Source organism: Miscanthus floridulus, chromosome 6, assembly GCF_019320115.1.
Source record: "Miscanthus floridulus cultivar M001 chromosome 6, ASM1932011v1, whole genome shotgun sequence".
Taxonomy (NCBI): Eukaryota; Viridiplantae; Streptophyta; class Magnoliopsida; order Poales; family Poaceae; genus Miscanthus; species Miscanthus floridulus.
This window is the reverse complement of record NC_089585.1, coordinates 12,277,009-12,347,866: the sequence shown is the minus strand read 5'-3', so window position 1 is coordinate 12,347,866 and position 70,858 is coordinate 12,277,009. Positions and strand designations below refer to the sequence as shown.

The 70,858-nt window shown below is 45.2% G+C and overlaps 5 protein-coding genes and 1 long non-coding RNA gene across 8 annotated transcripts; 1 reads left to right on the top strand and 5 right to left on the bottom strand.

The window, feature by feature from the left end:
• Nucleotides 1–22,016: 22,016 nt before the first annotated feature.
• LOC136457650 (protein kinase PINOID 2-like) lies at nucleotides 22,017–24,798 on the bottom strand. Of its 3 annotated transcripts, none has more exons than XM_066457672.1 (3): nucleotides 24,383–24,798; nucleotides 23,571–24,119; nucleotides 22,017–23,113 (listed from the first exon to the last, which is right to left on the bottom strand). In XM_066457672.1, the coding sequence occupies exons 1-3, from the start codon at nucleotides 24,574–24,576 to the stop codon at nucleotides 22,189–22,191; spliced, it is 1,668 nt and encodes a 555-aa protein (XP_066313769.1). In that variant the 5' UTR covers nucleotides 24,577–24,798; the 3' UTR covers nucleotides 22,017–22,188. The 3 variants fall into 3 exon arrangements, with proteins under 3 accessions (XP_066313769.1, XP_066313770.1, XP_066313771.1); XM_066457673.1 differs by having other exon boundaries at nucleotides 22,017–23,110; XM_066457674.1 differs by lacking the exon at nucleotides 24,383–24,798 and having other exon boundaries at nucleotides 22,017–23,110; nucleotides 23,571–24,357.
• A 3,345-nt stretch (nucleotides 24,799–28,143) lies between these two features.
• LOC136460218 (secreted RxLR effector protein 161-like) lies at nucleotides 28,144–28,770 on the bottom strand. The gene has a single exon (XM_066460007.1). It carries the CDS (start codon nucleotides 28,768–28,770, stop codon nucleotides 28,144–28,146), a length of 627 nt encoding a protein of 208 aa, XP_066316104.1.
• An 8,238-nt stretch (nucleotides 28,771–37,008) lies between these two features.
• On the bottom strand, nucleotides 37,009–38,229 carry LOC136461657 (uncharacterized). The gene is made up of 3 exons (XR_010760423.1): nucleotides 38,091–38,229; nucleotides 37,252–37,365; nucleotides 37,009–37,164 (listed from the first exon to the last, which is right to left on the bottom strand). It is a non-coding gene; the product is annotated as an uncharacterized lncRNA (long non-coding RNA).
• Nucleotides 38,230–38,360: 131 nt separating this feature from the next.
• Nucleotides 38,361–41,792, top strand: LOC136461656 (monothiol glutaredoxin-S4, mitochondrial-like). Its single transcript, XM_066460945.1, has 7 exons — nucleotides 38,361–38,513; nucleotides 38,866–38,940; nucleotides 39,961–40,137; nucleotides 40,259–40,358; nucleotides 40,448–40,514; nucleotides 41,194–41,272; nucleotides 41,376–41,792. Exons 2-7 carry the CDS (start codon nucleotides 38,872–38,874, stop codon nucleotides 41,439–41,441), a joined length of 558 nt encoding a protein of 185 aa, XP_066317042.1. The 5' UTR covers nucleotides 38,361–38,513; nucleotides 38,866–38,871; the 3' UTR covers nucleotides 41,442–41,792.
• Nucleotides 41,793–42,031: 239 nt separating this feature from the next.
• On the bottom strand, nucleotides 42,032–45,884 carry LOC136461655 (uncharacterized). The gene is made up of 10 exons (XM_066460944.1): nucleotides 45,709–45,884; nucleotides 45,167–45,256; nucleotides 44,941–45,046; nucleotides 44,457–44,493; nucleotides 44,269–44,338; nucleotides 44,047–44,151; nucleotides 43,557–43,707; nucleotides 43,386–43,468; nucleotides 42,465–42,558; nucleotides 42,032–42,378 (listed from the first exon to the last, which is right to left on the bottom strand). The coding sequence occupies exons 2-10, from the start codon at nucleotides 45,198–45,200 to the stop codon at nucleotides 42,291–42,293; spliced, it is 768 nt and encodes a 255-aa protein (XP_066317041.1). The 5' UTR covers nucleotides 45,201–45,256; nucleotides 45,709–45,884; the 3' UTR covers nucleotides 42,032–42,290.
• Nucleotides 45,885–69,497: 23,613 nt separating this feature from the next.
• Nucleotides 69,498–70,067, bottom strand: LOC136460216 (uncharacterized). The gene has a single exon (XM_066460006.1). The coding sequence runs from the start codon at nucleotides 70,065–70,067 to the stop codon at nucleotides 69,498–69,500; it is 570 nt and encodes a 189-aa protein (XP_066316103.1).
• Between the last annotated feature and the right edge of the window lie 791 nt (nucleotides 70,068–70,858).

Below are 70,858 nucleotides of genomic sequence, written 5' to 3'. Positions count from 1 at the left end.
CCCAGAAATGGTTGTGCTACATGGGCAATTTTGTCACTCAACCATATGGAGATGGTTTGACTGACGGCCAATGGCCAAATAGCTTCTTGGGTAAGGAGACCCAAGCTAGCATTTATCACTCTACCATAAAAAGAGATGGTACGACTGACAGCCCTGTCCAATGGACAGAACCAACCCATAATTAGGTTGGGGAAAAAGGGGCAGCCCTGCAGACAGCTCAACCCAAAAATGGTTGTTGCTATACGGGCGCAATCGCTTACCCCAAGAGCTGGTACGATTGCTTACTTACCCTACAAACAGCCAACCCGGAAACAGTTGTGCTATACGGGTCCGATCGCTTACCCTAAGAGCTGGTATGATCATTTACTACGCCCAACAAGCGGCGCTATCTACAAAAACAACTCGGTCGCCTACCCCAAGAGTGGTACGATCGACTACCTCGCCCAACAAGCAGGCATCTACAAATATACAACTCGATCGCCTACCCCAAGAGTGGTACGATCGACAACTTCGCCCAACAAGGGGCACAATCAACAAAGAAAACTCGATCACCTAACCCAAGAATGGTACAATCGACTACTTCACCCCAAGAGCGGTATAATCACTCCAACAACTCGGTCGCCTACCCCAAGAGTGGTACGATTGACAACTTTGCCCAACAAGGGGCACAATCAACTAAGAAAACTCGGTCGCCTAACCCAAGAATGGTACAATCGACTACTCCACCCCAAGAGCGGTACAATCACTCCAACAACTCGGTCGCCTACCCCAAAAGCGGTACAATCGACTACTTCGCCCAAAGAGCGGCACAATCACTCCAACAACTCAGTCGCCTACCTCAAGAGCGATACGATCGACTACTTCGCCCAGCAAGCGGCATCTACAAATTTACAACTCGGTCGCCTACCCCAAGAGCGGTATGATCGACAAACTTCGCCCAACAAGCAGCATGATCAAAGTCAACTTGGCTACATATTCCAAGAACAGCATGACCAACTACCTCGGCCCAAGAGCAGCCGAAACAATTATACAATCTGGCAAGAATGGCCGACCAACTCGCCCCAAAAGCGGCAAGAAACAACCCTACAAGGATGGCTATCTACTCAAGAAAGCAGTATGATCAAATCCCACGCCCAAAAGGGTGGCAAAAAACAACTCTACAAACCGGATATCAACATGCAGTCGATTATTGTTATTCAAAGAGCGACAAAACCAGTCACACAAAGTGGAAGGACTACTCAGAAATTACACAAATGCAGTAAAAGAAAGACAGGTCAAAGCCTGCTCATAGCAGTCAAAGACAGATTCAAAAGTAGGGCAAAGCCTGATCATATTCACAGAAACAAGTATATATTACAAGAAACCACAAGTTCATTACACAAAATGTCTAAGGAGCTGGAGGCACAGCAGGAAGCACATTCATCTATTCCAAGATTTGGTCTGATAGACCACTAAGCTCTACTTTGGCCTCCTCCCACTGTCTTGAAAACTCAGCCGTAACAGAAGCTTCAGTAATCCGCTCAAGAGGGGCATCAGGAGCAACAACCTGGACATATGAAACCACATTGTTGATGCATCGGTGAAAGCCATCCCTTACAAAATCATAAAACCAGGAAGAAAGCACCGATATTATGCCTCCAAGGCCTAGATCTCTGTCTTCTCACCGACAGACTAAAGCAATGATTAGAGCGACTGCAGCATAAAGAGCCTAGAATTGCTCATGGGTTGCCTTCAAATTCGCCTACAGATCTCGAACAGATTTTATGGCCTGAACAAGATCTCGGTCAGCGCCAGATCGTATCAATTTTGCCTGAGCAAGAATATCTTGGGTTTCTTTCAGTTTTAAATCAGCAAGGGTACTTATAGACTCAGCCTGATTTTGTGAAGTACGGAGGGTGTTAGTCATCGCCTCCCTATCTTTCAACCAGTTTTCTTTTTCACGAACAAGAGCTAAAAGAAAGCAAATCAACAACTCAGAAAAGAAAAAAGAGCAAAACCAAGGGAAAGCAGTCGATCAACAAAAGATTAACTTACCAGCCAGCCTATCCTTCAAGTCAGAATTCTCAGCCTGAGCAGTATCACGTGCCTTCTTAGCATCAAGCACCTTAGCATTGGGGGCGGCCTCCGTCAGAGCATGCTGCTCCTTCTCATAAGTCAGGACAACTTTAGCCTGAGCCAGCTCATCTTCCTTTCTTTTCAAATTAGCCTCAGCAATGGTAGTAAATTGCGCCTCATGAGGACCAAACAAGACATCCTAATCTTGAAGTAAAGACTGCAAAACAAAAATATGTCAGACAGAAGCAGAAGAAACCAATATTGAAAGTCAAAAAAGAACCAGGATACCTTGAGCTCGGCGCCATAAGCACCAGAAAAGGTTTCCCAAAAAGAACCCAACTTGGCCAACCGTTCAACTCGGCCAAGCTGAGCCATTTCCTCTCCTGAACGAGTTAGCAGAAGAGTACTTGGCCTAGATGCTGACGGCCGGTCAGCAGTAGCAGCAGAAGCAGGGGGAGGGTAGTTATCAGAACCCTCACCCACTGCCGCATCAACTCGAGTAGTAGCCTCGAGGGAGTACAATAGAGACGACCCAAGTGGCAGACGAGCAGCAGCAAAAATGCCCGAGGGACTATCCACAACCCGGTGCTCCTCCTAAGAGGACACCAGGGCCCCAACATTCTGTTCCTCAACATGTGGCTCAAGAGGAGCAACACGAGGAGGAGAAGATACAAAAAGCAAAATTATAAGTCTACAAGGATATAGAATACATAAATTATACAAGAGACAGAAAGGCAAGGTAGAACAAGAGCTCACCAATAGTAGATTCTTGTAAAGCTTTTTTAGCCCCAAGGGCAAGAGAAGACGAGGCATCCTCAGAAGGCCTACAATGAAAAAGAACTCGAGTCTATCAAAAAACAGAATAAGATATCAAAATCAGAACAACCAGGAGAAAAACTTACTTGATGAACTTCTTAAAATCACCAGCCACCTCCAAGAAAATGAAGTCGAGAAGTGGCATGGAGAACAAATCATCCTCAACCACTTCAAAGGAGGGGATTGGGATGGCCTCCGGACAGAAGCAGAAGCAATTGTTACATTTGGGACACAAGGAGCCCGTGCACGACTATAGAAAAAAGAACTCAGTCAGAGCAAATCTTACAAAATACAGGGGCACTCGAGAAGTAAAAACTTATGAACGAAGATTAAGGGGGACTTCATCATCAGTCACCTCCGCATCAATAGCGACAGACTAACCATCTATCAGAAGACAAGAACTCGGATGAATACATAAAAGCAGGTCAAATCAAGACAAAACCAGGAAAACAACTCAGGAAAGGCTCAGCGCAAGCTCACCTACGAGAATATTACCTGTTGGAGGGTGTTGACAAGCTGAACGTTGCCTCTTGGGCAAAGACTGCTTAGAAGCAGCCTCAGTCCACCGCTTCCTAGATAACAGGATATATCGAGCAGTCCGAGGATCAGGAACATACTCAACATAGGAGTGTTGACCTTCAAATAGACCAGTAAACAACCTCATCGATGAAGAACCCAGCCCAGAAAGGGCAGCTCCAGCAGTAGCATCAGCATCATCTTCATCCTCATCACCGGTGGGCTCTTCAGCAGCCGCCTCTCCAGCTACGACAACAACCACCTCGAGCCTAAAGGCCTGACCAAAACCCTGCAAGAGAAGAAGAAAGAAGTCAAAAATAGAATACGAAGTGCAAGAACATAAAAGAACTCGAAGGAGATTACCACTTACCTCAGGAGGAGGATGAGCAGCATCGTACTCTTCAACACGAGCAGGCATCACAGAGACCCCACACAGAATACGCCCTAGGCGTTCAAGAACGACCTCCTCAGGCAACTCGACATTAGGAACAAGTCAGGAAGAGGTTACACCTGGCGACGCAAGAAACTAGCAACTATACAATTGCCAGTCAAGCTTGCCTGTTTAAGCACTGTAACTTGAGTGAGCATAGGCTTCAGAGCAGCACGCTCAGCAGAAGAGATTTTATCCTTCCAGATAGGGAGGGGAACGGGAAGAACAGAGAGATCATGAAAAAAGGAAAGAGAAGGTTTTGAAATATAAAACCACTTCTCTGCCCAATTCCTGACAGAATCAGAAAGGGTAGGAGAAGGGAAAGAAACTCCCTAATGGGATTGGATAAGGCAGCAGCCGAGAAAAGGAGTATTATTTCCGTTAGAAAAACGCACACGGAAAAAATGACGAAAAAGAAGAAGATTTGGAGGAATTCCAACAAAAACCTCGCAAAAATGCACGAAGGTACAAAGAAAAAGAACCCCGTTAGGGGTAAGATGATGGATTTGAATCCCATAGGATCCAAGAAACTCAAGCAAGAAATCAGACGGGGGATAATAGAGCCCCGCTCGCACGAAAGGAACAAAAAGAACAGATTGATTCAGAGTGGGAGAAGGGACATCATGCTCACCAAGACCAGAGAAATTAGAGAGACATTTCTCCTGAAGAAGGCCATGAGCAACAAGCAGATCCAACTCTGCCTCCGAAGTTGATGGCTTGGGGAGTTGCCTCTGCATTTTCCGCATCGCAACAAATTCGGTGTTCTCGATCACCTTGAGCGCCGCCTCCTCGTCGATAGACTTGCTCTTATTCTTGTTCTTGTTCTTCACCACCATCTCAGAAAAGCAAAGACAAGATTTGGACGGAAATAGCAGGGGATCGAAGGCACAATGGAGCTAGGGTTTCGGCTGAGATTGGGGAATTTTTTACAACAAAGGCAAGTTAAGCCAACAGTAACAGAGCAGTTATCTTTATACAAGGTAAATACGCGGCCCAAAGTACGCGGTCGCCAAAGGAAGGCCCTTCAAAGTTACCGTTACAACAATAATTACAGTACGCACCAGAGAAGAGCAATGGTCCGTTCACGCCACAATGGCTATCAATCCGTTCAAAAGAAAGTTATTGAGAAAATAATATACTACAAGTCGGGTACGTTTACACAGAGGCAACCGAAACAAAAAGAGCTCGGACACATCTCCAAACAAGTCGGACAACAACTCAAACAATATAATCTTTTATTCCTCTAATCAAGAAGATACTAGGATTACAATAGAGTACAAGATCTGATAAATTCAACAAAGAAAGCAAAGGAGATCATTCTAGAGTGGCAACAAAGAACCCAGTGGAATTAGAGGTTGCAACCCTACGCACCAAGATTCGATATAACTAGCAGAATAAACACAACCTAGATACATCACAACTACAGAGGATGAAGCAAATCTTGGGTTATGAACAGGGAGGCAACCACGTTCTAGACGAGCACACTGATATAGTTACCTCCAAACCAAGACCAGCAAATGACAAAGACCAAAGGAGTACAAATCAAGAACCTTCTACCGGCTTCTTCTCAACAGAGAAGAACCCGGAGAAGGCTTGGGGGCTGCAAGTACCCACCACAGAAAAGTATATTTTTATTTTTTTGACCCTCTAGCTTTTTTGTACCAAAAAACAAGAGGCTCAGGGGCTACACTCAATGAGTGCAATTTTTTTGCAAAATTGCACTCGCTGCACTCAAAGGAAAAGAACTCAGAGGACATCAAGACAGAAAGACCCTCTAGCTTTTTGTGCCAAATAGCCAGAGGCTGGGGGGCTACACTCACTGAGTGCACTTTTTTCAGCAAAAGTGCACATCAGTCAGAAGAAGAATCAAAGAAGATCATCTCAAGATTTTACTTCAAGAAGAACCCAGATCAAGTCTACAACAACTCAGCCCTTGAAGCTCAATCATGAAATGCTCGGGGGCTTGTCGATGGGGAACCCTACGAGCCCCCCATAGACCATACTATAGGGAAGTGGGCCTTGGTAACAAGGCCCACAGCCCAATCACCAAGAAGAACACGGAGCAAAGCAACGTGCAAGACCAAAACTCCAATTCAGACTATACAAGGAAAGGCACCCGAAGCATAGCTTAGGACTCTGACCTTGTATCTGAGTAGAACACAAACAACTCCTCTCAGCACATGGACTATAAAGGGCTGGTGAGGATATCCCTTGTAAACGACTGAACACACCCAATACTCAAAGCAACACGACGAAAACAGGCTAACGCCAAACTGGACGTAAGGTTATTACTCGACCAAGTCGAGGGCCCGAACCAGTATAAATCGTGAGTCTCTTTGCATGACCGCCGAGTTCCCCTATTCGTCGAAGCTCGAACAACTGTCCCGGGTACCCCCGTGACAGGCTATCGGTGGTAAAACATTGACAGGGAGACATCCACGTGAGCACTTCAAGCGGCGGGTACCCCCCGCCAATGACGGCTAAGGAGAGGCACCTAGCCGTAGTTAGACGACTCGAGGAACCTCCTCTGTGCGAATACAGAGATCTAGCTGTGATAAACCCTGAGAATACGTTGGAGTTTATGTGTCCGAACAAACACGAAGTAAGTGAAAGGTGTATCTGTTTAAATGTTTATCTCTATATGTGTGCGTGTACTAATGTATTCTCTTGGGCAACCCACGACGAACCTAAAAAGAGATGACATCCAGGCCAGCTCTTTGCAGGAAAGGTGTGTACCTGTCGTTGTACTGCATGTCCAAGAACCCATTGTGGGTTCTAGGACGAAGAAACGGAAGGTCCTGCATGGAATAAAAACATAGTCTCCAAGAACCCATCGAGTGGGGCGGGGCGAGCCATGGCGTGCGACGTGGCGGACAAGGCAGGCACGGCGGCCGGTGAGGACGCGCGGGCCGCGGACGGGTGGGGCAGGGTAGGGCCGTGGTGCCAAGTGGCACGGCAGGCGTGGACGCCGGCGCGGGAGTGGGCGCGGCGGCGTGGGCACGCAGGAGCGGCCGCGGCGGCGCGGGCGGGGATGGCGTGGACGGTGCGGACGGGGACGGCAGAGAGAAAGAGAGAGAAAGAGAGAAAGAAACCTCGGGTCCATACGTAAGAGGGCTCGGCGCCAGGATTGTTGGCGCCAAGCTGGCTGCCTTGTTAGCGTCCATGGCGCCAACGTGGTCCCGAGCTCGGCGCCACCAACGCTGACGCGGAGGTAAGGGTCTAGATTTTGAAATCTTACCTTAAGGAGCATATTTGTGATTTTTTTTAAAAAGGCAAAAAAATAAAAATTTTGGTTCAAACACATGCACAAAGTTCCATTCCTGGCGTAGCAGTAGTGCTCGCGAGTGGTGATCGAAAAAAGATGAGGCCGGTAGTTTCACTTCCGCAATCTGAAATCTTGCGCGCGCCGCCATCAATCATGCGTTTGGACATTGGAAGAGATAACCCAGGCAGCGAGCTAGCTGCTGGAGTGCTGGCTGGCTGTTGGCAAAGTGAGCGAAAGGAAATGGAGAGTAAGATCCTCTTTGGCAGGACTCTTCCTAGTTCCGGCTCTATGCTATAGTGCCAGAGGAGCCGGAGCCGAAGAAGTTAGAAAACGTGGCTTTTTTATACTCCTAGTTTATTTTGTGAGGAGAGAAAAAAAAAATAACTCTCTCCTACATTAGTTGGTTTAGAGGAGCGAAAGCCCTAGAAGCCTCGACAAACACGATCTAAATATGCCCGCGGTGAGTGCGTGACTGACATGGGCATGCAGTGGAGTGGACCAACAGTGCCTTCCACTTCCACATCGTCAGGGCTGTTGTGGCTATCATGCAGGCCAACCGCCCAAGTAGCTAGCGCGCCTCATCATGACATGACCCCCCATGGTCGCCCTCATCATTCGCCCCTCACGCACCGTACGTCCGTCCTCGACATGCATCTCGATCGCAAGAGGCGGCCAGCCGGCGGGCTCTGAGATGGTGCGTGAACATTATCGCGGTACTATTGCTATGCTACCAACGACGCCAACTGATGAGGGAGTAGAAAACAAGAGCTGACAAATATCTGGCTGCGCGCACGATGGCCGGCCGGGCATGCATTGCATGGCATGTGTATATCTCCTCATCATTGTCACCCGATACGCATCCATGTCGTTGATACGTACCAACCGAGAACAATGATCAGTATATATCGCTGCACGTATACCGATCGCTTGTTCGTTCGTTCGTTCGTTCTCCAGCTAGCTACTAGGCTCCCCTCCCCTGACTGACTGCCGAAAAATTATGCAAGATACGTGTCCTTGTACTTGCACAGACGATCTTCATCAGTTTATCCAACTAATAAATGGTCGATCGGATGATGGAGAGAGATCCACGTCACGTCGATGTCTGATGCATGCAATGTATGTGTGCATGCAGCGCGCCGGAAAGATGCGCGAGAGAGATGGCCTTGGACTCGATCGGATAATAATGGTCGAAGGCGGCCGGCCGGGCACACCGCACACACCACCGAATAGATGTCACGGACCCGGCACTGTACGGTGGGACTACGTACCCGGGAGCGACCACTACGGAAATGATTTGCGGGGCGTCTCAAGACCAGGGGCGACTTAAGACTATTTATACGGGGCGGCTCAAGACCAGGGGAGACTTAAGACTATTTGTAGGGATGGTTTGGCCAGTCGTCTCTATCAAATCGTCTCTACAAATTATGTTTTTGTAGGAAAGGTTACCAGATCGTCCCTACAAATCAATTTGTAGCGGCGGCTGGTGTTATTAGTCGTTCCTGCAAATCGATTTGTAGGGCCGGCTGTAGTACCAGCCGCCCCTATAATACCTATTTATAGGGGGGCGGTTCAGTCTATAACCGTCCCTACAGTACATTTTTCTGTAAAAAAAATTAAATTTACAAGCAGTAGTAGAGGCCTCAGAAATATATCAATCATTATTTGATCATGAACTTAGAGCATCAAGGCATCATAACAGAAAAGAGAGGAGAAGGTAATGTAGGGGCGGCTGCTAATGATGCCAAGTTCCTCATAAGTTCTTGATCATCAGCTCATATTCCATATAATGTATGGACTTGGACAATTTCATCATCGGCAAAACAAAGAAGAAAAGATGAGAGGAGAGATTTGGCAAAAAAAAAAGCAACAACTGTTTAGCAAACATAGAGTAGCAGCTGATGGCAAAAATAGCCAAAAAACAGTTGACTGCTGCCACATGGTTGGAAGACCCCTGTAGATCAAAATCTGATAACTTAGATATGGTAAATAATAGATTAGAGTAGAGGAGTAATAGTAGATAGAGTAATAGTAGAGGAGTAGAGTAGAGGAGGAGTAGAGAAGTGTAGCAGCCAGTAGTTAAGAGCAGCAGCCACTTAGATACAGTAGTAGTCGTAGATAAAGTAGTAGAAGTGAGCCACTTAGTACCAGCCACTTAGTAGTATAGGGAAGTGAGTAGAGTAGCAGCCAGTAGGTAGGGAAGAGAGTAGAGTAGCAGCCAGCTAGTAGTAGTAGTAGGAGTAGCTAGCAGTAGCAAGTAGAGTAGTAGTAGTTCAGTAGAGTAGTCTAGGACAGTAGTAGGACAATAGTATAGCAGTAGAGTAGTAGTAGAGTAGAGAGTAGTACAGTAGTAGTAGAGTAGAGAGTAGTTGAGTAGTAGTAGAACAGTAGTATAGCAGTAGTAGTACACGAGCAGAGCCACTTAGTAGTGCAGTTGAGAGTAGTAGTAGGATAGTAGTATAGCAGGAGCTACTTAGTAGTATAGGGAAGAGGGCAGAGCAGCAGCCAACACTAGAGTTGTATAGAGTAGTAGTAGCAGCAGCAGCAGCAGCAGCAGCAGCAGCAGTAGCAGCAGCAGCAGCAGTAGTAGTAGGACAGTAGTATAGAAGTAGCAGCTAGCAATGTAGCAGCCAGTAGTTAAGAGCAGCAACCACTTAGATACAACTTTTACTAGCCTTCTACATATTCTATACAAGTATCCTTAATCCCAGTCAAGTGGTAGCTTAACTCAAAACATTTACTGGCCTTCTACATATTCTATACAAGTTTTAGGTTACAATATTTTTAGTTACTAGAAACACGTCCATTGAAAATGTTACATATTTAAAAAAGGCTAATATACGAAGAGATAAATCTAAGAAAAAAAATCAATCTGCTGCAATTTTGCACCCAAAAAGTGAACGGTGCAACAAGATTACTTTGGGGTGACACGGGCGGAAGCAGCGCCGCCGCCGCTAACCCCCTCCATCCCCATCCCTCTCCTCTTCGCAGCCGCCCGAGCACGTGGCCGGAAGGCCTCTTCTTTCCCTCACGTGAGCTTTTCCCATAGGCGGCGTAGGGTTGGACATTTCTACAGGCTGGCTATAGCTAGGTTAATAATATCCTTGGCCATTTCTTCTCAATGACAGATTGAGTCCATAAAATTTAAACTATATGCAGAATGATAACTAAGCAAGTAAAAACTTGATTTTCAATGGTAGAATTCCTGAAGAATTTTCGCTAACTAAAAACAACACTTCAACTGCTTTTCTTTTCTTTTCACTTAAACAAGTTAGGTATTTTACTCTTAGATGCTGCTGTCCCAAGGAACTTTGCAAGCATGCACAACCAAGTACAAGAATAAGAACAAGAAAACACAGAGCAATAACACAACTCCCAAGTAATTTATATGGTGTTAGGCTAGAGCTCTATCCCAACAAAAATAGAATGCATTATGATGAGGACATCACCAAGATGGAGTCGAGGACGACTCCAATTCGAGAAGGGGAGGATGATGAGGACATCGCCACGCTGGACACACCGACGCCATGGTCTTCTCTAAGTTGCAATTCGTTCCCAACTCAGCTGCCACGTCGCCCTCGGATTCAGCAGACACGTCGTTACTGTTTCGGTCATAACTTTCTCATACGACATCGAAACGGGCCGTTCTTGGATGCGTTGGAAAGGGGACGACGACGCCGTCGTTTTGGATCTGGTCCCAGCTCCAGAAGGTTCGTGGATCATTCTGTGTGACCACGGCAAGGTGTTGCATCACCTATTTGGGCCAACTTGGCCATGTATCATGTCGGGCCTTAAGCCCAAGTTGTGGGGGCCCAACCCCTGGCCGTCCCTAACCCTAGGTCGAGTCTTAGACTATAAACACAGCCGTCGCCACTGCTACACAATTAGGTTTTGTTTAGAGTTTAGTTTTCCATCGAGAAACTAAATCGTTCATTGTAACTGTGGTGACAAATTCTTTTACAGTGATCTAGGGCCCCGTTCTTGATCTCCTCCACTGTGTCGATTAGTCCTTTAGAACCGAGTTCTTGAATCCTCTATTGATATTCGAGTCATTCATATTTGCAATTTCAGACTGCGTGTTTTACCTTCTTGCTTGTGCTCTTCGATTCGCTTGTAGGAAAAGCCTTCTTGGCGAGGCAATCAAGTTGTGCTTGGTTGATAACCAATGGAGCAGTGGTATAACGGTTGCAGGGTTCGAATCACGTCTGATTTGAAGCCGGATCGCCAACGTCGTGATCTCCACAAAATCAAACTTACTAGCTACCTCTCGGAAGATCGGGCCTGTACTCATCAATTGGTATCAGATATTTTAGGTTTACCGTGAGGTATAATCTTGTTTGCCTTAGATTCATATTTGTTCATTACCTAGAGTCCACAAAAAGCCCAAAAATATTTCAATTTTCGCTGTCCTATCGCCCTTTGTGCCTTTGTAATTTCGTTTCAGATTCATGTTGTTGAGTTTGTGTCCGTGGCCGAGTCTTGTTGCTGGTTTAGGATTGTGTTCGTGGTCATAGTTCAATCGCCTGTTACTGTGATTTTTGTTTTCCGTCGCTATCCCATCCACCGTTCCCAAACAACAAGTCGAAGCCACCACATTACTTGACTTGCCCCGCTAGCCGCCTTGTGTAACTTCTCGCCGCCGCGCAAACCCTAGATAGGTTGCCAGCCGCTCTTATTTTACCTACATCGCAGCCCTCCTTACATCATCAGGCGAATACCTACTGCTGTTAGTCATAGTGACGATCCTGTGATCGGTGTTAGAGTTTAGGGACGCTTTGCCCTAACTGCCGCCGCCGTGTTGTGCCTTCCGGAAAACATACCTTGAGATACCTTCGATAAAACAGGCATAACTTTTCGCTCGTTTATCAGAAAAATCTGAAATTTTTTCAGCAGCTTCTTGACAGCATTTGGAGCCGACCCAAACTTGGCTACGCCCTGTTTGGTTTCATCAGAATTGCCAAAAAAATTCGGGAAAATATAGAAAAAAATTGTCAAAGTTTTTGCACGTTTTTCAGAGAACGTGCTGAATTTCTGTAGACCACATCCCACCTCAGTTGTAGGTGCCAATTTTTGTGGTTGCATCTTTTGTGATCCTTGTTCAGAGAAAAGTATATAAAAAATAGTGAAAAAATAATAAAAAAAGTTTGTTTCCTACTAGTGCCTTTTGGAAAAATCCAGAAAAAAAATTCAGGAAAAAAGGAGAAGTCCGGGCTATTTGCTTGTTCTGTGAGTTCTTTCGATCGTCATTTGTTTTCACCTTGTTGCGCTACGTCTCGACACGTCTTAGCCAGCACCTGTGATTTATACTTTGGATCCAGATTGAACAATCGTTACTCTGCACTCGTTAATTGATAATCCTTGCTGTCATATTGTGTGCCTACCCATAGCTCCACATATTCTTCTGTCAGCACAGGTTCATCTTGCAATTGTTACCCACGCTCAACAACAGATTGCTTCGTCACTTTGGTTTTGCTCCTGTTTGGCGTTGGTAAGAATATAGGCAAGACGGTGGTAAGCCGCTTGTGATTTTGCATTCCACTTTCACCACCATCACCACCACCACCACCACTTGTTTCCTTTTAGTTGATAAGGATAATACTTTGGTGTTGTCTTTTTCTATCTTCTAACCATGGCAGGAACTCCGACGGACTTCAATGAGTGCATGTCCAAGGGCGAGCTTACAACGTTCATGACTGAACAACGCAATCTTATGACCGAGCTGACGCGCAACATGAATAATCTGGTCACCCGCATTGAACAGCTTGAGCAACGCCCTCCACCTTATCGTGCTGATGATGAAGATATGGATGCTTTTGGTGATGAAGATGCGTATGCTGACGGTGGTGCCCGTCGTCGCCTCAACTTCAATCGTCGCGGTATGGAAGGTAATAATCATGGTAATAATGATCCTTTTGCTAAAATTAAATTTAGTCTACCTCCTTTTGCTGGTAATGTTGATCCAGAGGCATATTTAGATTAGGAGCTTGCTGTTCAATAAAAATTTGATTCTCATAATGTTCCTGCTGAGCATAGAGTTAGACTTGCTACTAGTGAGTTTACTAATTTTGCTTTGTTCTGGTGGAGTGATCTTTGCAATGCCAATAATACTGCTGCTGTGCCTTAAACTTGGAATGTTTTAAAGCAACGTATGAAATCTCATTTTGTTCCTCCTTATTACCAATGTGATTTACGTTTGAAACTACAAACTTTAAAATAAGGTGATAAAGGAGTAGAAGCATACTATCAAGAATTGCTTATTGGTTTAGCACGTTGTGGTATAAATGAAGATAATCATGATGCTAGTGCTAGATTTTTTGGTGGTTTAAACCATGATATACAGAACATACTTGATTACAAAGAATGGCGTAATTTTTTCCAATTGTATCATCTTGCTATTAAGGCAGAACGAGAAGTACAGGGACGCAAACAACGCCAGCCTTTCAGGTCTAACAATGGGAGGAATTTTTAGCAGCGTTCCGAGCCGGAGACACCCAAGCTTCCTATTGCACCACAGCCATCTACACCTCCATTTTCTTCCGGGGTAAGTAAATTGTCTAATATGTAGTTTTCACAGCTCAAGAAAGGTGGCACTCCGGGTGCTTCTACTAGCTCCTCCTCGTCTAGCTCTAAAATCATTTGCCACCGATGCAAAGGCATGGGACATGTCATGAAGGAATGCCCCAGTCGTCGCGCTTTCATTGCTACCGAGGATGGATATGTAAGTGCTAGTGATGTTGAAGATGATTTAGCCCTTGCTGCTAACATTGATGCAGATCCCACTGAGGGCGATCAAGACAAGGAGGCCATCACCATTGACTCCGTGGCTGCTGCCGTGGACTACCCTAGCCTTCTTGTGCAGCGTGTGTTGAGTACACATGTGGGACATGAAGAAGAGATGAAGATCCAGTGCCACAATTTGTTCCACATGTATCTCATTGTGCAGGGTTGTCGTGTTCTCACTATCATTGATAGCGGGAGTTGCAACAACTTGGTGAGTTCAGATTTGGTTGACAAGCTTGGCTTGACCACACGACAACATTCATATCCATATAAACTTCAATGGTTCAATAATAGTGGTAAGACTAAGGTAACTAAATCAGCATGCATTAGCTTTTTCACAGGCTCTTATCATGATACTGCTGATTTTGATGTTGTCCCTATGCAAGCTTGCTCCATTTTGTTAGGTCGTCCATGGGAATTTGATAATGATGCTTTACACCATGGTAGAACTAATACATACACTATCATACATAAGGACAAGAAAATTACATTGCTGCCTTTGTCTCCTACGGATATTATTAAACATGCTAATGAGATCAAAAATAAACCTCCAACAGACATTGCTAAAAATAATGGGATTAAGTTAAAAGGAGGTGCTTTTCTTGCTACAACTTCTGCTACTGCTGAGTTATGTGATAATCCTGATGCACCATGTTATACTATGTTTTGTCAACCTTTTATGTCTGGTGCATTGCCTACTGTCACTAACCTTTTGCAGGAGTTCACTGATGATGGGATGGAGTCGAGGACGACTCCAAATCTAGAAGGAGAGGATGATGAGGACATCGCCAAGATGGAGTCAAGGACGACTCCAATTCGAGAAGGGGAGGATGATGAGGACATCGCCACGCTGGACACACCGACGTCATGGTCTTTCCCAAGTTGCAATTCGTTCCCAACTCAGCTGCCACGTCGCCCTCGGATTCAGCAGACACATCGTCACTGTTTCGGTCATAACTTTCTCATACGACATCGAAACGGGCCATTCTTGGATGCGTTAGAAAGGGGACGACGACGCCGTCGTTTTCGATCTAGTCCCAGCTCTAGAAGGTCCATGAATCATTCTGTGTGACTACGGCAAGGTGCTGCATCACCTATTTGGGCCAACTTGGCCATGTATCGTGTCGGGCCTTAAGCCCAAGTTGTGGGCGCCCAACCCCTGGCCGTCCCCAACCCTAGGTCGAGTCTTAGACTATAAACACAGCCACCACCGCTGCTACATAATTGGGTTTTGTTTAGAGTTTAGTTTTCCATCGAGAAACTGAATCGTTCATTGTAACTGTGGTGACAAATCCTTTTACAGTGATCCAGGGCCCCCGTTCTTGATCTCCTCCACTGTGTCGATTAGTCCTTTGGAACCGAGTTCTTGAATCCTCTATTGGTATTCGAGTCATTCATATTTGCAATTTCAGATTGTGTGTTTTACCTTCTTGCTTGTGCTCTTCGATTCGCTTGTAGGAAAAGCCTTCTTGGCGAGGTCAATCAAGTTGTGCTTGGTTGATAACCAACGGAGCAGTGGTGTAACGGTTGCAGGGTTCGAATCACGTCTGATTTGAAGCCAGATCGCCAACGTCGTGATCTCCACAAAATCGAACTTACCGGCTACCTCTCGGAAGATCGGGCCTGTACTCATCACATTAGTTCTCCATAAAAGAGTTTGCAAGCTCTAGCAGATCCACTGCATGGCAGTGACATTAAGGCCTCCCATCACATGGTAATAATTAGCCTTCAAGACAACATGGAAAATGCAAATACAACGAACAAAAGGTCCCCAATAAGAACCTTGATAAATCTTACTATGGCCCTTTATGTACGCCCTTTCAAGTAACATATTTTGTTCAAATGCTAATAGGGAAGAAACAAGAAAGTACTGATACAGATTTTCAAGAAAGCACAATCCATAAAGAATTTGCTTTTAGCTTCTGATGGTTAACACAGTGGCCAGGGATAGAAATGCATGGAAATCAGTAATCCACATTCCAGAACCAATACTAGGCTACTGGTCTACTCATATTACCATTGCTAGGAACTCTTTTTCCTGTTGCTCTTCTACATTTTTTGTCTCTCATGTTGAGTTTCACCTCTAGACTACCCCAACTTGCTTGGGAATACAAGGCTGTGTTGCTCAAATATCTAAAGATAGTTTCACCCAGTTAAAAAATCATACCAGTCATTCACCAGCTGAAACAACCCTTTCACTAGGTCCTAGTGGCGCTCAAAATGTCGAACCAAAATATTATTATGAAAGTTTGTAGAGTATTGTCCCCCAAACATAATGTATGTGGATAGTGAGTAGGCAAAATTAGAGTATGATTTAATACATTTGAAGTATGGGTTGCTAAATTTGTTTCTGTTGGCACATCTGCCCAAAAATGCTAGGAATTAGTGGCCGGGTGAAATTAAAATGTCATTTTACAGAACCTGTGGTCTGAGTTTTGATCATCACAGAGGCCACTACAGTGGTCTATTAATTTCTCTCTGTCAAAAAAACTAGAATTTCATTGTAGTAACTTTCAGCGCAAACTAGTGTCTCCCATCCAAGATTTTGAAGAATTTTTTTTTCACATGAAGGTGTCCAATAGCAAATCACAGACTCTTACTACTCCTATCCAAGATTCCAATCACGAGAGGGAGGAGCCAAGCGAGCGTACCTGCAGGGGGACTCGACGGGGACAGGAGGAGTGGCGGCAGAGGGGGATCTCGACGGCGATGGCGACAGCGACGGGGAGGCTCAAGCCGTACGGCGCACCATGGGGTGTAAGGAGGCACGCTGTAGGGAGGGAGGAGCCATGCCGTGAGGCTACCTCAACTCGCGGTGGCGGAGGGCCAAGGAGCCCTAGGGACAGGAGGGCTGGAGGGGTGGCGATGTTGCAGAGGAGCCCTAGCCACCGTGGAGATGGGGCGTGGAGCGAGGCGCTCGGGCTCTAAAACCCTAGCGGGAGCACCGTGGGCGCCAGGGAAAAGGTTGGGCAGCTTGACAGCGTCGGGAAGAAGAAGAGAGCGCCCAACACTTGTTCACCCGAGCGCCCGTGCCTATATACCCAGAACGATTTGTAGGGGCGGTTCCTTATCCAGCCGCCCCTACAAATGCATTTGTAGGGGCGGTTCCTGATCGAGCCGCCCCTACAAATATTTTCTATTTTATTAAATTATTAATTCTGTATTTTTTATATCATAAAAACACAAAGTAAATGTATATAATATTTTTTATTATTCTATATATGAACAAATATATATATAAATAATTGTAGTCGTAAAAGTTGTAAACATAACTCAATCTTGTCATATGACTATAATTTAAATTTTAAAACTTCGACTATAATTTTAGGACATTAAATGACCTAAAATAAAAATTTTGTAAACATAAAAGTTGTATAACTCATCAACATGTACAACTTTTATTTTGGTCATCTTGTCATGTAACTTTGTTTAAATGACTCAAAATTTAAAATTTAAATAATTTCAACTTGAAACAATATTTTGAAAGAGTGAATGATTTCAGCTGAAAAACTTATGAATACCAAAGTTGTAAGACTCATCAATATGTAAAACTTTTATTTTGATCATCTTTTCATTTGACCAAATTTGAACAGTTGAAATTTTGAATTTTAATAAATGGCAACTTCAAACAAGATTTTGAAACCTTAAATGATTTCAACAATAAAAGTCGTGAACATAAAAGTTGTTGAACTCATCACTATCTACAACTTTTATTTTAGCCACTTCTTCATGTGTCAAAGTATTAGTAAACATTGTTCACAAATTCACATATGGCTCATAATTTATGAACTATACGAGAGACATGTTGATTTATGAATAATGTTTACTATCACTTTATCAGATGAAGAAATAACCAAAATAAAAGTTATAGATCTTGATGAGTTATACAACTTTGGTATTCATCATTTTTCAGCTGAAATCAGTTAATGGTTGAAAATATCGTTAGAACTTGTCATTTTTTAAATTTAAAAATTTAAATTGCTCAAACTTTGTCAAATGAAAAAATGACCAAATCAACACAGCAACTTGATAGGTCATGATTTTAGAAAATTTTAGTAAAAAAATCATCACATTTGGAGCTAGTATGAGGGAGAAAGACTAATTACAAATTTTACCTAGAGATTAAAAAGAAAAATCATAATTGTTCATGATGATCAATGATGAGCAAGTGTGATTTCTCTTTTTAATTTGTGGCTGAAACTTGTGACTAGTTTTTCTTCCTCATTCTAACTCCAAATGTGATGGTTTTTTTTCTAAAAATTTTTAAAATCATGCTCTATCATTTTAGTCTAGTCATCTATCTTTGTCACTAATTTGGAACAATTCAAATTTTGATTTTCAGAAAATGACAGCTTTAAAGCTGATTTTCAACCACTAAATGATTTCAGTTGTAAAAGTGATGAATATAAAAGTTGTTGAACACATCACTATCTACAACTTTTATTTTGGTTATCTTTTTATTTGACAAAATTTAAATAATTCAAATTTTGAATTTCAGAAAATAACAGCTTCAAACCTGATTTTCAACCACTAAATGATTTCAGCTGTAAAGGTGATGAATATAAAAGTTGTTGAACACATCACTATCTCCTATTTTTATTTTGGTCATTTCTTCATTTCATAAAATTTTAGTAGTAATAAAGTGGATGTTGAAATAGATTTATCTAGATGTTGCAAAGGGTAGTCTCACACATATGCATAAAGTAGTCTCACACACATACATAAATATATAGTCTTACACACATATATAAATATATAGTCTTATACACATGCATAAATGAAGTCTTATAAACACACACTTACACAAATACTCCATGTTCAACAACTAGCTAGCCCGTTGTAATGACTTTTTCTTTGACACATTTTTGTTCCCATAGCAATATGTTTTTGGGTAGATTCTTTTTCACAACACTGATCTTCTTAGGAAAGTCTGTGAATAGCGGCATCTCATCGTAGTTATTGTAAACTTCAACATCGTCAACGTCATCAACTCCGATAATGTGCTGTTTTTCGGAGGCAACTATGTGTTTTGTCTTCTTCTTCGGAAGGAGGTTACTTTATGGGTTAAACATATAGAAAACTTGGACGACACGTGAAGCAAGCACCCAAGAGTTATCTTGGTAGCCTAGATTCTTGAGGTCTAGGACTGTCAATCCAATCTCGTTCAGTTGATGTTGTTTGATCCAGCGGCATCGAAACAGAGCTACCGTTATATCCCTTCTATAGTCAAGTTCCTATATCTCTTCAATGATGCCAAAGTATTGGATATTTTGCCCCAATCCATCGAGAGCCTCTATTCGAACGCCGTTGTTTTGGTTCACATATTTACTATCCTTTGCGAGGGTATAGTACGTATACCTATTGATGTCATAAGCATTTCAAGATGTCACTTGTCTCGATGGCCCCTCCGCCAACCTACTGATGGTAATAGAGTCTATGTATTCTCTAGTTAGTATATTTTGGTCCTTCAACCATGTAGTTAGTCGTTGCTTATACTGTTTCATGACCTAATCATCCGAACGATCATTTCTCTCCGCCATAATGATAACCAAGTGTTCATCAATGTATGGTTGCATCGGTTGTGTACTCTGCAAGACACTGTAATGCGTCCGACTCATCTCTTTGTAATCATGGTCAATGAACACTTTTCTACCACTGGTGCCCTTCCTAGCCAGCCTACCCTTGTGACGAGAATCGGGTCTACCAATCTCTTTCTGTACTTTTAGGTACTCTTCACAGCACTCGACGACTTCTTTAGTACTGTAACCCTCTATCATGAAGCCCTCTGGGTATGCTCGATTATACACGTATCGACTTAGAACCGACATGAAAGGAATTGGTAAACCTACCTTGAACCTTAACGAACTATACATCCAAGAGTTTCTGTACTCCATCTTTTACAACAACAACAAAATAAACATTAAATAACTACTTATTCAGATATATATAAAAATAAATCAAATTAATAATTACTTAAGAATAATTGTATATACTTCAGATATATATGAATATAAATCAAATATAATTACATAAAGCATACAAACACACCATGGTAGAGGAAAATTAATTAATGGCCCATTTATTAATAAATAATTAAAATACATATTTATTGATTACAATATACAATTTTAAAGACAACAATTAACAACAGTTATATTTTACTCAATATCTTTCATACAAACTCTAGTCTAATTTCATCAAACATAAATTTACAAAAACAAAATTAATAAAAAACCAAACCCTAAATCTAGATCTATATGCACATGAAACATCCATAAAATTAACTAATTATTCACAAAAATCAAGAAACATGGACCAAATAAGAGTATGATCTTGTTCCCTATCTAATGTACCCTAGTACATTCAAAACTTAATTTACATCGTAAGTAGCTCAAGCATCATAGAAGAGAGAGAAAAACAAAACTCTAATTACTAACTAACTATTAAAACTTCAAAAAAAAGTATGAATAGCAATTTCTTACCTTCTATAACCTCTCAACCAAAGAATTTGAGACTAAAACATTCCCCCTTAGTAGAGCAATTTTTGGGAGGTGTCCAAGACCTCTCCACCTTTCTTTCACGGATTGAAATGAGTGACCCGAGGAAGAAGAAGGTGCTGCAGTTTTTTTTATATGTGAGTCATTTGTAGGGACGACTGGTGATTGAGCCGCCCCTACAAATAGCAGGTAATTATACGCGTCACCAGCCGTCTCTACAAATACAAACACCGGGGATGACGAATGAGGGACTCGCCCCTACGAACCAAACTTATTCGTAGTGTTGTTCTATTTATCTCCCAAATACGCGGGACAGCTCCGTTGCTAGCCGCCTCTCCAGTAAATTTGTCCCGCTGCAAACCGTTTTTCACGCCGGCCGGCGCCCTCCTGCCGCAGGCCCGCAGCTAGCGGCGCGGCCGCGACAGCTCTCCTACTACTCCTGGCACGTACTGGCAGCAGGCAGACTGATCGGCGTGCGTGCGTTGCGTCCTTCCGGTCACGGCCTCGCTCTCGGCTCCCCGTCGTTTCGCGGCCGTCCGGTCCGCGGCGGCAGGATACGACGCGCGAACCGAACGTGCCCGCACACCGCTCGAGCGAGCAGCTAGCGCAGGTTGCCTGCCTGCTATCATCAACGCGCTGTAGTCGCGTACCCTTTCCTTCCTACGCCTGGGACATTGACGGATGAGCGGCCGACCAGCATTGCGCGCCAGCGCCACGTCCTGTCCGAGTCCGATGGCCCCACATGTCAACGAGAGCGCCGCAGACACGGCTTGGCAGCTAGCAGGGCTAAGCAAGCTGGCCGGAGAACGAAGTCTCTGCCACTGCCACTGCGCGCGGCTAGCCAGCGGATACGAACCGGCAAGGCTGCATCGACCGGGGCCTCGGGGGTGGGGTGGTGGTGGCTGGGGTCTGGGGTCCTGGCCTCCTGGCCTCCTGGGTGCGTGCCGAGTGCGCCTGCGCGACCAGGTGGTGGTGGGGGCTGGCCCGGGCGCACGGGGAAACGGGACAAAACGCGCGTGCGCGGGGGCGCCATGAGAGCCGACCGGCACGGCGTCCGGGGCCCCCCGCCCGTGGCTGCCGCCGCTCCATGCCGCCCCCGACCATCCACATCCGCCGCGCTCCGTGATTTCTGCTCGCTTCGCTTCAATCTCCCCGGCCGGCAGCGTGCCTGCCACTGCTGGTCTGGACGCTGGAACCACACGCTTTGCACTGTAATATGTCCATGGCACGGCCAAGGGAAGGTCTCTTTTAACAGGATCGATCCATCATGTTGGGAGAGAAACTAGTAAAACGAGAAGCTGCAAAATCTTTATTGGCCAGATACGTAACCACGATCCCTACAGCGAGCCTGATTGGTACATGCTCCGGTCTTCAAGAGCGTATCGTGGGCGTGATTGGTTGGCTACTCTACGGGCGTGATTGGTTGCTTGGACGAGTGGGTGCCGGGATGAAGAACCGGTTTAGAACGGTGAGATGCATGCTTAAATTATACACTTAGTCATGTTTGGTTATTGGTTCAGTATGAGATAGAGATTTTGTTTGGTTGCATGCATAGATAGAAGTTTTAAGTGTATGACACATGGGTTCCTACGCCATACCTGAATCTAAGCCATCCTGTATGGAGAGAAAAGAAAAAATTGAGAAGACGAAGTCGTACGGAATGAAGGAGCACAGATAAACGAAAAGATACGAAAGATGCGAGACCAACAACCAAACGAGCGGCATGCAGAAACGGCCCGATTCGGCTAACAATCACGCCCTATGTACACTTCATCGTCACCAATGCATGCTGCCGTACGTTCAAACGATGGAGATCGACGCCAATGAACGACCTAGAAGTACTCGAAGCGCTCGTCGGACCGGGGGTTGTAGTTGTACGGCTCCTGCCGCTCCTTCCTGCTCATCATCAGCACCTTCTTCTGCGCCGGCGCGGGCGCCGGCACCACCAGCGGCTTGGGCACCTCGGGGGGCCGGACGGACCTGACGAGCGCCCAGTTCACGCCCTTGAAGAAGTCGTGCCTCTTCACCTCGGCCGACCCCGTGCAGCCGCCCAGCCGCTTCTTGGGATTCTTGGCCAGGAGCTGGGTCATGAGGTCCTGCGCCCGCAGGTGCTCGTCCCACTCCCTGCCGCTGGCCGCCGCGACACGCGGGAAGGCCAGCGGCTGCTTGATGATGTTGACCAGCGTCTTCTCGTTGTTCTCGCCCTTGAACGGCGTCCGCCCGTATATCATCTCGTACATGAACACCCCCAGGGTCCACCAGTCGACGGCGCTGCCGTGGCCCTGCCCGGAGATCACCTCCGGCGCCAGGTACTCGTGAGTGCCCACGAACGACTTGGACCGCGCCGACACGGGCTCCACCACCAGCTCCGGGTTGCTGTCACAGGGCTCCGACGTCCTGTCGTCGGTGCTGTCCGCCTCGCGGCCATCGTGGCCGGGCTTTGCCGGCGCGCCCTCCTTTGCTTGGCACTTGTGCACGCCGTTGAACAGGCACGACAGCACCGGCTGGATCGGTGGCACGCAGGACGGCTTCCCGGCGTCTGCTCGCCAGCCACCTGCAGCGCTGACATTGTGGAGGAGGCTGTTGTGCCGGAGCAGCCTCGGGACGACGTCGCACTTGAGGGAGAGGTCGAAGTCCGAGAGCATGATGTGGCCGTCGCCGCGCACCAGGACGTTCTCCGGCTTCAGGTCCCTGTACACCACCCCCATCAAGTGCAGGTACTCCAGGGCTAGCACCGTCTCGGCCACATAGAACCTGCTATCATTCGAATTGCCAACGATATCAGTTCACTGTCAGACAAAGATACATAATCCGCTGTGCTTTTCTTCTTTTTGCACAAAGATAACCGCGCCTTTAATATAAATTGCATTCAACAGTGATTTGGAGAGGATAAACATCGCCAGCTTGTGCATACAAATACAGTGGATCTATGAGCATACATGTCGCTATACATGCAGCTCAAATCATTAGCTTAGTTAAAGCCCTAGTGGTTCCAACAGATCTGCTTGGAAAGATTGACACGGCAAGACAAAAAGAGCCAGCTGAAAGCTATAGCACCGATGCACATGAAAAGAGGATCACTAGCCTAAAGCGTCATGCTTTTACAAAAGTGACACTGAAATAAACAAAACTTGACCCTGAAACAGAACTTTGCTTACCAAGCCCAGTTTCAGATGTGATGAGAACAAAAATGCTCATGTGGAACGTACAGTACCTCGCCGAGGAGATGCTGAATCGCCTGCAGGGCTGCCGCTGCCGGGCAACATGCAAGTCCCCGCCGGGGCAGAACTCCATGACGAGGCAGGCGTAGTGCGACGCCTCGAAGTCGGCGTACAATGTCGGCAGGAAGGGGTGGTCGAGCGTGCGAAGGATCTCACGCTCCACCTCCGCTCGCCGAAGCTTCTTGCGGAACGCCAGCGCGTCTTTGTCCACCACCTTCATGGCATACAGGCACCCCGTCGACCACGGATCGCGCAGCTGGCAGAGGTAGACGTTCCCCAGGTCGCCGCTGCCCAGACGCCGCACCAGGCGGAAGTGCTCCAGACCGACGCGGCCTGCGGTAGCACGGACGCGCCTGATGGCCTCCCACTCGGCTTGGTTCGCCTTGTGAGGCTTGTGGCGGCATGACGCGGCTGGTGTATCCCAGCCTCGGCCGAAGGAGCGCACCGAGACCGAGCTGGAGCTGCCAATGTCACTGATCCAGCTCCGGCGGGAGCGTGGTGCGGTGAGCGAGGACCGGCTGCTGTCGTAGTCGGACTCCTCTCTGATGGTAGCCATTGAGGCACCAAGACAGGAAGGCAACGCAGCGAGAGTGAGACCAAAGAGAAGCTAGGCTCTCCTCTCTACCTCCCAGCTCCCTGTGTTACTATATATGCAGCTGTGGACTGTGGTTACCATGAGCTAATGTGTGGTCGTGTGGATGGCAAGTTTAAAAAATGTTTAAAGTCACATAAGCCAGCTTTATGCTGTAGAGTATCTATTGTTACGTATATAACTATTCCCCAGGATCTAACAGAGTTGATTCACCTTTTTCTCCACTTGCATGGATGATTACAGGCAAGAATCATTGCATCATTGGACCCCAAGGCTAGTTGGAAACTACCTGGCTCAGTGTCCTCAGGGCTCAAGCTGCTAGCTGCACTGCACAAAAGTAAACCCAAGCAGTAAGTATAGACGGGTAAAATGCGTATTGAAAGAAAAACATGGAGAACTGGAATCATGCGATGAACTTTGCAACAGTTTCAGTGCAAGCATGGTGGTGGCATTGCTTTATGCCTGCATGGGGTCACATGAAGAACCAACAGCAAGCAGGCCGCTTTGGGATTAAAGAACAGAAGATAACTGCTAAAGCTTTTCAGTTGAAAGTTACTCATGCATCACCCGTGCAGCTGCAATTACACAGCCACCTCCACCTCTCAGCTGCTGAAACTATATAAAAGATGCTTACCTTTTCCTTCCTCTGCTGTCCTCCCTCTTCTTCCTCTTTTCTTCCTCTTTTGGTACATGTCTTTAAGGGTTCATGTGATTCCATTTAGTGGCCACGTCAACCACCCAACCTTTCCATCTATTTCTCCCATGCCATGTTGCCTAGGCTGGTCACTTCAGCCGTTCTGCGTGTGAAGCAGGAAGGCTACAATAGCATTAAGACATGTCTTGTTTGTGCCAACAACTCTCCACGTTGAACCATGGCTAGTTTTGATTCTTGCGGCAGGCCATATTTGCAAGCTGCTGGCTGGTATTGAGCAGGTATAGAACTATGGGCAACCCATCTCCAAAGTTTCAAGGCACTGTAATTCACCGCATCTACAGCTGTAAGAAACAAGACAATTAGATGAAAACAAAGAATACAGCCATCATCGTACTACAAAAGGTTCCATTGTCATGTCCAACACTAGCAGTGAGAAATAGCGTTTCAGTCTCACCAGGCATATCATGGAGCAAACATTGCTTCCCAATCGCCTCAGATTTTCTGTCTTTTAGAACCTTTTTGCTTCTGCCAGTACCAACGCAACAGCCATACGTCATATATACCCAGTATCAGGTCAATGTATTGTACAATCCTGCTTTCTCTCACAACCAACATCGCAGAGACAATGCAGCATGAAGAAGTTACTGGGGTATCTCCAATTGGGATTGTGGGAACACTGAGAACACCATATCTTGATAGCAGATCTGCCTGCCAACACAATGTCTGGTCGGTTTGGACAGACCCTTTTTGCAGTTTGCTAGTGCTATCTGACAATAGTTACAACTGTCTTTCGCCAAAAAAATATTGCAATTAGCAACTGAGTAATATCATGTAATGTGCATTGGACATTAATGCACCATTAAGATTGTACATCCCTTCTGTAGATTCTGGAAAGATAAGATGGATGTTACAGGTTCAAAACACAGATACATACCAGAACAAACTCGCTAGTCATCAAAGTAACCGGTATAGAAAAAACCACCATGTTCACAACTAACAATGTGGTAACAAAGAACTGACCAAATGAGGGAAAGAAATTAAAATTGAAATGGTCAAGAAAACTATATATGGAAACGCAACCTCCATCCATTAAATAAAAAAAAACTCAACGTGAGGGGGGCAAGACAGCCCCCGGGATTGCATTAAGATACTATTGATCTCACAAGTTAAGCATATGCATCATCCTATTCAACAGTGTTTATGTATGAAAGAAAAGAATGCAATTACACATACAACTGAATAAACTTGTTAGCTACTCAACCCTTTCCAAATTATAAGACGTTTTGACTTTTCTACATACATGGCTTTTATGTTTAGATACATAGTAAAACCAATGTATCGAGAAAAGCCAAAATATCTTATTAAGTTGGAATGGATAACTAAGCATGGATTCAGAGGAGTAATCACATATTCACATTCTACAGTATTGTTTGTCAGTGGATCATTCTCTAGAGCCACAGCCACTTTTTTACTTTAGAGGAGGATACCATCGGTAAACACAAGAGAAAAGGTCTCCTACTGTAAAGCACAACCATTGGAATCATTGCCAAACAAGTCCAATTCAAAAAGTATACTGACCAGGGCAAAAAAGTTTTGTTTCCCGCAATCATACCAACACTGTAGGTTACCAGATATCCTTGCCATTGCCTGCAGAAGAGCTCCAGTAATGCATGGCCACCAGGCAGGTCCACACTCCACAAGCAAAAGGTAACAAGACAATAATAGAAGGAAGAAGGGAATATTCATCGGAGGAGTTGTCTAATCAACAGGAGCGTGATATAGCTTAAACCTCACTGAGCATGATATTGAATCGTGGCCTGTGTACTACCACCCAATTTTATTAGTAATCCATGAGTCAGTGTACGGTTGGACCTGGTCCCATAGTAAGGAGAATTGTTTACTTATTAAAGACAAGGATTAACAGTAAAAAAAGGTTAAATAAACTAATGCGGACAGCTTGAGGAAATGGTCCCGGGTCAACAGTGTCTAGACCTTGTTTTTAGTGAGGCAAGAATGGGTCTGCAGAAAAAGACTTAACAATTAGAATCATTCTGTCATGGGCCAAAACTGTAACCCATAAACAAAAACAACTCCTTATCAGCACGTTTCCTGACTATCTCTGAGTCAGTGGTCCACACTACACAGTAGAAAGAAGTAGAAAGTATGCAATATGCATTAGATAACAAGAAGGTACGGACAATAACTTGGTCTTCAACTAAAATAAATATGAAGCTACCATATGGAAATATCACTAATGCATATAAACAATGTGACAATGATAAACAGTATTAGAATTGTAGAATTCTGAATAACTGAAAGATTTGAACACTGCTAAATAGTTCTTAAGAAGATGTGAAGGAAAAGGTAGTGATAAGTTCCAGAAACACAACAGAGAGTAACGTAAGGTCTTAAGAATCGCAAATGTGTTTATGATTCTTCATATGAAAAAGTATATCAAATAAATGCAGAAACAGTTAAAAAAAAGTAGGGGATTAGGGGGGATGCAAGGTTTCAGATTGGCAGTTGGAATACGGGGAAATTTGAAATGTCAATTTACCAAAGTTACCGCAAATAAAGGGGGTAGGCAGTATTGGTCTCCTTGTCCATTCATAGCTATTCAAATTTGTGAGTTTGATTTCCTTCCAAGAAATTACAACACTGAACACGAGGGCTTGTTTAGAGAGATTTTCTCAGCACATCCTCTTTCACAGTACCAGAATCTGTGGACTATGCGCCCTTTTCAAGGTATATGGAACGACTTGAAGGTGATCTTGCTTCTAGTTCTCTAGGTTGCCAGGCCAACCCATTCAAGGTTCTGTCATTCTTGTCAGAAGTTCGCCCGCCGGAAATTCGGATCGCCGGCGAGCTCTCTACCTCTCTCTTGCGTGAATTCGGTGAACTGCAAAAACACGGGAGTTTTGGTGCTGTCAACCGGCAGCGTTTTCTTGTTTAGATTGCGATAATAAAAGAAGATTACAAGGCCATCGTGGCCGGGAAAAACGGCGGCACGCTCGTGATCACGGAGTGCCATCCCAAACCGCTGGGACATGCCGCGACGGACGCGCGACGTGGACGACGCCACGCGGACTCTAACTGAAAGTCTGACCCGCTAACGCTAACTGAATGTAAAAACTGAAACCAGCTAGCCTACTGTACATATCCGGCAACTGACTTATAATGGCTAACATATCACCCCCTAAGTCATGTTGCCGGTAGAGAGAAACTTGGTGAGGCCGATCTTGCTGCGAAGCTCTTCGTACTTCAGGCGTCCGAGTGCTTTGGTAAGGATGTCACCTAGCTGCTCTGCCGTTCCGATGAACTAAACATCAATCAAGCCTCGATCTGCACACTCCCGGACGTAGTGGTACTTCACGTCAATATGCTTGGTCCGGTCGTGGTGCACTGGATTCTTGACAAGAGAGATGGCGGACTTGTTGTCCACCCGCAGGATCGGTGCTTTGGCCTCGACGTCGACCAAGTCTACAAAGAGGCGAGCAAGCCAGACACCCTGACATGTCGCAATCGCCGCCGCGATATATTCGGCTTCGCACGACGAGAGGACCACAACCTTCTGTTTGCTGGATTGCCATGAGATCGGCCCGTTGTCGAGGAAGTAGATGACCTCGCCGGTGCTTTTACGGTCGTTGGCGTCACCGGCGAAATCGCTATCGCTGTAGCCGTGCAGCCGCGGCAGCTTCTTCTTGTCCCCACGCTTGTAGTGAATGCCCAGACCTGTTGTCCCTGCCACATAGCGCAGTATGTGCTTGACAGCAGCCTGGTGCTCCTCCGTTGGCGCCTCCATGAACCTGCTTACGTAGCCGACGCTGTATGACAAGTCCGGGCGTGTGTGAAGCAGGTACTTGAGACCTCCCACAATACTCCTGTACGCAGTGGCGTCAACGTGTGGGGCAGTGCTCTCCTTGAGGAGCTTGAGCCGAGGCTCCATTGGCGTCTTGCTCGGGTTGCAGTCGAGCATGCCTGCTCGCTCCAACAGTTTCTGGGCGTAGCGCTCCTGGGAGATGGTGATTCCCTATGGCGCCTGACACACTTCGATGCCGAGGTAGTACGATAGTGTGCCGAGGTCACTCATCTGGAACCTCCTCTTCATGTCCTCCTTGAACACCCGTAGTTCAGCAACGTCACCGCCCGTGATGATGAGATCATCGACATAAATGCCGACAATCAGCCGCTTTTGTGCGTTGCCGCGCGTGTAGACGTCGTGTTCATTCTCGCTGCGCCTGAACCCGAGGGAGAGCAGTGTCGCGTCCAACTTGGTGTTCCAGGCATGAGGAGCTTGGCGCAGTCCGTACAACGCCTTGTGAAGGCGCAGTACCTTGCTGGGGTAGTCCTTGTCGATGAAGCCGGGTGGTTGAGCGACGTACACCTCCTCCTTGAGGTCTCCATTCAGGAAGGCCGATTTCACATCCATGTGGTGAACCAGCCAGTTCCAGTGCGCGGCAATGGCGACCATGAGCCGCACGGACTCAAGGTACGCCACCGACGCAAACACCTCCTCAAAGTCCACCCCCTAGCACTGGACGTACCCCTTGGCCACTAGGCGCGCCTTGTGATGAACAATGGCACCCCGCTGGTCCCGTTTCACCTTATAGACCCACTTGAGGCCAATTGCACGGTGATCGGTGGGGAGCTCAGTGAGACTCCATGTCCCATTGGCGATGATGGCGTCCATCTCTTCCTTCATGGCTTGCTGCCATTCCAGGGCATGTTCTGCCTCCTTGAACGAGTCTGGTTCCTTGGTGGTGACTGCATGAAGCTCATCAAATTCGAGCGGTGGCCGAGGTGCATACCCAGGTGGAGTGCTATCCCCGATGACGTTGTCGACGAGGCGGTAGCGCTGGGGCTCATCATCATCCACGTCTACATCAAGCACATCATTGAACGATGGTGGCGACGTGAACTCGATGTCATCCTGCGGCGATGGCGGAACCACCGAGCCCGGCGATGCAGGTGGATGTGATGCCGGTGGTGGTGTGGTAGGCTGTGGCGAAGGCGGTGCAGGACTCGCAGCTGTAGGTTCCTGTTCCCCAACCCCGATGGGTAGAGACAAGAACTCGACGCTGAATGGCTCGACTCCAGCAGCCGGTGTCGATGTTGCACCCCAGCTCCTGCTCGCGCTCTCGTCGAATACGACGTCGCGCGATATGTGCACTCGCTCGCCAACTGGATCGAAGAGGCGATAAGCCTTGCTCCCTTCCTCGTAGCCGAGCAGGACCATCGGTGTAGACCGATCAACAAGCTTCTTAAGGTGAGGCCGCATGTCCTTGACATGACCGATGCAACCGAAAGTCCTTAGGTGATGGACAGACGACTGCTTGCCATGCTAGGCCTCGTACGGAGTCACTCCGAACAGCGCCTTCGTCGGGGAGCGGTTCAGGAGATAGACCGCGGTGTGCATGGCATCACCCCAAAACCTCCCCGGAACACCTTTTGCCTTCGTCATGCTGCGCGCGGTGGAGACCACGCTCTGGTTTCGCCGTTCGATGACCCCATTTTGCTGGGCGAGTAGGGGGCCGTCAACTGTCGGTGGACACCGTGATCCGCCATGTACTCGCCGAACTTGATCGACGTGAATTCACCGCCGCGATTGGTTCGCAGCGCCTTCAGCTTGCGCCTGCTCTCCAACTCCGCACAGGCCTTGAACTGCTTGATGGCGGCAGTCGCCTCATCTTTGCTAGTGATCAAGGTGAGCCACATATAGCGACTCATGTCATCGATCAGCAACAGAAAATACCTCTTACCCCCCGGAGTGGTGGACTCGATCGGTCCACAGATGTCGCCGTGGACGAGCTCTAGGTGGTCGTCAGCATGGTAGGCAGACTATTGCGGGAACGGCGTCCTCTTCTGCTTCCCAACCAGGCACGCATCGCATAGCTAGTTCACGTGGTCGACCAGAGGAAGGCCACGCACCATTGACTGCGAGGACAGCTGGTGGAGCGCCTGGAAGTTGAGGTGGCCGTAACGCGCATGCCAAAGCCATACTGGCTCGCTGCTACACGCCACTAGGCACACTAGCTGGGCGATGTCGAGGTTAAGGTAGTACAGGCGGTTCGGTGCATGCCGTACTTTGGCGAGAAGGCGGCGGTCGGGGTCGTAGAGGCGAAGGATGTCGTTCTTGATGTCGACCTTGCTCCCCGCGTCGTCCAACTGCCCAATGCTGATGATGTTGGCAGTGAGACGCGGGATGAAGTAGATGCCGGTGAGCGTGCGATGCTCACCAGACTTGCACGTGAATAGCACCGTCCCGCGCCCTTCGATGTTCACCAGTGATCCGTCATCGAACCACATGGTTCCGCACACGGCAGGATCAAGCTCCGTGAACACGCTCCGAGATCCCGTCATATGGTTTGTTGCGCCGGTGTCGAGGACCCAGCGGCCGGCGTCCTTCTTGGCCTGGGCATCGAGCTGGATGAAGGCTTTGGCTTCCACCAACTCGACGCGACACGGTTCGAGCGATGTCAGAGAGGATGGCGATGGAGAGCGTGGTGCGTCCGCTGAAATCAGCTCAGCGGTGGCGAGCATCAGGGCCGGATCCTCCTCATCGGCATACGCCATGTGGGCTTCCCCTTTCTTCTTGGACTTACAGTCCTTGGCCCAATGGCCTATTTTGCCGCACTTGCAGCACTTGTCATCGGGTGGAGGCCTGCTCGAGCCCGAAGGTGGAGCGTCACGAGATTCGCCGCTACTGCGACCACGCCCCCGTCCGTGGCCGCGGCGCTTGCCGCGTCCACCAGACCCAGAGCTGGAACCACCGCGTTCCTGCTCGTTCCAAGCCTTGCGGCGTGCCTCCCAATCTTCCTCGCACAGCATCAGCCAGCCCAGCAAGTCCGTGACCTGCTTGGCCTCCGGCTGGGTGCGCTGCTCGAACACCCATAGGCGCCCAACGACCTCCTCGACCAGGATGTTGTTCAGGTCGAGGAGCATCTCGAGCACGACGGCCGCCTGGTTGAGCTTCTTCGGCACCACCTGGAGGAGCTTCTTGACGAGTTCAGCGTCCGTGATGCCGTTGCCAAGTGTGCGGAGGTTGCCGGTGAGCGTGGTGAGTCAAACTACGAAGTCATCGACGGACTAACTAGGCTTGAAGGCGATGGAGTTGAAGTCGCGTCGCAGCTGCTGCGCGTTCGCCTCGAGCACACGTTCGATGCCGACCCGCATGGTCTTCACCGCCTGCCATGCCTCCCTGGCTATTGCCTTCTTGGCTAGTAAGCTCCACATCTCATGCGGTACTCCGTGCAGAATCGCTATGAGCGCAAGTCGATCAGTGTGATTGTCGCAATCACTGGGATCAATGGCCTCCTAGTACTGCGCCGCCTAGAGGTTCACCTTCATGACCAACGCCCACTCTTGGTAGTTGGTCCGCATGAGCATCGGGTACTGGATGGAGTTGGAGCCGCGCTCGATCACTCGCTCGATGACCTGCTCGCGACGCCCGGTGATGAGGACATGACACCATCGGATACGACCATTGTTTATAAGGTGAGCTCGTTATTTTCTTCCACGTCATACTCTCGCTTATGTACATTATTCTGCAGAAGGTTAGTCATAGCAAGAGGAATAACAACAGACTCTTCCTCTAAATGGTGCACCTTAGCATACGAAGTCAAAACATGAGGTGGATTAACAAAGGTTTCTCGTATAAGAAGTTTCATATTATTCCAAGTTTGAGGTTTATCAGAAGGATCTAAAGACTCCCACCAAGATAAAGCAGAATGTCGCAAAACACTAGCTGCATTTTTTACCTTCCTCCTTAGACACATAAAGCGAGTAGCAAATATGTTATCGATGGCAATTTCCCACTCTATGTACTTATCAGCACCTATACCATCATAAGTCGGTGGATACGAACAACCTATCATTGTTAGAAGACAGCAAAAGACAATACAAAAATATTATCCCTATCAAAGGACTACGTGGTTGCAGTGGTGTCACTTTTGACAGCAAGTGAAAGCATCTTACCAAGCTCTTATAAAGTTCTTACCAATACAAGCAGTGGACGATACAACCGGCGGCTGGTTTGTGATACCTATGAGGTAGTGGTACCGAGATTGCAAGGACTCTTTTTCTGTACTGATCTGAAGTATATATGTGGAGCTTAGGAGGCACGAAAAAAAAACAAATATATATATGTGGCACACAAGTCAGTGACAGACAACAATATTAAATAAATGTCAAGAGCACTTATCCTAGTTGCTGGCCTATACGTATTCCTATCACCAGTTGTGACAAATAAGAGAGGAAACAAGGATGAAAGGAAACAAATATTAAAGGTAGCAACGGATATGAACAAGGCAAAAGGTACCACAAACAATAGAGCTATTGAGTGTTCCTTATGTGCTCCTTTTCGATATCTTCTATTCTCTTTTACTATTTTTTTTCTTTTATTTTTTTTGTCCAATCTTTTTTTCTTGCTTTTGCTCTTTTGATATTTTTTTTCTTAGCAAGGAGCACACAAGAATAAACCACAAAAAATTTGAGCTCAATTGAATAAAAGATGTGGCCTATAAAAAATTAGGATTGTGCTCTAAAAAGCATATCAAAACTTGTGAGCCCAGAAACTCAATTTTCCTAATCAAATTTCGCAAATCTAATTTTTACGAACCCAGCTATGCTGGGATGAAATAGATCTAAAATTTTCTAGCGTTCTTCGTAGATATAAAATTTTCTCCGTTTCGAATTCGGATGCAAAAGTTATGACTGTTTTACGGAAGCTGCTTGAATAAGGGTTTTAGTGGACTAAAGATGGCAACAGGGAATTCCCCGTCGGAGGTTGCTTCCCCATCCCCATCCCCGCGGGGAGAAAAAATCCCCGTCCCCGTCCCCGCCAAAGCTCACGGGGACGATTTCTCCCCCATCCCCGCCCCCGCGAGGGGAAAATCCCCGTCGGGGATCCCCGTCCCCGTATTTGTTCATCACCATTCAGGTTAATTCATCATCATTCACATGAGTTCATCGACACAATATTAGAGTACACCACGAATCACAATCCAAAAATAGCTAAATAGCAAGAAGCAGGATATTAATCATCACAAAGGTGTAGAACTAGGGTTATTGCTGTTATATATACTCAGAAGACATTGGGCCTTCGTGGGCTGGTTGGGCCATCAAGAAAGAGAGCAAAGCCTGTATATAAATGGAGCGGGGATGCGGGTATCGGGGACGGGGAATGCTCCCCCAGACCTGTCCCCGCCAAACCTGACGGGGGACGTTTTCTCCCCGTTTAGATCCCTGTGGGGGCATATTTGACTCCATCCCCGTCCCCTAATAGGGGAATTCCCCGCGGGGAATCGGGGATCGGGTCCCCGTTGCCATCTTTATAGTGGACACAAGAAGCAAACCGATGGTGATACGGAATAGCGGCGGGTGGAGGGATCAACACAAACTAGAAAAGAACATAATCTAAACCAGCAACAAGACTTTGACCTAGGACATAAACTCAACAACAAAATCTGAAACTGAAATATGCAAAGGCTATGGCACGGAAGGTTCTAGGATAGAAAATAAAAGTATAGCACTGGACTATAGGACGAATGCGAAACTCTCAAACTAGGAAATAAAAGTGAACCTGACGGTATACCTTAGCTCTGATTACCACTTAATGGAGACGGGGATCCCGATCTTCTATCAGGTGATAGTAACTATCGTTGTAGCGGAGAATGACACACCGATCCGGCTTCATATCGAAAGATCGAACCCTGCAATCTTAGCACCACAGCTCCTCTGGTTATCAACCGAGTCTCGGACCAGGTTGACCTCGCCAAGAAGACTAATCCTTGCCTGCGCAACGAAGAACACAAGCAAGAACAAGAAAGAACGCAACCAAATTGCAGATGAATGATTAATCTCACGAGTTGGGGTCTCACAAACCGATGAACGGCGAAACTGTTCTTAACAGATTAATCTAAGCAAAACCCAAAACCTAAAGTAGGTGGTGGCTACTGATTATATAGCCTAAGGGACATCCAAGGATCCCTCTTCACGTCCTAAAGGTGTCCCAACACGTTACAAGGCCCAACGGCCCAAAAGACGATGACGCAGCGCCGTGACAGATTCTGGACGTCAACTTGTTTCAACGATTCCTATTGATTCTGAAGAGGTTTTGACGTGAAACCACTTGGATTGGCTTCCTTATCAAATTAGCTTTCCATTCATATGTGGATCATCGAAAATGGAGTTCGGATATGTCCTGGGCGTCCGTTTTATTACAGACTGGTCCTGACTGCCGAGACAGACTCGAACTCGGATTGGACTTGGCCTCTGGCTTGGCTTGGACGTCCTTGCTGGCCTCCTAAGGTGGTGTCCAAGGAGGAGGACGTCCAAGGCCATCTCTTAGGTGTTCTCCATCTTCTTGGGGCGCGCTCCAACTTGGGCCTGGCCGCCTGGGTCCCAAGGATGTCTAACAAGCCCATGACGACAGTGTAGCTCTCGCCAGAAATAGCGACAGAATATATTGGTGATTTGGAGGCCTTGCCGACATGATATTGAGATGGAACCAGATCTATTTGAAAGCTTATCAAACAAGCTTTCCATCAAGTGCTCATTGACCTCGATCGCACTCCGGATGGATGAGTTATGGCCTTCCCAATGAGGCACTGTCGGGCTACCGACGAACCAAAAGTTCAACTTTGACGAACTTCCATTACGAAACACATTTGAACCTACAATCAAATAGTGACATGTACATGTGGAACCAAGTGAATTGTACCAAAAATCACTATGCAAATATAGGAACGAGCTCACCTTATAAACAATGGTCGTATCCGATGGTGTCATGTCCTCATCACCCGGCGTCCCGGGTACACGATCGGCTTGGGCGGCGAGGACAGCGACGTCGCGGCAAGCGCGACCCTCTGGCGCCTGACCCCTCAGGGTCGTCGTCACTGCCGGCAGAACGCGGCGGAGTGGTTGGCGCCATGACTGGAACAACCCCTCGGCTCTGATACCAAATGTCAGAAGTTCGCCCACCGGAAATCGGCGAGCTCTCTACCTCTCTCTCGCGTGAACTCGGTGAACTGCAAAAACACGAGAGTTTTGATGTTATCAACTGGCAGCGTTTTCTTGTTTAGATTGCGATAATAAAAGAAGATTACAAGGCCATCGTGGCCGGGAAAAACGGCGGCACGCTCGTGATCACGAAGTGCCATCCCAAACCGCTGGGACGTGCCGCGACGGACGTGCGACGTGGACGACGCCGCACGGACTCTAACTGAAAGTCTGACCCGCTAATGCTAACTGAATGTAAAAACTGAAACCAGCTAGCCTACTGTACATATCCGGCAAATGACTTATAATGGCTAACAATTCTGTGGTAGCAGGTTCAAATATTTTTGCGATTCCTAAGAGATTTTTCATGCAATCATGGTTAGGTACAATTTGTACTCCTAGTATTTGGGGAATACAAGGTACTTCATTACCAGCACTCCAGCAGCATACAATGTGCATTTGAATCATTAGCCACATTCTGCAAATGCCAATCTACACATCACGTGCGGAAGTGCCTAAGAATAACCAGCAGTGCCGGAAGTGCAAATTTGATTATTAACAAACCAACGACCACTATGACATGCATGTTGTAAATAAGAAGTGATCTACCATAGTAGCTGCGAGAAAATTGCTAAAATAGGACTCCCATGTGCCTTTGCTAAAATAGGACTCCTAACGTTGGCTTTGCTCAAATAGGACTCGAAACGTTGTCACTGTGTTATAATGATATTTTGACACTTTTAATCACATTTGTCATCTCAAATACATGTATTTTGCCTTAAGCTGACTATTTTGCCCTTAGGCCTTTAAAACACGTGTATATGTGGGCTGCTGGCCACTGCCTGGGCTGGATGGCCGGCCGCTTGGCCATGGCTTGGCTGGCTGGCTGCCGCCTGGGCATGGCTGGCCGTGGCCTGGGCTTGCTGGCCGCTGCGTAGTACGTACTGCATGTACGGTGTAGTACGGAACAAACAAGACTACCTCGTATACGTACTGCATGCATGCATATATGCATATATATACAAGATTGAAATAGAAAAATGATGATCCAAGCAATATATAAAACACATGAATTTAGGACAAACAAGTTCATATCATAAAACCATGATTCTAGCAGTTACAAGTTCATCGCATAAGACTATAATTTAGTTTAAAACAAGATCCAAGTCATGAAATAAATCATGAGCAGTTTACATCTCATCACACAACTAAAGTAATTCATCCAATGTGTAGCTTCCTCTTCGGTGTCATCTTCTTAGGTGCTGCAGTGGTAGGCATTCTCACGGGACTGTTGGTGTCAACTTGTGAAGATGTGCTCTCCCCTAATAACGTCGCAAGCATGCTGCACATAAATTCAATACGACAATTAGATGTTTGGAAAAAATAGTGCATGGTAAATGTGTTAATTTCTATATTTATAATTTTTTACCTTCTTGTGACCCTTTCTGGACTATCACGTAGAATTTCTTCTCTAGTCGGCCTCCGTGGAGTGCTAGGTTCCGCTGACTGTATTGTAACATTTTTCCTTGGTTGCCTACGCTTTCTAGACAATCGAAGATAACAATCACAAACTTGAGCAATCCAAGTTAATCAGAAAAAAAAATCAACGACTTCTCACATGCTACAGAGGCAATAATGCAAGCAAAGCAAAGTCCATGGCTGGCGGCGTGGGAGGTGAAGAACGGGCGACGGCTGGCGGTGTTCACGTACGGAAGAGAAGGAGGAACGACGCGCTCGTGCACCGTACGGAAGAAGGAACGACGGGATGGGGCAATAAATCGACACGGATAGATTAGAATACCAGAAGGGCAATACAGTCAATATGAGAAAATACATGTATTTGAGTTTTGGAATACGATTAAAAGTTGTCAAAATGTCATTATAACAAAGTCACAACGTTTCGAGTCCTATTTTAGCAAAGCCAACGTTAGGAGTCCTATTTTAGCAAAGGCACATATTTGGGAGTCATATTTTAGCAATTTTCTCATTAGCCGCAAGCCTCTAAACAATCGAGCACACTATTTCCCTGCCTCCCTGCACAGCTGCACTGCACAGTCCATTGGACAACTGAAGAGCGGCTTACCTACACAATTAGATCATCGCTCCTAGCTGCGCTGCGCTAGAATCTAATCGTCTACCTCCGCTGCACCAAATCACATTCTCAGCGCCCAGATCACACGCGAAGGCGATGCCCGCTCCCCGCAGCAACGCCGCATTACTCCATCACCAACCAGCTCCAAGGGGGTCGAATAAGCAAAGAGCACGCACCTCCCGGCCTCCCGCTGTGATGAGATCTGATCGCCGATGCGCGCAGCCACCGCCCCGACCGCCGGCGGGCGGCGCTGCATTTCCGAACTGGTGGTCGGATTATTTCTCATCACCGAGTTGGGCCGTCCGCGGATTCTCTTTCCAAAAGTAAAGTGGCCGCCTCCGGATTCAACAAATTGGGCTTCTACACAACACCCTCTCGAAAGAGAGGAGATGAAATGAAAGGCACTGGGACGTGCCCATGCTAAGCCCGCTACAAAGGTGGAATGACAAGTCCGATTGGCCTGCTCCGCTGCAGCTGCAGGTTTTCGCCGACTCCCCTTCTTCGACCTTCGCCACTCGCCGCTCGCCGCTCGCCGCCGTCTCCCGACCGCGGCGGCACCACCTCTCCTCCCACTCTTCCTCGTCGTCGATCTCGTCTCGGTTAGTGTCCTTCTAGTTCCACACCTCTTTGGTGCACTGCACCCGTGTCTCCTCCTCACACCCGACCAGGGCACGGCCTCCTTCTCCTCAACTTGTGTCGTCGGGCGGCGGGATAATCGGCGCCAGTGGTGGTGGGGTTTTTATCGGTGGACTTGGACCAAATTATCTGTTGAAAACTCTTTCGACTGACCAGACATTCTCTAGGGTTTGGGGGCAGCTGGTTGTTCCCTTCTTACCTCCCGTGTAGCGCGAGTTCGTTATTTCTGAGTGGGGTTTAGTTGTTGAATTTTCGGTTCGATTGCTGGATCCCCTGCTTAATCGCGGTGTTTGTTGCTGTATTTTTCCGCTGCAGGGTACCATGGCGAGAGTACTCTCCACCACCCTCCTGAGGGGACTTATGAGATCGTCCCGCGCATCGACATCAGCTGTAAGGCTCTTGTACCCATTCCGTGACATTAACGGTTTTGTCATCGTTGTCTATCACTAAATGTTAATACCATGATGAGATCGTTTGGCGGAGTTGTGGCGATCTTAGTTTCACACCCATTTCCTTCTGGCTCACTATAGTGCATCAGGGGTATGGAATTGGATTCACAGGAGTTTTAAGCACTGTGTCAGGGTCAGGGGTGTGGAATTGAATTCTCATGATTTTTGTGCAGTCATCTCTATTCTGAGTTTTTACTGTGCGGTTGAGTAATAAACTCTGCAAATTTTTCATTCCAGCGAATTTGTTTAATTCCGAGATTCTAATGAGCAATTGAGCAACTGTATATCTGTAGTTTTTGGAACTGTAGCCGTCTAATTTAATGTTGTCTCATCAGTAAGCTGGAATCTATTTCCATTAGTCATGGTCTCCATGAGGCAAATACATCCTATGTTCCATCTAATGAGAATACTAATGGGATGTGGCCACAACCTTTTTTGGTTTGGCATTAGGTGTAATTTGTTGTCAGTATCTTAACTTCTAAGTTGGTTTTGGTCTAGTAAATAGCATTCCCTGGTAGCAACTTTCTACTTTTCTACACCTGTATTTCAAACCATTCTATGTGCTTTGTTTGCTGCACATATGAATCATCAGGAACTCATATCTATTGTGACTTAGTATAAGTGTTAAGCTCCTTCCGTGCCCTAGTTGATAAAGAAGTAAAGAACCACCCAACCTCTTGATGTCCTTTGTATGCTGCATATATGAATCATCAGGGAACTCTAGTATGTGTGTTAAGCCACCTTATGTGCCCTAGTTGATAATGAATCATCAGGGAACTTGTAAGGAGCACATTTTTTTCTCTCTTGCCTGTATGTGACACATATTGTATTAGTTTATCACTTTGCCCACTTTAAGATTGAGCATACTGAGGTGTATGCTGTATTTTTTTTTCTGTTTCTGTTTACCTCCTAATTTTCTTCCTGTATCTTTTCCTTTTTTGCATGGTAACTGGAATTGCAGGCTGTGTCACTACCAGCTATCCAGCAGTTTATGAACTACTCATCAGGTCTTGGCGGTGCTCCTAATGCAAATGGGGACTCAATGGCAACACGAGTAGCTGCTGATCACGATACACATCAAGACTTTCAGCCAACAAGTAAAAGTTCAGACATGTCTTTCAGTGATATTGTTGCTCAGGTATGCATTCTGCTTATTAATAATCTTTCAGAACAATTCTGATTAAAGCATTTAACTTTGACACAAGTACATAATCAGTCAAAATCTGAAGTTTAGTTTCCCACAATAAACACCTTGGCAGGATGTCAAGGAGCACCCTGTCGTCATCTATATGAAGGGTTATCCTGATGCTCCTAGGTGTGGATTCAGTGCATTAGCAGTGAAGGTCCTCCAGCAATATGGTAAGTTGGCTATAAGTGCGGATTGTTTCAAATGCAATTGATAATCAGTTTGCTATGCAAGTTCTGAAGGCAAATCTTGTCTATTGCAGGTGTACCCATCAGTGCTAGAGATATTCTTTCAGATCTCAAGCTCAAAGAGAGTGTTAAAGCATACAGGTAAGTATCTTGATATAATATTATGTGTTGTTAGATATTCTGTGGTAACAGCTTGTGTCTTGAAAGGGTAAGAGAACTGGCCTGGGATGGATTATCTCAGTGTTGATAAAGGAAGAGGGCATGTTTGGGAGGGCTTCTCCCGGCTCTGGGTCCTTTACTCAGAGGAGCCAGAGCCGAAGACAGTTTTTCTAGCTTCACTGGCTTCCAGGACATTTCTGGGGGAGAGATAAATGGCTTCTTGCTACAGTACAAGATTACCTAGAAGCTAGAACAATTTTGGGAGAAGCCTCCCAAATGGGGACATAATGAGCCGAGAGGACAGGCAACTTAATGATTTCTGAAAAAATAAGGGGAAACAGAACTGAACTGATCATTTGTTGAAGTTGATTACTAAAAAAATTTCAGAAGGAGCAAAATGAGTTCAGATACCAAGTCCATATTGATGTTTGGTTTGGTCGAGAATATCATGTCAGAATAAACCTATAGTTAGTAGTGACTAGTAATTATAGTCTGCCCTGTATAACTATGTTATCTTTTCTTTAGTTGAATTGCATTGTACTATGATATATGAATCTGAGATAGATTATATATGATGCATCATTCAGCTGCTTCTTATGCCAGATTCAGCTAATGCTTACACTTTATAAGTTTCAATGTTTACTTTCTTTTGTTTGTGCAGTAACTGGCCTACGTTTCCACAAATATTTATCAAAGGAGAGTTTGTTGGGGGATCTGATATCATACTCACCATGCACCAGGCAAGTGAGCTCATAATCGCTGGTTTTAAACTTTTAATCTATTTACCGTATGATCCAGATAACGTTAAACTAATATTGAATTCTTCTTGACACTTTTCTTCAGAAGGGTGAACTGAAGGAACTGCTTGGCGATATTGCACAAAAAGGCGAACAAAGTGGTTCCTCATAAAACAAGTAGTATTTGTGGTGCAAACTTCTCGGACTGGATGTTCCTTCTCAGAAGATTTTAGGTGAACTTGCATTGTCGTCCTGTGGCCTCGGATTTGAATATGTTCTCTGTTTTGGTCTGTTCTTGCCAGTTGTGATGGAACATCCACTCAAAGGCTCAACTGCAGGAGTAACCAAAGTTCTTGTTCTTGATAAATAAATGCCAATGCTTGACGCTGTTCTTTTATGCATCTAGCTGCCTGCGTTAGCTTGAGCTTGGGTGTTTTAAGTTGTTTTTTTTAACTGAACGGTGCTGTTGAAACATGTAATTAGTACGTGACATGCTTATACGCTCTATGTTTCGTTCTTTTTTTGGCAGCAACTTTGTTTGCTTTGTCCTACCCGAACAGATGCACTGCTTTGTTCCACCAGAGCTCATCAGCATGCGAGATGTAGCAGGCTTGTACTCGTTTGTGCCTGTGTTTACACTGTCATATATGCAACCGTAACGGCAGGGGAGTAGCTATTATACAATAGACAAACAAAATCATTCGAGTCCATGCAGACCAAACACGGTGCAACCTTTGCAGGACATCTCCATGGCACACGGAGAAAGCAAAACATCACAATAACAAATCAGAAAACGGAATATTTGGAACAAACATTATCCATGCCACAACCAAATCAACGTAGACCAAAATATGGAAATTATAAGCGTACATCGTTCGCAGACACGTCTGCGTGAAGAAAAAGCTAGAACATGGCCGTATACCCAAGCCCAAATTTGCTATTAAACCATTTACCTCCCTGGAACAGACACCGGTATTATTTGGACACCGCCACAGCAAGTCTTTCTTGCAACATTTTCCAATCAAGATGACTTAGTGCCGAGCCCCAAATTTGCTGTGAGCCATTTGCAAACTTCATCCATCTCCTCTGGAACAGTGTAGTGCCCAAGACTTCAAGGAGAGTAATCATCATTAGAAAAGAAATATAGAATATTGCAACTTAAGTAAAGCGTAGCTGAATTGGGGAGATATAAAACCTATTGTATGACTTGAAGAGCACATTGGAGAAGCCATTTGCCTTCAAGGCATCAGCAGATCTCTCCCCGTGCTTGTAGTTGACTACATCGTCAGCTGCATAAAATATTGAAATAGAACATAAATTACTGAAGGTGGCAATTTGTCCTTTATTTATGGATGGATCATCAGAAATAACTTTTTATGACATTTCAAAACAAGAAAGGGAGGACTGACTGACTTTGTACTAGTAGTGTTTTCCTTATGCGTCATGAAATCAAATTTATATCATTTTCAAGACATGAAATAAATATTGTGGTCCTGTTAGCTCTTACATACATAGAGAAGAAGTGGCACAAGTTTTCTGATAGGCACAACTACAAGTATAAACAAAGCAGCACTCTTTGAATTTCAAGCATGCTGCATAAAACCAACCCAAACATTTCAACGGACCATTAAATCTGCTACAGGGGAAAACCGTAATGTTGTTACCATCCTAAATTTTTTAGAAACATGTATGGTCATTCCTGCTTTGCACAGTTGCATTTGCACTAGAGAGGTTACTACCCTCAGCAGAAATATGACAGCTTGTTTTCTAATGGATCGTGGGTGGTGGTCTAGGCTAGCCAGATCAAGATATAGTAGTTTGCATTGCAATATGATATGGTTCACGCACACAGCTAGTGTTGATATGAAGTGTTACAAGCAAGATGGACTCATTAGCTAGCCCCCCTTTCTTCGCAGTGGATAACAATGCATGTCATAATTAAAACTTGGTTTATCATGATATATTATGCCTTTACGATGGTCGTGTACAAACACCATACTGTCTCCAGGTTGAATGTTAGAACTTAGAACCCTCCGACACACAAACATGTTTATATCAAGCCAAGCATAGAACTATGATAGAAATTTGGCACGTTAAGATAAACACAGATATGCACCTTTTCCATGACAGAGCAAAAGAGGTATTGATGAAGCCCTTTCTGCAGCCTCTGGTGAGGCTTCAATTCTGTTCTTCAAGGTCCTGGATGACCAGAAATCATATACATCAACAAAACCCAAGCATTTTCACTAAAACATATACCACACGATATCATAGGAATAGGACAAACCTGGCACATGGAAGCCAGCCACTAAGACCAACGGCAAGACTTAGGTTCACAGGGTATGGATTGCCATTCCCATATTTTCCATGAGCAAAGCAAGTTGCAGAGTACAGAGCAGTAGCAGCACCCATACTAAAGCCACCAACACCAAGTTTGACTGCAATTATTAATGGAGATTGGAGCACCAAAGATTACCAAGATAGTTCAATGTTCATGGAAAAGATCTAGAGTTTTTTTTTTTTTTTTGAGTCACCAAATTAACATGTTAGAATAGCCTATTTCTGAGAGCACACACATGCTCTTTAGAAGAAAAAAAAAACAAAGTTTCACAAAGTGTATAGAACATATTTAAGAAGCACGCCCGATAATGGAACAGCGGGCACCAAAAAAACAACAAAAGCAATATGAACAATCTTGCTAAGATGGGCTGAAGAAAAGAAACAAACAACCAAGTTATCTCATCGAACAAGAAAGGGAGGGGGGATGGGAACCATACTGTCAGCAGGTTCAGTCGACAACAAATTCGCAACATGTGCTGCTGAGGCATCTATCCCCTCAATGTCATCAGGAGCATCCTCAGAAAGATCAGCAACATCAAACCCTGCAAATCCAGAAAGGGCACAGCAGTAAACATGTATTACGTATAAGACAGATAATGATGAAAGGATCTGATAACATTCTTAAGCAGGAAGAAACATGTAGATAACAAAAAACCTACATGCTGTGGAGGGGAACCCGCCAAACACTGACACAGGTCTTGAAGGTGCAGTAGGGCATATCCATTTTATCTGAGCAGAGCAAAGATACACAAAGGGACATCGTATTGGATTTCAGCAACAAGGTGCAAGGTTAAACCACCACAAGAAATTAAACCATTGCATATTTGGAATCTATATCCTAACTTACATTAGGAAGGGGAAGAGTTTCCAGTAGTTGAGACCAGCTGCAATGTAACACAAATACATCATTGGTGACAGTAGCTTCAAATTCTATAATACAGAACTATCCTTCGAGGAAGCAACAGTCCAGCATCATTATGTGAAAACACACAGCATCCTAGTGAGATGTCCATAACAGTAAAGAAATAACAATGGTGTGATTTCTTTGGTGCACTAACTCCCTCATCAGTATTTACTCGATCACATGATTCAAGCATTCAACATTCCAAGCACACAACAAACAGATGCTGATAAACTTATATTACAAACAATAAGATATGGATCATGAGATTTTCTGCGCTAGCACTATCTACAGTTAGTTCATAACATCTGGAGAAGGTACCGAGCTTATGGACATGGTTCATTACTTCATCATCTATTTAATCTAAGCACACCAAACTCCACAAGCACAGCATTAAAGTACAGGTCAGTTGAGCAGGCGGATTCCATACCTGGCTCCATTGTCCCCAAGGCCGTGGAGCCAGACAATGGTGGCCTTGTGCGTGCCCTTGGGCCTCACCACATGCGTTCTCCCGTACTCAAACGGCCTCTTCGCACCTGCATCCAATGCATACTCATTCCTTCACAAGTCAATCTCACCTTAACCCCAACGGCATAAAATAGAAACCGTGCACCAATCACCAACGAAGCCACAACAGCGATGAAACCAAGGCATACCTGATGCGAGGGAGCTGCTGCCGCCGAAGCTCATCCCGCGAACAATCGCCGCGCCTCCACACCCCCTCCTCGCTACAAGGCCCGCCAACGCTGCAATCCCAGCAACAACAACGACGACGACTCAGCAGCCGACCAGCGGCCCAGCGGGAGCAGATAAAGGGCGACGCGGTGCGCGCGTGCGTACGAGGGAGCAGCGGCGGGGCTTGGGGATCGGGGAAAAGGCGGATTTGGGCGGCGGAAAGGGGTGCGCCTTTTTGGGTGGCGCTGGTGAGTGCGGGAATCTGCAGGAGACCGCAGGCCCGCAGCGCAGGAAGGCAGGCAGGCAGGCGCCACCTCCACCTCTCTCTGCGGAGAGCTCCACCTCTGCGCCACGCCACATGAGCAGCGCGTGGTGGTGATGGCGGTGGGGTGGCACCGTGGCAGGCAGGCAGCCAGGCACGCGCCAAAGATGGAACAGTAACTGGCGGCACGGATTCGGACAGGTGGTCGCCCAGTTGAGGGAGGAGAGAGAGAGGGAGGGAGGGAGGTTGGGATTCGCGAACCTGCCGGCGACGAGGTGGTTTTGCAGCGGAGCGGAGGAGGAGGTCGTCGTCGCGGGGCGGGGCGCCGGCTGAGGCGACAGGCGAGCTCGTTCCAGTGGCCGTCCGGATCCGCTCGTGGGGGTTGGTCGGTCAGTACTCAGCTCTGTTGTGAGTTGTGACCACTGACTTGTGCAGTGGGTTGTTCGGTTCGGGACTGGGCTATTTGGGCCTCGTTTAGTTGGTAATTTTTTTTTGAAAATAGTACTGTAGCTCATTGTTATTTGTTAACTAGTGTCTAATCATAGTCTAATTAGGCTTAAAAGATTTGTCTCATGAATTTTGTCTAAACTATGTAATTAGTTTTATTTTTTATTTATATTTAATGTTTCATACATGCTTCCAAAGATTCGATGTGACGGAAAATCTTGAAAAATTTTGTAAAATTTTGGGAACCAAACAGACACTTGAATTTTGGGGGCCTTGGGGGCCTGGTGAACAAAATACCGAGGCTACTGCCACGTTCGCTTGGACCTAGCTTATAAGCTGTATTTATTTTTAATCAATGAATAATAATTTTTTTCACATCAAATCAGTCAACAATTAGCTTGTTCGTTTGGCTGTGGCTTGTCGTAAACGATCGTAAATTTCCAATTGAAATAGTATTTTTCTCTCACACAAACCAGCCAGCAGTACTTCTTCATGAACCAGCAACAACGATACGAACCAGTCAACCAAACATGCTAAATACTTTTAGCTATAGCTTATCAGTCAATTAAACCTAAACAAATAGGACCTACGTCTGAGCACCCTGTGCTAGGAGGCCCTCAGGCCTCAGCCGAGCCTTATTAAAAAAGAGTCTTTTTTCGCCTGAGATAGTGATGGTTCATATGTGCCAGTACTTTTTTCGAACGTCTACTATTACTCTCTTTTTAATAAATTGTCTTATGTACTAGATAGTGATGGTTCATATGTGCACCGTGCTTGTTGCTTAATAGTATATCTTAGTGTTTATGAACAATTTTATCTGACTAAAAAAACCTTGAACCTCCATATCGTTAATCGAGTCCCTACAATTTTAGAAACCAATGTCAAACCTATAACAGGTCCAGCCAAAACAAGGAAGAGATACATGGAGTATAAACTCTGTTCTTCAACAATAAAATCATTGAACAGTTAACAGTTGTATGGTCCACATTTGGCTCAAACTTTGTCAAATATATGCGTCTTTTCCCATTCTAGGTTACTAAAGATGACATTGCCGCCTTAGTTTAGGGCCCAATTTTTGCGAGGATTCGTGGTGTCCTGTTCTTATTAATGGGTTCCCCTCGCTATCGCAGAGCTGGATGCTTCCCCAGTTTTGGAGTTCACCTCAGCTTACATGGTGCACCAAGTCACCCTCAAGCAGTCCTGGGCTCTGAGCACGTAGGCAGAAGTTGATTTATTTGGTCTACGTTCTCAATTTAGGCCTTGTTTAGATTGCCTCAAAATTTCAAGTTTTTTCACTCTCTCTTCATCACATCAATTTTTGGACGTATGCATGAAGCATTAAATGTAGGTAAAAAATTAACTAATTGCACAGTTTGGTTGTAAATCACGAGACGAATCTTTTGAGCCTAGTTAGTCCATAATCGGACAAAGTTTGTCAAATACAAACAAAATGTGCTACAATATCCAGATTGTAAAAATTTACAATCTAAACAAGGCCTTACTGCAGTTTCAGTTTTTTTTTATCGTTGGAGACGAACCAGGAATCATATAAAAATGTAGAGAACAGCGTAGAGAGCATGTTCGCTGGTTGGTTTCTGGGTTGATAAGATTGGTCGGTGTTGGTTTGTTGTGAGAGAAAAACACTATTAACTGATTGATAAGCCCTGGTTGAAATTAACAAGTGAACAGACTGATAATTAATAAGCTATTTTTTAATGTTCCATTTGTACATAGCTGTTTGGTAAAAAAAATGTTTTACATGAGTTGCTTATGCAGTGAAAAAACTTCTTTGGGTGGTACTAAGGATTGTTTGCTTCTTACCTGACGTGGTGCGCTGGAATGGGCTACTTTCACAACTCCTGTATGTACCGTACCTCCATTCTTAAGGGTTCGTTCGTTTGAACTTATCATTCAGCTTATCAGCTAGAATCTATAGTATTTTTCTTTTACAATAAAATAGCTTCAGCCAGTTTATCAGCCGACTTTAATACCAGCCGAACAGACCCTGTATTCTTCTCTCACAGCAAAATAGTTTCTGCCAAATACGCTTTTTCATATTGCCGTTAAAATATGTGACATTTTTACGCAGTGGATATCTGATGCAGTAGAAACTTCTACTGCAGTCTTTGCCAATATAGAATGTGGTCTCCTAGATGTTTAGAATGCATTTGTAACTCAATTCTTATCATATACAACTACATGTAAGTTTTCCTAAAAAAATCGGTTCGGTTTTCCGGTTTTCGTGTATTGGGCTGATTTATCTAAAGATGTAGTCGTTTCTCTTTACAGATGGCCCAACCTGCAATGCTGAATGCTTTGATACACAAATTCCACCTTTGCTTTCTCAATCATGGGAAACACCTGATTTTGCAAATTGCTAATTCATCACTTGAAAGCTGCTGCTAATTCATCGGCCAAGGGATACAAAAATGGAAGCTCATTTTACTAGCTACTCATTGCTGCCTTATCATGATCATGATAGCATTGGCCTCATTCACTGGTCTGAAACTTGACTGAAATTGGCTGAAAACACGGTTCTAGCTGAATTGTTGTGAGAGAAAAACACTAAGATAAGCCGAACAGGGCCATTCTGTCTTTAGGGTACTTTGTTACGTTGACTTATCTTTAATAGTGATGCTTTTGTTGTCCAATGAACTATAGCATTAGTCTGTCTGGCCACCATTCGGTCCTGTTTGCTTGGAGGAATTTTAGAGAAATCTGGAGAAATTTGTGAGAAGAAAACACTGTTCCGGATGAAAAAAGAAGCGGATCAAAGCCGGATTTAAGGCCACACGAACGAAGCCTTCGTTGATAAACGTATTCATTTAAGGGGAGTGTTTGGTTCTTTAGTCGCTCCTAAAATTTAGGTCACATCGAATATTTAGATACTAATAAAGAGTATTAAATATAGATTAATTACAAAACCAATTACATAGATGGAGACTAATTTGCGAGATGATTTTTTAAGCCTAATTAATCTGTCATTAGCACATGTTTACTGTAGCACCACGTTGTCAAATCATGGACTAATTAGACTTAAAAAATTCGTCTCATAAATTAGTCGTAAGTTATGTAATTAATTTCGTAATTAGTCTATATTTAATACTCCATATATATGTTTAAATATTTGATGTGACAGAAATTTTAGACGTCAACGCCCCCTAAGTCTAATTTGAAGATGCCAACCTAACATATGCTTTTTCTATACCTGCCACGCTTTCTTGCTCCACGCGCGCGAGGGCGCGCGCTTTCTAGTGGTATCTACGTGCACCTCGTACGAATTTGGACCACACGTGTTTTTGTTCATCATGATTCATGCAAGCAGTTATCATGTACGGCTCTTGGAGCCTTAGATCGTGTACAAGCACGATAAAAACAATGCCGGTCATTGCCGGCTACCAACTACTCGCTCTGTCCGTAAAAGAAAATATTCTCCTAAATTCAAATTATAAATATTTTTTATTTTTCTAGATACCTTAGTTTTTACTATAAATTTAAATATACATTATGTCTTGTCTTGATGCACAGTTAAAGTAATAGATAAAAAAACCAAAAACGTCTTATAATATAGAACACAATTTTAACATAGTGTCATTAGATTTGTCATTAGACATATTTTCATGAAATATGTCATAAACATTAATATCTTTATCTATATGTTTAGTTAAAGTTTAGTTATTTTAACAAAGAGTGTACCTAGGCTAGAATTATATTTTTAGGATGGACGCATTACTAGCCATTGTTTTCATGAAGTACTGCTAAACAGTGGTAATTTCAAAAGGACGCGTATGCATAATGCATTAATGCGTGCAGCATGCACGTTGGTACACACACAGCATTGTATACTCTCTGCTAGACCCGTTTCCCCTTTTCGTATAGTATGGTCGCAGTCCGCACATCACCAGCTCATCGATCTCTGACGGCGAAAAGAAAGGGATCCGATTCCGAGCAAGGAAGCATCACGACGCGGAGCTGACGTGATAAGGACAAAGCGTCATGACTTATAAGTGGTACTTTTTTTAGTCAATAAATAATTTTTTTTTTATAATAAATTAGTCAATAATGCTTTCAGTCATATTTTATTGGTCAAACGAACAGAATAGAGGTTAGTGATGTCCGCGAGGCGCCGGGGACGACGGGGACAGAGCCACAGAGGGCACAGGCGGCGTGGCATGCCAAAGCGAGGACAAGTTGGGTGAGCCCGTGAGCCGGCACTGCCCGAACTATACTCAGATCGCACGCGGCGGCGCCCAGACGGCCAGACCACAGAGGAAATGGCCCGGCTGTGCTTTGCTTTGCTCTGTTGACACCGTTGGCCTCCATGAAAAGGCCACTCACTGCACGTCCCATGTGAGCAACTGGGCGTGGCGCGGAACACAGCCGTCGTTGCCGGTGCCGGGCTCCGCTTATCCTGCTGTGGACCTGTGGTCATGTCATCCCGAAGAATCATCACTGCGTCGACTAGCTAGGGCTCTGTTCTGACAGAATTTCCATCAGACCCCTCGCTTCCGATCTTTAGGTTCCGAAAAAAAATTCCACGTCTCCAAACTTAAGCAGAGGCGGGAAGGGGGAAACGAACAGTAGGGTTGATTATACGGTTATGCTAGCGCCCTGACGTCCGGCGTGAGCGCGCATCCGGACACACCTCAGGAGCGTTTAGCGTAACGATTTGATTCAATCTAGACAGGAACGATGAACGAACCAAATCTGGATAGGAGCGTCCGCCACACGCCCGTCGCGTCAGCCCGTCCGAGGCCACTCACGTGCGGCCCGTCCCCCCGACACGTCGCCATCAACGCCGTGTCCCCTGTCCCCCACCGCGCCCCTGTCCCCATTCCCCACCGCGCCCCTGTCCCAAAAGCATGAAACACTTTCAAGTGCAACATCGCAAATTATGTAAACTATATAGTGCAACATTGGAATATAAATACTCCAACATCGCAAAACTACATAGTGCAATATCAAAAAATATGTACTGCAACATAAAAAATTATGGGTACTGCAACATCAAAAAAATATGTACAGCAACATCTCAAACTGTAGTACTACAGCATCGCAAAACATGACAAATCACCTTTCAGTGATGCAACATTTGAAAAGAGGTAATTTCAACAATTGAAATCATCTATTGCAATATTAGGGGGGAAAATATAAATCCCAACATTAGAACTCCATTTTTGCAACACATGAATCACCCTATTGCAACATTCAAAAATCATCTGTTGCAACATCCCAAAAATTTCCTTGCAACACGGAGAAACAGCAAAGAACGTACAAAAATAGCAAAAGGATGGGTTAGAGGTGCAGGCTGCTCCAGCCCCTAGTCCATTACCTTCGAGTCGTCGGAGGGAGGATGGAATAGGACCCCCAGAGTTCGTCGGAACCCTAGCCATCGCTGCGGCCCTCAAATCCAGAGGAGGAGGAGGAGGCTCATATCTAGAGGAGGGCCGACCTACCTCGTCGGAGCTACCGCCATCGTCCTCGTCTCTGGTGGGGGAAGCGGGAGCCGGGTCGCTGGGGCACGGGGTAGCAATGGAGGTCGCGGAGGGGGAGGGAGCACCGGCGGGCTGGCGGTGCGGCATCGAGTTAGTGCGCGGTGTCTATCCCGGCGGACGGGCGGGGGTGGGGGGGGGGGGGCGAGCGCTGCGGGAGTGAGCGGTCGAGGAACGGATAAAGAGGAGTGCGGAAGGTGGCGTGCGGCACGAGTGGATCAGGTTCGGCGCGGGTCGGGTGCGTCCACCCCCGTCCGGACGCCCGTGGTATAATATTATTGATCACGATAGGAATGAAAATTGTCGGAAACGATAGATCTAAATCGTTTTCATTTTCAAATTTGGGGCGGTCGTCAAGTCGATGACACACACGTGATGACGAGACATAAATAAATACCAAAAGTGCGAAGTCCATTTTGTGAAGCTGAAAAAATCCGTGCCTCTCTAGTTTGCTCTGGATGAGCCCATTCGGTATTAAGGAATCAGGACCGGCGTTATCCGGTGACGTAATGGGTTGGCTGAGAGGTTTCGGGACTTGGGCCTTAATCAGCCCGTGCATATGTAGTGGATCAACTTACATGGCCTGTTTTTCTGGGCTTTAATTGGTGACATTTTAAGACCAGTTTACATGGGCTTATATTTAACTAAGGGTACAGACAGACTGAACGGCCACAAGGCCCTACAGTTATCACGGCCCCAGCACACGGGATAGCCAGCTTCTTTTCGGCCTTGTTCGGTTGCGCATTTATTCATCTCAATTCACATGTATTGAAGTGGATTAGAATGGATTAGAGTGAAATTAAGCTAAGTTTCATTCCAATCGACTCCAACACATATTGATTGAAGTAGATACACATGTATCTAAACAAGACCTTTATTGGAAAATAATCCTTGCGATGGCTGATTTACTTTGTCTATATCATTTTGCTTCCTCTAATTCAAAATAACCGAAGCTTCAGTTTGAAACTAAGTCAACAACTTTAAATTGCGTGTTCAGACCGAGTTGACAAATTCATGTGAAGGTTCAAATGACTCAATATATAATTCACTGTATATTTTCAACCTAGTTCAGCATTTTTGGTACACCAGCTTAACTTTTGTTACGAAGTTTTGAATCGGTATATTTAAATAAAATATTAAATTTAAAAACAAGAAGACAAATCCACACCTAATCTCACTGTATTGCATTAATCCTGAGCAATACTCTTTCGCGAAAACAAATTCAGGAGCAATACCACAACTTAAAACGAATTCAAAGGCAAAGTTAAGGTGTCGGATAAAAATGAGGTTGAAGTTTTAAAGTAAAAAAGATCTAGAATAAATCTATGTGGAAGGGGTTGCCTCTAGATGAACTCTACACACCTTATGTCCACTCTTGTTTGGGATAAATCTAATTTTAGTTGTCCCGCTATTATATCAGTTTGTTTTTTTGGCATTGCAACCATTAAAAAATTAGAAATATTCGACTATCATTTATTTTAATACAACATAGATTTGGCCATCTAGCTACTTTCAAATGTTGTTTTGTAATTTTTAAGATAATAAGAAATATTTTTAAAAAAAACATAACCAGTTCATTTTGAATTAGCAGAATATGAAACCAGTACCAAAATATTTATTAAAAATATAATGTGTTTATTGGTACTAGATTTTGAGTATGGATTATCTTGGTCAGTCTATAGTTTTAATAAAACAAAACATGATCATTCAAATAATATTAATAAGTATGACTATGAGCAATAAAACAATAGGAACAACTATAAGTGAGAGCCCAGTAACTTAAAGTATATCACCAATACACACATTATATTTTTAGTAAAGATTGGTATCATACATTTTTTATTTTTAAATGAGTTAGGTATGTTATTTAGAAAATAAACTAGTTTATATTATATTTAAAAAAATACAAGACCACATTTGAAAACCATTAGATGGCAAAACTTGTCCAATATTAATAGTTCGGTTATCAAAGATTTCTTACTTTAGAGTTGTGACAAAAAAAACTCGAACAATAGCAGAATGTCAAAAATAGTCTTAAAACCATACTAAGGCCATTAATTGTCCTATTGAATTTTTGTGCCTATAATACTACCCTTCACATGTTTTGTATCTCCCTTTGACCTCCTCCGAACATTGTCGTACTACCGTGACAACATAGCTAAATCTGGTTGGACTTGACCTATTTCAGCCTAGGGGGGTTGGTTTTCTTGCGCTAGCAGTTCTTAAGGCCTTGTTTAGATTGGGGTTAGAAATTAGTATTTGGCACTGTAGCACTTTCGTTTGTATTTGACAATTATTGTCCAATCATGGTCTAACTATGCTCAAAAGATTCGTCTCGTAATTTACAATCAAACTGTGTAATTAGTTATTTTTTATTTACATTTAATATTCCATGCATGTGTCCAAAGATTTGATGTGATGAAGAGAGACTGAAAAAACTTGCAATCTAAACAAGGCCTAAGTGCCATATTTCCTACTGCATAGCATCATTATCACTTTTTATGTACTATATATCTTCTATTGCATTACATAAATTAAAACATGTGCGAGCAACCATAGTGCTACCATGTATCCGTCTAGCTCTTTGGTAGTACTTGGGCAATAAACAAGCTAAGCTTAGTGAGCTTGCCACCTCGATTTTTTTTTAATTTTAACATTTTTTGTAAACTAATTTTAAATCTAACACTGTTTTTTTCTTTCAAAACTAACACTTTTGGTCGCGCCTATTACCATGGCGCGGCCAAAAGCCTGTGCCGCGCCATGCATGGTGGCGCGGCAGGGGGTTGACGTGGCGACGATCGGAAAGGCTGACCGTTGACGTGGCAGTGCCTGCCGCGCCACCGATCTTGGCACGGCAGTGCCGTGTCCTGATCTATGGCGCGGCAGACCCGAATAAAAGCCCCGCAGCCAGTCCTGCCTGCCCGCGGCCGTCCGCGCCAGCCCACCACCGAGCACGCCGGCCGCCGCGCCACGAACGTCGGCACGGCACGGTCGCCGGCCGCCCGGTGTGGCCGCCGCGCCCGCACGCCACCCCTTCCGGCCATGCACGACGGCTGCCCACCGAGGCCTCCACCTGCATTTCCCAGCCCGGTCTAGCGCGCCACCGCCACGAGGACGAGTGTCGCTGCCACGAGGTACTCCCCTAGTGTATTTGTTGATTGAATCGATATTGTTAGTATAGTAAGTTAGTAAAATAAATAAAGTTAGTATAATTAGTAAAGTATAGTTAGTAAAGTTAGTTAGTTTAGTTAGTATAGGTAATATAGTAAGTTAGTATAGATAGTAAAGTTAGGTAGTTTAGTTAATACAGTTAGTGAGTCTAGTTATACATTGGATTTAGTCTACTTAGTTGTTGTAGTTAGCCTTGTATAGATGTTAATATTAGATTAGTTAGTATAGTTATAGTTAGAATAGGTATTAATATTACTATGGACATTACGTACGACGATTTCGACGACTTGATGAAGTTTCTTAAAATGCTTTTACAGATGGATTATTGTGTTAGAGTTTTATACGGAGGAAGTGTTATGAGAGAAGATGGTATGTTTGAGTATATGGAAGAAGAATTAGAATGGTTTGATGAACCTCAAAGCTTCAACGACCTTTGTGTTTGTTTGAATACAAAGTTTGGCGGTGATTTCACACTGAAGGGGAGGTTTGATACTAGGAAGACTAGGGCACACTATGTTCTCATGCCCTTGTGCGACCCTGCTCATTGGTCCCACAGCACTAGGGTGCTCCAAGGTTTCAATGTGCCCATGGCTGAGGTGGTGGTGGAGAATGAGTACAGGATGCAGGGTGTTCAGGACGGCCCGTCCATTGATGGTGTTGGAGGCAATGAACAAGAATTAGGGGTCGAAGGGAAAGCAACTCAGGATAATATGGATTTGGACGGTCAGTTGACGCAGGAGCAGTTTCATTCAACTGTAGTAGGTTGTATAAGCAATGACTTCGATGTGAATGAGTTCGAATGGGAAGAGGAGGAGCAAGAGGAGGAGAACAGGATCGGTGATGTAGTTAGCAGTGATTCAGACGATTCTGATGATGACCAAGGTGGTATAGATGCTATGCCAACATCGGTTGATGCCATACCAGTACCGATTCATACTATGTTATTACCAGTATCAACTGAGGTTTTGCATGGTATCCAGGCTCAGGATAGACTAGTCACAGATTTGGCAGCAGATGATGCCCCCTATGATTCATGGGCCAGAATTAGCGAAGCGCAGCAGTATGTTTCACCACCACCTTACATAGCAACTGAGCTTGAGCAACTAAGATCGATGAACGTACCTTTCAGGGACGTTTCGAACTATAGGGATGTCAGCATGACGGATATGACGGTTTGTGACACCGGTCTTTAGATGTGTAGAAAATCATTGTATGACCATGAGAAAGAAACCCTTAGGAAGGGGATGATATTCAATACAATGTCAGAGACGAAGCTCTTCCTTTAGGACTATGCTGTGTACCACCATAGGCCATACACCATCACTCATTCGGACCAAGAGTTGAGGTACCACGTGATATGCAAAAACGGTTATATGTGAAGGTTAAATGCACGAAAGAGACAGAGTAATGTAAGTGGAGGATAAGTAAAGTTGTCAAATCCCACACTTGCCTATCAAATAGAGGGAAGGAAAATCATCAGCAGCTCACTGCACGTTACCTTGCCCGTCGTATATTGGGGCTTGTTGATGACAATAATGACATTTCGGTGTCTTCTTTACAACAGTCCATATCTGAATTCGTTAAGTACGATGTGAAGTATGAAAAGGCTTGGCGTGCTAAGCAAATTGCCCTAGCAATTCGATGGGGTAGTTGGGAGGAAGCGTACAATAGGGTGCCCCGCATCTTATGTGCAATGCATTACTACAACCCTAGCTTGAAATGGTTTGTGGACACCAGAGGGATTTTTTTTGGGACCCGTTGAGGCATATCCTCTATCGTATGTTCTGGTCATTCGCGCAAACGAAACATGCATTCCAGTTTTGTCAGCCAGTCGTACTTGTTGATGGCACTTTCTTGATAGGAAAGTATAGGGGCACCTTGATGATGGCTGCTGCTGTTGATCCTGAGTACCAGATAGTACCCATGGCTTTTGCTTTGGCAGAGGGAGAGAACAATGACTCGTGGTCATGGTTCATGCGACTTCTACGTGTACAAGTGCTTGGCTCATCTCGCACTATATGTTTGATCTCGGACCGTCACCTAGGGCTTCTTAATGCTGTAGCTGAGCATATAGATGGGTTCCCGCCTCTAGCGCATAGATGGTGCATGAGACACTTTGCCACTAATTTCTAGCGGCGTTAGCGGAAGCAGGAGGTATGTGATAAGGTAAAGGCTCTATGTTGTGTATGTACAGAGCACCAGTTCAAGGAGACAAAGAGAGAACTAGACAAGATGGTAAATGAAGCGGGAAAGAACTAGTTAGAGGCGCAGATGGAACAGAAGGCTCAGTGGGCGTTAGCATATAGCGAGGGGGGTTTTAGGTATGGCATCATGACCACTAACTCCTCGGAGTCTTTCAACCGTGTATTCACCGGAGTTCGATCATTGCTTGTGTCTGAAATTGTTGAGTTCTCCTTTCATAAGTGCAACGAATATTTTGTGAAGAGGTGGGAACTTACGTAGAGGAATATAGTTGAGCAGGAGCATTTTGGAAAGGCTAGAGCTGAACATTTGAAGGAGACCGAGAAATTGGCCAAGCAGCACACCGCCGAGCCGTATGGACTCCACCGCCATATCTTTAGTGTACGGGGCAAGGGTGACACAAGCTTGGGCGGTGAACATTATGGTGGACGAAACTACCGAGTTGATCTTGAAAAGGTAGAGTACAGTTGCAACGTCCCTCAGATCATGCATGCCCCTTGCTCTCATATGGGCCTGCAGGGTTCGCGGGTACAACTATGAGGATTTGCCATATATGTCACACTTGTATCTCTGTTCGAACACCATTAGTGTTTGGGAGATGAGCTTCGAGTCATATCTTGACCTGACACAGTGGCCACCTTATAATGGTTATGACTACGTGCCGTATCCGGATCTAATGAAGGTAGGGAAGGGTAGGAAGAAGAAGAAGAAGCGACCCAAGGAGGACATGGACGCTATGAGAGGGTACGATGAAGACATGTACGGTGGAGTAGACTTCAACGAGACCCGTGGCAGGAATCTTTGCTTCGTTTGCAAAAAATCTGGTCACAAGGCTAGCAGGCATATAATACGAGGGCAGCAGGTGCTTTCATATTGTGTTTGTATTACATAACAAGTAGTTCAAAATTTGCAATGCTACATAATATTAATTTGAATACTTTAACTCTTTGCTTATCAATTTGTAACAGGATGGCCCCTCCCACATCGCACCAGGTGTACCCCCTTCTTGAGGTGGAGTACGACGATCCCCTTCTTCCACCGGACGACGAGGTTTCCAAGAGGCGTTCGAGGAATCCTTACATTCCTGGGACTTTGTTCGTTACTTCGGACTTATGTCGAACGAATATTGTCGTTCAAAACTTGCACTCATGAACCAATGCAAATGTTATGTTGCAACTTGTCGTCCATTTATTTGCTTCATATTCGTTTTAGCTTGCGCACGGTCACGACAGCACTTGTAGTTGTTTACAGCACCGACAACAGCTCAATTGAGGCTGGTCGGTTTCTGTCCGCGTCACTGCCACACCGTGGGATATGGCACGTCATTGCCGCACCGTGGACTATGGCGCGACAGAACCTGGGCTGTGGCACGATAGAACCAGTGGGCTATGGCGCCGTATTTGAGATAATTTCACTCGATTATGTTCGTTTTAGAAATTCTCAACGTATGATACAAACGGATGGAATCACTTAAGATCGACCATGGGTAATCTGAGTATATGATACATGAGTACAATACATCAATAGTTCAAATGGAATATAAGACAACATAATGGAACTTCTAGTACATAACTATATTGATCATTAATAAAGCATGGAACTAATAGACGACGCAATAAAAAACCCTCAGTCAGAAATATACTGAGTAAGCAACTCGTCATCCAAGTACCAATCCTCAACCACAACCCTGTTGCCGTGGCTAGGCTCACCTGCATTGTCCTGATCTGTCTTTCGCCTGTAGTAAGCGGTCTTCGCTTCATCTGCGGCCTGAGACAAGAATGTGTTCTCTTCCTCCTCGTTCATGTGGCTAGGCTCACCTTCATTGCTCTGACCTCCATGTCACCTGTCGTAAGCGGCCTCCGCTTCATCTGCGGCCTCTGTGGCCTAAGTGAAGAACGCGTCGTCATCCTCCTCCGCTTGCAAGCCCATATTTGCTAGAGCGATGAGCTCGCTCAGTCTGCCAGTATCGTCCTCAGCCTCCTCCGCCTACAAGCCCGCCTCTGCTAGAGCGATGAGCTCACTGAGTCTGGCAGTGTTGTCCTCATCCTCGTCCCCCTCAGTAGACAACACAATCGATGATTCAACGGTGCGACCAGCTCGCTTTCTATGCTCATCTAACTTATTTTCCTCGTACCTTGCATGAGCCGCCTCTGCAGCATGTTCCTCGCTGCATCCAATTCCTTCATATAAAAAATACAATCAGTTAGCAACGCAGTTATATTATATTTAAAATCAGGCAACGAAAAAAGGCTTTCAAGCACTCACTGGCACATAATGCAACAACATGCTCATTCAAGACCTACATCTGTACTCTTGTCTCCTCCCTTGCCTCCTTCCTTGCCCTCTCCTCCTCTAACGTAATCCATCTCTCTAATCCTTATTTGTCAAGCCCAACGTCGATCGGGTTACAAATACCACGTTGTCTAGCAAACTCATGCATCTTGTCTTTGTGATGTTTAACAAAAAGGTTGATATAGTCAGATCCATATCCCCTCTTCCGTGCAATTACTTGCTTCCCTTAAGTTCATCCAAGAACTTAGTTTGACCATCATAACATTCCCACATGCATTTCCTAGTGCTCTGTTCAAATGAAAAAATATATCATATATGTCTTAGCAAAATAAACAAAATACGATTTCATGAATACCACAAAAATAACCAACCTCATCATAGTCAACCATATGGCCGCAATAATGGCATATTCCAAGATTCGAAGGGACTAGACCATAGTTGGATTTAACACCATATTCGCACTTGATTGGAGGTGCTTTGTAAATTAACCTTTCTTTTTTCATTTGCTTTGCCTTTGGAGCTACTTCTGGCCATTGGTTCTTAAGACCATACAAACACTCTTTGAAACAACACTTCGCCATTGAATACATCTAAATAAGGTGACATTAGTACATGGACATATATAGCTTAACATTTCAACACATACACTTTGCACTTACTTCATGCTTGTTTGGACACATAAACTCCAACGTATTCTCAGGATTTATCATAGTTTGATCTCCGCAATCGCACAGAGGAGGTTCCTCAAGTCGTCTAACTACGGCTAAGTGCTTCTCCTTAGCCGTCATTGGAGGGGGGTTAGGGGGAGGTGGAACCCACCACTCGAAGTGCTCTCATGGATATCGCCCTCTCCACCAATCATCGAAAAGAAGGTACCTAGGGTTAAACTTGTTTGCACCGTCGATCCACTGAAAGAAAAGACACCTCTCATGGGCCTACACAACAAAATTCTAATAAAATATTAGTAACCTAGTAATACAAATGAAGAAAAAAAACATACGGAAACAATTACTTACATAAAAACGACTGCATATGTAAAAGCAACGAGCCGCTGTGTCCGGATGTCTCGATTGAAACACGTCGACCGAACGACCACAGTCACAGTTAGGGACAGGGAGTTCAGGAGGGACGGGGGCATCTTTGCTAGACTCGTCGGGGTTTAATTCTCTAGGAAGACCCCGTTTTCACCGCAACTGCTCCCGAAACATGTCTTCCATCTAATAAAACGGTTCAAATTAAACATCAATCAAAATAACGCAAATTAATATAAAATATAATCATTTGCATTGCAACTAAAATAATATAATCAATACTTATAGCAACAAAAATATACATGGTAAACATACTTCTAACTTAATAATTAACCTTAACCTTGAACGAGGACGAGGAGGAAGGGAGGCGGACGGGGAATGAAAGAGAAGGGAGGGAGACGGCAATGGAGGGCTGGGCGGGCGGGCAGGCGGGCAGGCGGGACTGGCAGCGGGGCTTTTATTCGGCTCTGCCGCGCCACGGATCAGGGCGCGACAGGCCCTGCCACGTCAACGATCAGCCTTTCGGCTTTCCGATCGTCGCCACGTCAGCCCCCTGCTGTGCCACCATGCATGGCGCGACACAGACTTTTGGCCGCGCCATGGCAATAGACGTGGCCAAAAGTGTTAGTTTTGAAAAAAAAACAGTGTTAGATTTAAAATTAGTTTACAAAAAGTGTTAAAATTAAAAAAAAAATCGCCACCTCAAGCTCGGGCTCAATAGAAGCTCGATCTTGTCGACCTTTCAACGAGGCTCAAGCTCAGCTCCGTCAAAGCTTAACTAGGGCTGAGCCTTAGGTCAACTCGACAAGGTTCGTTTCATGGCCGTTTAGATCTCTTCATTTTGGAGGAATTAAAATCTACTTAATGGGTTATACTATTTGGTTTGAAATTTGACATTCCATAACTTTCCTAAGCTCATAAATAAGCCTATCTCAAATTTATAGGGCGGGAGATAGAAATTGATTCTATATATCACTATGCTGTTATTCTACTCTTCAACTTATAGCACACTCTTCAACTTACTTTCCTATAATAGAAATGCAACATATAAGTATGTCCCTGGTATGTCTAACAATAAATAAACAAATATATTCCATATACAACTTTATTAGCTTAATTAATCTATGTCTAAATTGTAATTATTAGAATGAATTCAATCCCAAGGATCAAACCAGCCCTAAGTGTAAAATACTTCACAAGTAAATAAATAATAAGGCAATAGAACAATTCTACAAACTGATTACATAAAAGCAATACAAATTGAATCTTTTAGATGTATCAGTTACATTAGTCAAACTGTAACATAATAGAAGAGAAATTTTAATGTGATTTAAATGAAATATGACAGATACATGGGATAAGACTATTTGAGCTTGGCTCATTCAGTCTCGAGCTCAGCTTGAAATCAAGCTCAAGTTAAGCTGTTATAAAAAAAAAGCCCAAGTTAAGGTCGAATCGAGCTTTCCGCGAGCCGAGTTTGAGTAGCCTATCCGAGTTCGAGCATTTTGTGCAGCCCCAATCCCCCATAGCTATGTACTGTGTCAATCATTTATAATGGCCTGACAATTTACAAGCCATATATCTCATCCTGTTAATTTTCATCTACATCGCGTGAGTTGGTAGGGAAGAATAAACTGACCAGTGACCTTCTCATCCTGTTAATTTTCATCTACATCACATGAGTTGCTAGGGACGAATAAACTGACTAGTGACCATCCTACATATGGAATAAAACATCATTTTTTATAATTACACACATAATTACGCTAGCCAAAGTTTTGGATAGCGTAAATATTTCACACCGTTTTACACACACAATCGGCTTGGCAGTTGCAACAATAAGGTCACTCTTAGTTGAGAGTTTTATTGTGCTGTTTCCAAGACTACCACGTGATATAGAATAAAATGAAACTTAGATGAAACACTTACTCTCAATGCAAAGTTTCATTAACATTTAATTCTAAGACTTGTAAAGAGTCGGTAATCATACCAAAAGAGTTTATTTCTTCTCTCTCTTCATTAAAATATTATTATATCGTAAAAATACATTTACGACCAGGCTATTAAGGGAAGAAAATCTTACGAAACTTCCGTAACAAGCGGCTTCCAAGACCCTCTCGTCCTACACTCCATACTCTCGTACCGACCGACCCCGCGGCGCCAGTGACCCAGGTGTCCTGCCCTCCTCCCACCCAGCCTCCATTCAAATCCCACCATACCGAGGGCAAAAAAAAAAAAAAAACAGCAGGCGATGGCGACACCGCGAAACGCAACGCCGCCGCGAATGATTGGGAGTGGGATGGATCGCGTGAGCGGCGCGTACGGGGGAGTGTACGCGACGTGGTGCGATGCGGGAGCCGGGAGGTAGATGATGACAAGCGGAAGCGGGCCGCGACAAGATCCACGATCCTAGAAGGCGCCGGTACATGATCGCCCCCACTTTCCCTGCCTGGATTTTTGTTCGCTTCGCATCCCCGCCCGCGCCTTGTCTCTACCTGCTTGGATCTCGCCAGATTCCTGCCCCAATCATATGGCGGGCTTCGCGCCCCCACCCTAGGGCGGCTGTATCTTCTTCCTTCCTGACTGTTGCTGCGCCCTGCAGCGGCGCGAGGTGCAGCCGCCGAGATAAAGGGGAGTGGGGTTACCGATTTCTGCAAAAGTTAGGGCCAATTTTGCGCTGAACTGAGCTGATTGTGCCCCGGTCGAAGGATGCACTGTAGTGTAGGATCTACGGGCATGATGCCTTCGGCCTTTTGCGAAGGCAGCCATTGCTGTTCCACCAACGTACATTGCTTACTTAGTTCCGAATTCTGATCTCGCGGAAAAACCGAATGCGACTTAATCGTGGCGTTTGTGGCCATACATTTCATTTGATTTTGCCGTGCAGCTGCTTGTAGTATTACTATTAGATTTTGGGAGTAGTAAATAACAATGTAGTAATAAGTTATTCTTAAAAGGGTATGGTAACATTAGTCATTAATTCATTTCCGAAACTCTCTGATCACTACATTGCCTCCAGTGATTTGTTCAGCATTGCATAATCTCCTTCTGGTTTGTATTGGACATACTGATACAATAATTACTAGCTTGCAAGTATTCAGTCCCCGGTACCCAAGTGCTGCCTTTATCTGCAAAACTACAGGCTCCTAACTGTAAGCAAACACATGTGCACTGACAAAAGGAGATAGAATCACAGTAGTGTGCTATGTTGCTAGGAGATAGAATCAGGTGAGAAGTGGGGATTGAAAAAATTAAAATGTTTTATGGGATGAGAAGGGGGAAATGATGACAGGACTGCATCCTTCTTATCAGAAGATAAGCATGGGACTGGAGAGGCAGAAGTGAAAGACTGATATGCCTGAAGATTAAACTGCACTCAAATAACCTGTACATGAACTGATGACTTCTCTCTGTTACCAGTTAAATGCCTTTGTCTAATTCTGGTACTAGTATTCGTGTAGACTCTACATACCTTGTCCATGTGAAGTCGATAACTCAAGAGATAATTCCAGATCAAATAGCCTAGTAGTAAAAGATTTCACTGTTAAGTACACTTATCTGTCTTCATGGAAATTGAATATGCTAATTTTACTACATTCTAAACTTAGACAACATGAATAATGAATACATTGACAGTATTTGAGAAATACCAACTTTCCATGCATTGAGCAGCTGGCTACTAAAAAAAAAAAACTCAGATTACTGTATTACTGGACTGCATTCAATCACACTTTTGCTTTTTTATGTGGCCAGGATAGCAGCTTCTTGACTCAGCTCAAGTTGATCCTTCAGCTGCAGAGGGCAAATCAATTAGTTTCTATGACGAAGTGACTTTTACAGTGAAATACTGAGATAGGGCTGTTTAAAATAGGGTATCGGCTATCCTGCAGCCAGAGCTATAACCCCTTAAATCACAACTGCGTTGGGAATTTGGGATAAAGCGGATGTAAGCAGGGATGAAAGCAGAGCAGTCAACTCAGGTTCAGATCCAGTAAACATGCTCATTACTGAATTTGAATACCAAAAAATGCTGGGCTAGCATGGGCCTGAAGTATGTTCTGCCATCAGCTATGCTTACAGTGATAATATGGTCCTCACTCCCCATACCATGCACGGGTTGTTGTGCAATAGGCATTCATTGACAGCTTTGTGTTTAGCTGTTCTTATGGAATTGCAGTAACTTACCAATTATTTGCCTTAGGCAAGCAGTGGCATATTGATGAGTTGGTGTCAGGCTTCAGATAGATAGATATATCTGCTTCATTTACCTTCTGCATACTCGTATATGATATATCTGGACTGTTCTTGCTCTTAAACGGCTTCTTTGTTCCATTAGCCTATCCATGCCAGACTACAGGAAGTACAGTTCATGTTATAAGTTCAAGGTGATAATGCCTTTGTGCTGGTGGAACCTGGCACAATAAGGAGGATTGGAGAAATGACCAGTGCAGTAACTAAGTTGGCCACATTTCTATTGGCCTAAAGTCCCAGACTACCAGCCCACCGTTCCCTGTTACACATGTGGTATTGCACTTTTAGAAGAGAGGAGCAGAATAATGTGAACGACATGTGATGGCTTGGATTTTTGGATGAAATGTCATGATCAAGGTCCCTGCTCTTGCACCTGACAGCAACAGGTATGAATCCCATATTCCAATGCCGGTATCTTTCTTTGTGGCCTGTCACAAGCTTATACGTTAATTAATTTGGTAATATATAGGTTAGTCAACCTTTTGGTTCTTCAAAAGAATATTTTTGTGATTTTGATAAACATTGTTTATATTATAAATTATTAGTAAATTTTGTGCGTTTGTCCTTTTCGTGTCATTGACCACATATGTCAAGTTTGAATGCCAGGCAGGATCTATGCTTAAAAGTTAGGGAAGTAAGCATTAACAAATAAATGCACACATTAGATTGTCATAGTAATCATTATCGTGGTGCTCTGGTGTGAAACCTTCATAGATGAAGTTTTTGAGTTCAATAAAAAAAATATGATATCACTCTAGTTTGTGGTTAGCTGACTGCTTAAGAAAATTTTTGAATCTTTTAGTTTCAGAAAGATAATGTTCAGTCTATTAGATATTTATATTAGTATCTTGAGAAAAATATATGCCAACATTAATTATAATATAACAGTCTGTCGATTATGATCTATAGTATGCTTATGTACATAAATATGACTGGACCATTTGCCCTAAAAAAACACCTGGTAGTCACTTATGTTCATTTTAAGGGAACTTCAAAATGAGCCTACAGGATGAGGTGTGATTTAAGTGAGTTTTATGTTCTATTATTTTAAGGGAACTTCAAAATGAGCTTTGTAAAACATGTCTCCCCAGTTTTTTCCAGATCTTGTTCAGTTCCATTGGCTTAGGTGCTAAAGGGTGTTAGCTTGTTCAACTATATTGTAGGTGTGTATTTGCTAAATAGTTCCATATCCACGCCCCCCCCCCCCCCCCCCCCCCCCCCCCCAAAAAAAAAAAGAAAAGTGGGTGTCTTCATTTGATTTAGCACTAGCAGCCTACGGAAATGAAAGATTTGATACAACAACAACAACATAGCTTTTCAGTCCCAAGCAAGTTGGGATAGGCTAGAGTTGAAACCCACCAAGAGCCCCAAGTCACGGTTCAGGCACTTCAATAGCTGCTTTTCAAGTACTCCTATTCAAATATAAATCTCTAGGTATATCCCAAACTTTTAAATATCTTTTTATTGCCTCCCCCATGTTAATTTCGGTCTTCCTCTACCTCTCCTCATATTATTAGCTTGGCTTGGGACTCCACAATGCACTGGCGCCTCTGGAGGTCTCCTTTGGACATGGCCAAACAACCTCAACCGATGTTGGACAAGCTTTTCTTCAATTGGTGCTACCTCTAGGCGATCACGTATATCATCGTTCCGAACTCGGTCCATTCTTGTGTGACCGCAAATCTATCGCAACATACGCATTTCTGCAACACTCAGTTGTTGAACATGTCGAATCTTTGTAGGCCAACATTATGCTCCATACAATATAGCCGGTCTAATCGCCGTTCTATAGAACTTGCCTTTTAGCTTTTGTGGTACCCTCTTGTCACAGAGAATGCTAGAAGCTTGTCGCCACTTGATCCACCCTGTTTTGATTCTATGGCTAACGTCCGCATCAATATCTCCATCCCTTTGTAGCATCGACCCCAGATACCGAAAGGTATACTTCTTAGGCACTACTTGACCTTCCAAACTCACATCTCCCTCCTCCTGTACAACTCCGCCAAAGTCGCATCTCATGTATTCGGTTTTAGTTCTGCTCAATCTAAAACCTTTAGACTCAAGGGTCTGCCGCCATAACTCTAGTTTCCTATTTACTCCCGCCTAGCTTTTGTCCACTAACACTACATCATCAGCGAACAACATATACAAAGGGATATCCCCTTGTATGTTCCTGGTAACCTCATCCATTACCAAGGCAAAGAGATACGGGCTTAAGGCTGATCCTTGATGAAGTCCAATTTTAATCGGGAAGTAATCTGTGTTACCATCGTTTGTTCGAACACTAGTCACAACATTGTTGTACATGTCCTTGATGAGAGTCATGTACTTTAATGAGACTTTATGTTTGTCCAAAGACCACCACATAACATTTCTTGGTATCTTGTCATAAGCCTTCTCCAAGTCAATGAAAACCAAGTGGAGTTCCTTCTTCTGCTCTCTAAACCGCTCCATAACCTGTTTTATTAAGAAGATTGCTTCTGTGGTTGACCTTCCGGGCATGAAACCAAATTGTTTTGTTGATATCTGCGTCGTTCCTCGCAGGCGCTGTTGGATGACTCTCTCCCATAACTTCGTAGTGTGGCTCATCAACTTAATTCCCCGATAATTAGTACAACTTTGGATATCTCCCTTGTTCTTGTAGATTGGTATCAATATGCTTCTTCTCCACTCCTCAGGCATCTTGTTAGATCGAAAGATATTGTTGAACATTTTAGTTAGCCATACTATAACTATATCCCCGAGACATCTCCACACCTTATTTGGGATACCATCAGGGCCTATCGCTTTGCCCCCTTTCATTCTTTTTAAGGCTTCTCTGACCTCCGATTCTTGAATTCTCCGCACAAAGCGCTTGTTAGTGTCATCAAACGAGTCGTCCAACTGAACGGTGGTGTTCTTGTTCTCACCATTGAACAATTTATCAAAATACTCTTGCCATCTATGTCTGATCTTATCCTCCTTCACCAAGAGCTGCTTTCTCTCATCATTTATGCACTTGACTTGGTTGAAGCCCTTTGTCTTCCTATCGCGAGTTCTAGCCATCATATAAATGTTCTTCTCTCCTTCCTTCGTACTCAAACGTCGGTAAAGATCCTCATAGGCCCGCCCCTTTGCCTCACTCACCGCTTGTTTTGCAGTCTTCTTTGCCACTTTATAGTTCTCTATGTTGTTTGTACACCTGTCATGATACAAGCGCTTATAGCACTCCTTTTCCTTAATAGCCTTTTGCACATCTTCATTCCACCACCAAGTGTCTTTCGAGTCGCATCCGCTCCCTTTGGTCACTCCAAGCACCTCTGAAGCAACCTTTCGAACGTATGTTGCCATCATTTCCCACATGCTGTTTGCATCGCCTTCATCATTCCAAGGGCCCTCTTCAATGAATTTTTCCTTAAAGACCTTTGATGCCTCCCCTTCTCATTTTCACCACTTCGCTCTAGCAACCCTAACTTGTTTGTTCCCACGAGCTTTCACCAGAAAGCAGAAGTCAGCCACCACCAGCTTGTGTTGAGCGACTACACATTCTTCAGGCATCACCTTACAGTCCATGCGTGTTCGTTTATCCCTCATTCTTGTAAGGACAAAGTCAATTTGACTAGAGTAATGGCCGCTACTAAAGGTCACTAAATGGGACTGTCTCTTACGGAAGAAAGTGTTAGCTATCATCAGATCAAAAGCTATGGCGAAGTCTAAGACTTCCTCTCCCTCCTGGTTCCTACTACCATATCCAAACCCCCATGAACCGCCTCAATACCTGCTCTTGATGTACCTACATGGCCATTACGATCACCTCCTATAAAGAGCTTCTCGCTATTAGGGGCAACTCTAATCAAGCGATCTAAGTCTTCCCAGAAAAGCCGCTTAGCACTCTCATCATGGCTTACTTGGGGGGGGCATACGCACTAATTACGTTTAAGACCATATCACTAATGACAAGTTTAACTAAGATGATCCTATCCCCTTGCCTTCTCACCTCCACCACACCATCCTTGAGGCTCTGCCAATCAAAACTCCTACTCCATTTTTATTTGAAGTTGTCCCTGTGTACTAGAGCTTAAAGCTGGTATTGTCTACCTTCGTCTTCTGCCCCTTCCATTTAGTCTCTTGGACGCATAAGACATTTACACGCCTCCTAACCATTATGTCCACTAACTCTCTTAACTTACCTATATGGGACCCTACATTCCAGCTACTTAAACGGATCTTAGTTGGCTTGACTAGCTTTCTTACCCTTCGCACCCGTCGAGGTAGGTGTGAAGACCCTTGCTCATTTTGCACCACACCCGGGCGCCGATGTGGTGCGCCACTAAGGATGCGACGACCCGATCCTTGCTCACTTGACACCATGTCCAGATCGCAACACGGCGCGTCACGGGGGGTAACGACCAGACCTTTGCTCATTTAACACCATACCCGGGTTTCGACATGGCGCGTCACTAAGAGGGTTACGCCCCAACAAGATTCTTTTGGGTTTCATCTCCATTAAAGTGGCTAAGTTTTTACATTGGCTCGCCGCGCCTAACACAACCCTCCTCCTTTACCAGGGCTTGAGACCTGCTATGCTGGGACACCAAAGACGCCCACCTTTTAGCAAATAGCCAAATAGCAAGTAAATAAGAATCCACTGAATTAGTAATAGCATCAATCATGCCTTTTTCTCTCTTCCCGTCCCTATCCAGTGATCATCGGATTCATTATTCTATTAGCCTAGCTTTTGTTTAACTGTGCACTTCTCCTTGAAAATTGTAGGATACGAAACAAGTTCTTTGGATAATTATTGGGAGTTCTCATGATTACCACCTTAGTAGCTATTTAAGTGGATACTAACTGTGAACCTGATAGGATTTCTGATCCTACCAGGAACACTACGAAGCCTGTAGGGGTGAGAGGGAGGAAGAGCTGGCTTGGGACCTCGCTGCCGGCGAGCAGGCGCCGTGGCGAGGTTTGTGCGCGCGTGAGCAGCAAAGCAGAGGTGGCTAGGGCAAACTCCCAGCTCCCTGAGGAAGCCGGAAACAATATATTGTTTCTGCTTAATCCCCAATCATTTTACAATTCATCTATATATAGTTCTTCTAAAAATAGGAAACTGACTCGGCAATAGCCAATAATTCTAATATAGATAATTATCCTGGGCCCTAAGCCCATGCACCAGGCGCCCAGGTCAGCCACCCGTGGCCCTTCTCCTTGCATACTGGATTCCGGTCATAACATCTCTCCCCGCCTGCAAAAACAGCTCGTCCTCGAGCTGGAAGTCGGGGTAGTCAGCACGAAAGTCGTCGAGGATCTCCCACGTCGCGTCATCTTCAGGAAGGCCATTCCACTTGATCAAAACGCGCCAGACCCCGCGGCGCTGCTGGGTGCGCAAGGCACGCTCCGGAGCCGGCAGCACCCGACCGTCGTGTACTGGAGGAAGATCGCCTGGAGTTGGTGGAGGGTCGCCGCGATGCTGCTTCAGGAGGCCAACATGGAAGACGTCATGGATGCGAGCGCCCTCCGGCAGCTGGAGACGGTAGGCGACACGACCAATGCGTTCGAGAACGCGGAACGGCCCGGCCCAACGGGGCCCTAACTTGCGCTTGGCGCGCGGGTCGAGGGACTGCGTGGTGCGGTGGAGAAGACGCAGCCAGACCCACGAGCCCACCTCGAACTCCACGTTCCTGTGGTTGGCGTCGTAGGGCTTCTTGGACAGCTGCTGAGCTTGAAGGAGCCGCTGACGAACCTCGGCAAGCATCTCGTCACGGCTGCGGAGGAGAGTATCGGTGGCCTCCGTGCGGGCCGTCCCCTGTCTGTAGGGCAGAATGGGCGGTGGAGGGCGGTCGTAGACGACCTCGAAGGGCGTAGCGCGGAGGGCGGTATGGAAGGAAGTATTATAGCAATACTCCGCTCACGACAACCAGTCCACCCACGCTCGAGGCCGGTCACCTGTCACACAGCGCAAATACATAGCTATCACCTTGTTGACCACCTCGGACTGGCCGTCCGTCTGAGGATGAAAAGCGGTACTCATGCGGAGCTGCACGCCCGCCATCTTGAAAAGGTCCCGCCACACATGGCCGGTGAACACGGGGTCCCGGTCGCTGACGATGGAGAGGGGAACCCGTGCAGGCGCACAATGCCGTCGAAGAAGGCACGGGCGACCGAGGTGGCGGTGTAGGGGTCGCCGAGTGGAATAAAATGCGCGTACTTGGAGAAACGGTCGACGACGGTGAGGATGACTGACTTGCCCGCAACCTTCGGCAGCCCCTTGATGAAGTCCATGGAGATATCCGCCCACACTTGGGAGGGCACGTCGAGGGGCTGCAGCAGTCCCGCCGGCTGCAGCGTCTCCGTCTTGTTGCGCTGGCATGTGGTACAGGAACGCACCAAGTCCTGAACCAGCACCTTGTCCCGCGGAACGTAGAAGTCGGCGCGGAGGCGATGCAGCGTCTTCTGGATGCCCTCATGGCCGGCCGCATGGGCCAGCATGAGCACCTGGTGGCAGAGATCCTCATGGTTCGGCACATAAACGCGAGATCCATGGAG

Excerpts from the sequence above, each read along its gene's own strand:
- LOC136457650 (XM_066457672.1), bottom strand. The coding sequence starts at position 24,576 with ATGATTCCAGTTCTCCATGTTTTTCTTTCAATACGCATTTTACCCGTC. Across the intron at positions 24,120-24,382 it reads CCATGCAAGTGGAGAAAAAG|AGAGGAGTCCGACTACGACA; the intron begins GTGAATCAACTC and ends GGCTACCATCAG. Across the intron at positions 23,114-23,570 it reads TTCAGCATCTCCTCGGCGAG|CAGGTTCTATGTGGCCGAGA; the intron begins GTACTGTACGTT and ends TTCGAATGATAG.
- LOC136460218 (XM_066460007.1), bottom strand. The coding sequence starts at position 28,770 with ATGGAGCCTCGGCTCAAGCTCCTCAAGGAGAGCACTGCCCCACACGTT.
- LOC136461656 (XM_066460945.1), top strand. The coding sequence starts at position 38,872 with ATGGCGAGAGTACTCTCCACCACCCTCCTGAGGGGACTTATGAGATCG. Across the intron at positions 40,515-41,193 it reads GAGAGTGTTAAAGCATACAG|TAACTGGCCTACGTTTCCAC; the intron begins GTAAGTATCTTG and ends TTGTTTGTGCAG. Across the intron at positions 41,273-41,375 it reads TCATACTCACCATGCACCAG|AAGGGTGAACTGAAGGAACT; the intron begins GCAAGTGAGCTC and ends ACTTTTCTTCAG.
- LOC136461655 (XM_066460944.1), bottom strand. The coding sequence starts at position 45,200 with ATGAGCTTCGGCGGCAGCAGCTCCCTCGCATCAG. Across the intron at positions 44,494-44,940 it reads CTTGGGGACAATGGAGCCAG|CTGGTCTCAACTACTGGAAA; the intron begins GTATGGAATCCG and ends GTTACATTGCAG. Across the intron at positions 44,339-44,456 it reads AAACTCTTCCCCTTCCTAAT|ATAAAATGGATATGCCCTAC; the intron begins GTAAGTTAGGAT and ends TGCTCTGCTCAG.
- LOC136460216 (XM_066460006.1), bottom strand. The coding sequence starts at position 70,067 with ATGCTTGCCGAGGTTCGTCAGCGGCTCCTTCAAGCTCAGCAGCTGTCC.